This window comes from Trachypithecus francoisi, unplaced genomic scaffold (assembly GCF_009764315.1).
Source record: "Trachypithecus francoisi isolate TF-2019V2 unplaced genomic scaffold, Tfra_2.0 Contig00190, whole genome shotgun sequence".
In the NCBI taxonomy this organism is placed as follows: domain Eukaryota; kingdom Metazoa; phylum Chordata; class Mammalia; order Primates; family Cercopithecidae; genus Trachypithecus; species Trachypithecus francoisi.
The window spans coordinates 2,335-62,717 of NW_022680503.1; the positions used below are offsets into that span (position 1 = coordinate 2,335).

The 60,383-nt window shown below is 38.9% G+C and overlaps 1 long non-coding RNA gene across 1 annotated transcript; it reads right to left on the reverse strand.

Moving 5' to 3' along the window:
- Positions 1-13,107: 13,107 nt before the first annotated feature.
- Positions 13,108-45,853, reverse strand: LOC117075822. Its single transcript, XR_004434156.1, has 4 exons — positions 45,818-45,853; positions 40,164-40,173; positions 24,950-24,953; positions 13,108-13,208 (listed from the first exon to the last, which is right to left on the reverse strand). It is a non-coding gene; the product is annotated as an uncharacterized LOC117075822 (long non-coding RNA).
- Positions 45,854-60,383: the final 14,530 nt, after the last annotated feature.

Consider the following 60,383-nt stretch of genomic DNA (forward strand, 5'->3'; position numbering starts at 1 on the left):
GGAGTGCTGGACAATTGGTGCTGGTCAGCTGTTGCAGCCCGACCAGCGAGAGCTGAAGCAGGGCGAGGCATCGCCTCACCTGGGAAGCTCAAGGAGGAAGGGAATCCCTTTTCCTAGCCAGAGGAACTGAGACACACAACACCTGGAAAATCAGGTAACTCCCACCCCAATACTGCGCTTTAAGCAAACGGGCACACCAGGAGATTATATCCCACACCTGGCCAGGAGGGTCCCACGCCCATGGAGCCTTCCTCATTGCTAGCACAGCAGTCTGCCATCTGAGGCTGGGGGAGGGGCGCCCGCCATTGCTGAGGCTTCAGTACGTAAACAAAGCCCTGGGAAGATCGAACTGGGTGGAGCTCACAGCAGCTCAAGGAGGCCTGCCAGTCTCTGTAGACTCCACCTCTGGGGACAGGGCACAGCTAAACAACAACAACAACAACAACAAAAAGCAGCAGAAACCTCTGCAGACGCAAATGACTCTGTCTGACAGCTTTGAAGAGAGCAGTGGATCTCCCAACACAGAGGTTGAGATCTGAGAACGGACAGACTGCCTGCTCAAGTGGGTCCCTGACCCCTGAGTAGCCTAACTGGGAGACATCCTCCACTAGGGGAAGACCAACATCCCACACCTCACACGGTGGAGTACAACCCTGAGAGGAAGCTTCCAAAGCAAGAATCAGACAGGTACACTCGCTGTTCAGCAGTATTCTATCTTCTGCAGCCTCTGTTGCCGACACCCAGGCAAACAGGATCTGGAGTGGCCCTCAAGCAATCTCCAACAGACCTACAGCTGAGGGTCCTGACTGTTAGAAGGAAAACTAACAAACAGAAATGACACCCACACCAAAACCCCATCAGTACATCACCATCATCAAAGACCAAAAGCAGATAAAACCACAAAAATGGGGAAAAAGCAGGGCAGAAAAGCTGGAAATTCAAAGAATAAGAGCGCATCTCCCCCTCCAAAGGAATGGAGCTCATCGCCAGCAATGGATCAAAGCTGGATGGAGAATGACTTTGACGAGATGAGACAAGAAGGCTTCACCATCAAACTTCTCAGAGCTAAAGGAGGAATTATGTACCCAGCACAAAGAAACTAAAAATCTTGAAAAAGGAGTGGAAGAATCGATAACCAAAATAATTAATGCAGAGAAGGCCATAAACGAACTGACAGAGATGAAAACCATGACACGAGAAATATGTGACAAATGCACAAGCTTCAGTAACCAACTCGATCAACTGGAAGAAAGAGCATCAGTGATTGAGGATCAAATGAATGAAATGAAGAGAGAAGAGAAACCAAAAGAAAAAAGAAGAAAAAGAAATGAACAAAGCCTGCAAGAAGTATGGGATTATGTAAAAAGACCAAATCTACGTCTGATTGGGGTGCCTGAGTGTGAGGGAGAAAATGGAACCAAGTTGGAAAACACTCTTTAGGATATCATCCAGGAGAACTTCCCCAACCTAGTAGGGCAGGCCAACATTCAAGTTCAGGAAACACAGAGAACGCCACAAAGATACTCCTCCAGAAGAGCAACTCCAAGGCACATCATTGTCAGATTCACCAAAGTTGAAATGAAGGAAAAAATCTTAAGGGCAGCCAGAGAGAAAGGTCAGATTACCCACAAAGGGAAGCCCATCAGACTAACAGCAGATCTCTCAGCAGAAACTCTACAAGCCAGAAGAGAGTGGGGGCCAATATTCAACATTTTTAAAGAAAAGAATTTTAAACCCAGAATTTCATATCCAGTCAAACTAAATTTCATAAGTGAAGGAGAAATAAAATCCTTTACAGATAAGCACATGCTTAGAGATTTTGTCACCACCAGGCCTGCCTTACAAGAGACCCTGAAGGAAGCCCTGAACATGGAAAGGAACAACCGGTACCAGCCATTGCAAAAACATGCCAAAATGTAAAGACTATCGAGGCTAGGAAGAAACTGCATCAACTAACGAGCAAAATAACCAGTTAATATCATAATGGCAGGATCAACTTCACACATAACAATATTAACCTTAAATATTAATGGACTAAATGGTCCAATTACAAGACACAGACTGGCAAATTGGATAAAGAGTCAAGACCCATCAGTCTGCTGTATTCAGGAGACCCATCTCACATGCAGAGACATACATAGGCTCAAATAAAGGGATGGAGGAAGATCTACCAAGCAAATGGAGAACAAAAAAAAGCAGGGGTTGCAATCCTAGTCTCTGATAAAACAGACTTTAAACCATCAAAGATCAAAAGAGACAAAGAAGGACATTACATAATGGTAAAGGGATCAACTCAACAGGAAGAGCTAACTATCTTAAATATATATGCACCCAATACAGGAGCACCCAGATTCATAAAGCAAGTCCTTAAAGACTTACAAAGAGACTTAGACTCCCATACAATAATAATGGGAAACTTCAACACCCCACTGTCAACATTAGACAGATCAAAGAGACAGAAAGTTAACAAGGATATCCAGGAATTGAACTCATCTCTGCAGCAAGCAAACCTAATAGATATCTATAGAACTCTCCACCCCAAATCAACAGTATATACATTCTTCTCAGTACCACATCACATTTATTCCAAAATTGACCACATAATTGGAAGTAAAGCACTCTTCAGCAAATGTAAAAGAACAGAAATTATAACAAACTGTCTCTCAGACTGCAGTGCAATCAAACTAGAACTCAGGACTAAGAAACTCAATCAAAACCGCTCATCTACGTGGAAACTGAATAACCTGTCCCTGAATGACTACTGGGTACATAAAGAAATGAAGGCAGAAATAAAGATGTTCTTTGAAACCAATGAGAACAAAGATACAACATACCAGAATCCCTGGGACACATTTAAAGCAGTGTGTAGAAGGAAATTTTAGCACTAAATGCCCACAAGAGAAAGCAGGAAAGATCTAAAATTGACACTCTAATATCACAATTAAAAGAACTAGAGAAGCAAGAGCAACCACATTCAAAAGCTAGCAGAAGGCAAGAAATAACTAAGATCAGAGCAGAACTGAAGGAGATAGAGACACAAAAAAACCCTCCAAAAAATCAATGAATCCAGGAGTTGGTTTTTTGGAAAGATCAACAAAATTGATCAACTGCTAGCAAGACTAATAAAGAAGAAAAGAGAGAAGAATCAAATAGATACAATAAAAAATGATGAAGGGGATATCACCACCAACCCCACAGAAATACAAACTACCATCAGAGAATACTATAAACACCTCTACGCAAATCAACTAGTAAATCTAGAAGAAATGGATAATTTCCTGGACACTTACACTCTTCCAAGGCTAAATCAGGAAGAAGCTGAATCCCTGAATAGACCATAAGCAGGCTCTGAAATTGAGGCAATAATTAATAGCCTACCAACCAAAAAAAGTCCAGGAGCAGATGGATTCACAGCTGAATTCTACCAGAGGTACAAGGAGGAGCTGGTACCATTCCTTCTGAAACTATTCCAATCAATAGAAAAAGAGGAAATCCTCCTAACTCATTTTATGAGGCCAACATCATCTGACACCAATGCCTGGCAGAGACACAACAAAAAAGAGAATTTTAGACCAATATCCCTGATGAACATTTATGCAAAAATCCTCAATAAAATACTGGCAAACCGAATCCAGCAGCACATCAAAAAGCTTATCCACCATGATCAAGTAGGATTCATCCCTGGGATGCAAGGCAGATTCAACATACACAAATCAATTAATCCAGCATATAAACAGAACCAAAGAGAAGAACCACATGATTATCTCAACAGATGCAGAAAAGGCCTTTGACAAACTTCAACAGCCCTTCATTCTAAAAACGCTCAAGAAATTTGGTATTGATGGAATGTATCTCAAAATAATAAGAGCTATTTATGACAGACCAACAGCCAATATCATACTGAATGGGCAAAATCTGGAAAAATTCCCTTTGAAAACTGGCACAAGACAGGGATGCCCTTTCTCACCACTCCTATTCAACATAGTGATGGAAGTTCTGGCTAGGGCAATCAAGCAAGAGAAAGAAATCAAGGGTATTCAGTTAGGAAACGAAGAAGTCAAATTGTCCCTGTTTGCAGATGACATAATTGTATATTTAGAAAACCCCATTGTCTCAGCCCAAAATCTCCTTAAGCTGATAAGCAACTTCAGCAAAGTCTCAGGATACAAAAGAATGTGCAAAAATCACAAGCATTCTTATACACCAGTAACAGACAAACAGAGAGCCAAATCAGGAATGAACTTCCATTCACAATTGCTTCAAAGAGAATAAAATACCTAGGAATCCAACTTACAAGGGATGTCAAGGACCTCTTCAAGGAGAACTACAAACCACTGCTCAGTGAAATCAAAGAGGACACAAACAAATGGAAGAACATACCATGCTCATGGATAGGAAGAATCAATATCATGAAAATGGCCATACTGCCCAAGCTTATTTATAGATTCAATACCATCCCCATCAAGCTACCAATGACTTTCTTCACAGAAAAAACTGCTTTAAAGTTCATATGGAACCAAAAAAGAGCCCGCATTGCCAAGACAATCCTAAGTCAAAAGAACAAAGCTGGAGGCATCATGCTACCTGACTTCAAACTATACTACAAGGCTATAGTAACCAAAACAGCATGGTACTGGTACCAAAACAGAGATCTAGACCAATGGAACAGAACAGAGTCCTCAGAAATAACACCACACATCTACAGCCATCTGATCTTTGACAAACCTGAGAGAAACAAGAAATGGGGAAAGGATTCCCTATTTAATCAACGGTGCTGGGAAAATTGGCTAGCCGTAAGTAGAAAGCTAAAACTGGATCCTTTCCTTACTCCTTATACGAAGATTAATTCAAGATGGATTAGAGACTTAAATGTTAGACCTAATACCATAAAAACCCTAGAAGAAAACCTAGGTAATACCATTCAGGACATAGGCATGGGCAAGGACTTCATGTCTAAAACACCAAAAGCAATGGCAGCAAAAGCCAGAATTGACAATGGGATCTAATTAAACTAAAGAGCTTCTGCACAGCAAAAGAAACTACCATCAGAGTGAACAGGCAACCTACAGAATGGGAGAAAATTTTTGCAATCTACTCATCTGACAAAGGGCTAATATCCAGAACCTACAAAGAACTCAAACAATTTACAAGAAAAAAACAAACAACCCCATCAAAAAGTGGGCAAAGGATATGAACAGACATTTCTCAAAAGAAGACATTCATACAGCCAACAGACACATGAGAAAATGCTCATCATCACTGGCCATCAGAGAAATGCAAATCAAAACCACAATGAGATACCATCTCACACCAGTTATAATGGCAATCTTTAAAAAGTCAGGAAACAACAGGTGCTAAAGAGGATGTGGAAAAATACGAACACTTTTATACTGTTGGTGGGATTGTAAACCAGTTCAATCATTATGGAAAACAGTATGGCGATTGCTCAAGGATCTAGAACTAGATGTACCATATGACCCAGCCATCCCATTACTGGGTATATACCCAAAGGATTACAAATCATGCTGCTATAAAGACACATGCACATGTATGTTTATTGCGGCACTCTTCACAATAGCAAAGACTTGGAATCAACCCAAGTGTCCATCAGTGACAGACTGGATTAAGAAAATGTGGCACATATACACCATGGAATACTATGCAGCCATAAAAAAGGATGTGTTTGAGTCTTTTGTAGGGACATGGATGCAGCTGGAAACCATCATTCTTAGCAAACTATCACAAGAACAGAAAACCAAACACTGCATGTTCTCACTCATAGGTGGGAACTGAACAATGAGATCACTTGGACTCGGGAAGGGGAACATCACACACCGGGGCCTATCACAGGGAGGGGGTAGGGGGGAGGGATTGCATTGGGAGTTATACCTGATGTAAATGACGAGTTGATGGGTGCTGATGAGTTGATGGGTGTAGCACACCAACATGGCACAAGTATACATATGTAACAAACCTGCACATTATGCACATGTACCCTAGAACTTAAAGTATAATAAAATAATAATAATAATAATAATAAATTAATTCCTGAGGTGTGGTGTTTGGGTTAACTCCACATAATAGGAAGACAGATAAATCCCCCACATACTCAGAAAGAATCATCACACCCACACCCTCCAACATTAAGTAAATAAATGAGTATCTACATGTAAAGAGATCATCCTAAAGTTTGTAATATCTGTATCAGATGTCTCAAAGCAGAGATTTTGTGCAAAATCTAATTTTAAGTATTGTGTGGTCAGCACAATGTTTACAAAAAATTAAGATCCAAAACCATGAGTTATCATTTAAAAAATTATGTTTTCATGGAAAAGACTGGGTTTGTAACCTTTTTTTAAACACCTGTTCTGAAACTTCTATTTCCACAGGTAGCAAATGGATGGTGTAGAGCACTGTCTAAGCCCTTTAGCTAGAGCATGTATCTTATAGAAATCACTCAATTATGCAGCACACGTGGCCCTTGTAAATATTTGTGTTTAAAACCCCTCCTGAAAGCCCTTGAGATGTGAGAATGCCAAGAGGAATCCTGTGCTATTCCAAGAAACCGCTTCCTTTTCCAAGAAATTGGCTGGGTACATATAGGCAAGACATGCACATTTTCAGATCTCCAGCTTCCTGGGCTGCAGCTACTTAATTCATGGTGTTGTGAAAAGAATTAAAAAATAGAACGTAGGAAAATATCAAGCACAGTGTTTGGCTCATAATAGATGCTTGGGAAAAGATAGCCATGATAATGACCATTAACTGAAGAACTATATTTAGTCATAGTTCTCTGATGTTTAAAAGGAAAAAGAAAAACAAACAAAACACATCTTACTTGTGGATAGTGGAACGATGCTGCTGTGCTGTTCCACATCTGTAAGGCTAATGTTAGAGATTGCTTTGAAATATTACCATCTGGTCAGTCAAGGCTCTGTTCGCAGGCCGGTCAAGGCTCTGTTCTCAGGCATGGTGGGTGGAAAGTATCACTGTCTAGGGGTACTTGACCATGGGAGAGGTAGCAGAAGGAAACTTTTCTTGTCTCTTCTTGTGCTCATTTAAACTATAAATGTCTCCAGAGAGATTTCTCATTATGAAAGCTGAGGTAGCTCAGTGGTTATTAAATACCATATCACATTTCATATCCTCTTTTTAGTTGGTAAAGTATATATTTTCTCACTCACATATAGTATGCAAGAATTTAACTTGCTAAAAAGAAAGTTTTGGTTCTCAGTAATTCCCTAAAAATGATAACATAGTAAATATAGTCCTTGCAATCACCGTCATTTATAAGTTGGAACTTCATAACAAAATTTATTCTGAGAAAGAATCAAAATTATAAAAGGTAGGATTCATAAAACAAACCTGTAAGTAAAATTTAAGAGTTGTTATTTGTAAACTTTATTGTGATGGCAGAACTTTAGAGTTCTGATTCATAATATAAATCATTGATAACTCAAGTGTAAAATAAGGTTGGGAAAATCAAATCCCTTTATTTCAGATTTGTTGCATGATTTGTAAACCTGTCCCTCTGTTTATTTATTTTTTCCTCTGCCATGTACATAAATTTTGAATGTTTCAGGATTTTCATGTATGTTTTATAATCAATCACATACTTTCAAAAACTGTAACTAACTGTGATCCCCAAAGAATGCGTGTAAATCCTAGTCTAGTTCTTCCATTTAACAGGAAAAGATTTATATGTGGTAAGTATATTCTCTAGTCTGGGTTGATTCAAGTATAACTTTATAAATAAGAAAAACAATAACATTTCTTTAACCTGCATTCAGTTTCTAATTCTGAATCCTATCTGGGAGTATGGCATTCTCATCCAAAAGGAGCCATCTCTTTAGAAAGCCTGAATCTCCTTGGTTAATATTATTTCTCTAAGAGGCTGCAATAAAAAATAATAATAATTGCCTTGATGTTTGGAACTATTTTATAGACTAGGTACAACCAAAAATGCACTACACAGGTGATTGTCTTGAGAACTAGGTTTGATTAGTTCTGTCACATATTAAATGTGCAGCTCTCTGCATGTCACTGCCTCCTGGTTATCTTCATCTGTAAATTAAGAAGGCTAGACTCTTGAGGACAATTACAGGATGAATCATGTGTGAATCAGTGTTTCCACCACCTATACCAGATTCTCACAATGACTCAGTCTTTCTAGAGTTGTTTCAGGTGACCAGTTTTATTGATTTTCCTCAGTAACAGAGATTATGCATTATACTTCCTTTGTAATCTATTTTTGGCATAGCCACACTTTCTACGTGAAGCAGTTAACCATTTATTGGCATGTATTCATCCAGTTAGCCAGCCAGCCACCCAGTTACTCATCCATTCTTCCATTTATCCATGCCCCAATTAATTCCCTTATTCAGTCATTCATTCAATCAAGATTAACTGAACAAACACCACTTACAAGGTTGTTAGTGACTCTTTCTTGGAAGAATCGTGCTAAGATATAAACTTACAGGGAATTGCTTTCTTGTTTTTATAGAACAAGGGCGACAGTGTGGTTGCTTAGTAGATGATTTGGAGCCAGATACCATCTGGGTTCAAAATCCAACTCAACTATCAAGGTCAGATGGTGCTGATACCTCTGATTTTACTTCCACCTAAATCCTCCTCATAAAGGGGTTACCTCTCCATCCGGACCTCTCCCTATGTAGCGCAAGTCACTAGTCTCCTACCTCCTGCATTATTATTTACAGTTTCTTCCTGGCTGCAACACACACCAACAATCTGTTTTTGCTTTTCAGCACAGAGCATTCATTATGTTGGCTCTCTCTCTATCTCTCTCTCTCTCTCATATGACCTTGTATTTTGAAATATTATATTAAACTTGCATTTATCAATGAATGGGAGGCAATGAAATTTAGAGACAATTTTTCATGTCATTTTGCTAGGTAGTTTATATTGATTATCTCACGTATCCTGACAAGAATCTTTCATAGTAGATATTACTGTCCCCATTTTATAAATGCAGAAAGGTTAGATCACGTTTTCATGGATACACTCTGAGATACTAACTTACTTCTATTTTCTGGCTCCAAAATCTAGCCTTGGTCTAAAATACTTCATTTCCTAGTCTTTATTGATCACAGCTAGAAAGAACTGCTGATCTGTAATCCTAGTATAGATATGACAACCAATATTTTCTAATATAAAACATTTCCAGAATGTTCTTATTTTAGAGACATACCTAACTTCTGCTAGACTTTTTGAAATAGTGATAGTAGCTTAGAGGTATTCAATTATTACCTTTTTCTTCCAATTATAACCCTAGAGATCTAGGAACTGAAAATTGTGAACCATCCTATATGCCTCCCCAGGATTAACTTTTACCAAGGCTTAAACCAGTTTTCAACTCAATGACTTTATTTGCCAAAGCAAACTACCAGCCACCACATACATATATGCTTTGTAAATGCAATTAATTCATTAAGTCCTCACAAATATCCTATTTGGTCAGTACTATTTCCCCTGTTTAAATGAATTTCCCAGGTCACACAGTTAGTAAATTTTACACCAAAACCCACTTTCAACTCTCTCCTTGTTCATTTATTTCTCCCACTTAGACTGTTTTCCTGATAACAACAAACCACTAAATTTTTTCTGAGAACTTGCTATAGGGAGCAATTTATAGGCATTATCTTATCTAATGCTCACTATAGTTCCTTCTGTCAAGTATCATTATCTCCATTTGTCAAACAAGAAGATTGAGGAAATGGAGAGAGGTTAAATAAATGTATTGCCCAGGGTAAAAATTATTGAACTGGGGTTGGATTCAGGTCCGAATCCACCAGCCATTATGGTAAATACCACCATACTGTCTTAACAAAGAAAAGCCCAAATCCAAATTTAAAAATGGAGTGTAACAGAAATAGTGTGGTTTTGGTGTTAGCATACATTTTTAGTGGAAGTAGTATATCTCCCATTGGGCAAAAATAGTTGTTGGGTTTTTTTTTTTTTTTGAGTCTATAAATAAATCTTAGACATCATAATTGTTTGTGCCTTCCAACAGGCCCCAAATACATAAACAAATACACAGGAGAACTGTAGTATGAAAATGTCATGGCAGGAGTGGAGAGGTAAATAGAAAAAACAATGCCTAAAACAACTACTGGAAGAAAAGTGATCATTTAAAAAAAGCCAAGGGCCTTGCACTCAAATCTCTAGGCAGAAGATTTTATTGGTTGACTATGGAAATGTGCTCCAGGTAGGTTATATATCTTAGTTTCTGAACAGAAAAATACATAGAAGAAGCAGTGAAATGCATGCCCCTGGGCTATTTTAACAATATGTTAGTTGTTTCAGTCAGATTTTCAGCAAGAAGAGAGTTCAAGGTTAAATGTGGTAAGATACCTAGACACAGATAGTGTGATTTCCTTTTAAGACAGAAAGGGTATTTGAGTGTCCAGATGAAAGTACTAACACATTCAATAAGCAGTTATAAAAGTTCTACTATGGGCCGGGCGCGGTGGCTCATGCCTGTAATCCCAGCACTTTGGGAGGCCGAGGCGGGCGGATCACTAGGTCAAGAACATCCTGGCTAACACGGTGAAACCCCATCTCTACTAAAAATAACAAAAATTAGCCGGGCGTGATGGCGGGCGCCTGTAGTCCTAGTTACTCAAGGGGCTGAGGCAGGAGAATGGTGTAAGTAAATCCGGGAGGCAGAGCTTGCAGTGAGCGAAGATGGAGCCACTGCACTCCAGCCTGGGAGACAGAGTAAGATTCCGTCTCAAAAAAAAAAAAAAAATAGACATCTGAATTCATAGCAAAATATGTTTATAAAACAAGTTTCATATGTCACTGAAAAAAAAGTCTCCAAGGATCTTTTGCCTGTAGAAATATTTCTCTTGTTCTTCATTGTTCCTTAGATTTGTTAGTTGTTTTATAGTACAATTGTTTCTCTGTATTAGTGTGCAACTGAGTTCAGGACCTCCCATGAACACTCGAATTCAAGATGTTCCATGTTCTTGATATAAAATGGCAGAGTATTTGCATATTACCTGTGTACATCTTCCCCTATACTGTAAATCAACTCTAGGTTGCCTAAAACACTTAACATGATATAATCATACATGTTCAGTACAGAGGAAACCTTTTTCTAAATATTTTTGATCCATGGTTCATTAACTCCACAGATTTGGAATCCATGGATACAAAGGGCCTACTCTATGTAGAAATTGTTTTCAAGATCATCTTACTTATAAGAAAAATTCTAGTAGAACATGAACATATGGAGATAGTATGCTTTAAACCTTATAAAATGATTTTACATTGCACTTAGCCTTTTATTCTGCTTTTCAGAGTTAATGGTTAAGTAATGTATTAGCTTTTTTTTCCTCTTGCACATGTGGAATAGGAGGCGAGTTTGATAAAGCAACTGTACGAGGCAATAGTTGAAGACACTATGTCATAAATGCCCAATGTATAACAGGTAGACTCCTTAATCAGAGTCCTAAATACTCTGCAGAAATCACAAAGTAGTTTAGGCTCTTGCCTTTATAACTCCAGATATCATCTACTACCATAGTTTTCACTGCTACCTATACCTCCTCACAATGCCAGAACATTCATACCGAAGGCTCCTCAAATTTAATGTGTCCAGGTGGACATGTTATCTTTTTCCTTATTTTCCTTCTGGTCCTCTTAGTTTCTATACAGTTCAGCCTTGCCGGAAGCTCTGAAAATCAACAAGCTCTCTATGTATTCTCTTTTCTTTCAACTGTCACTACTTTAGTGCAGAATTTTCTTGTTCTTTATTTGGACTAATATTTAGATATCTCAACTACTCCCCTCCCTATTCTCTCTTTTTTATAACAATTATTCTACCATTGATGTAAGAGTATTTTGCTAAAATTTAAATCTGTGCACAATGTACCCTGGTTTCTAATCACCCAATGACTTCCTATCATCTGCAATTTAATTTCCAAATAATTCCTAGTCATAGTTTCATGATAAACAAAAGCAAACTGTTGGGAACAGGCTCCCCAAAATCTGGCCATAAACTGGCCCCCAAACTGGCCATAAACAAAATCTCTGCAGTACTGTGACATGTTCATGATGGCCATAACACCCATGCTGGAACGTTGTGGTTTTACCTAAATGAGGGCAAGAAACACCCCACCTAGGGCAGAAAACTGCTTAAAGGCATTCTTAAACCACAAACAATAGCATGAGCAATCTGTGCCTTAAGGACATGCTCCTGCTGCAGATAACTAGCCAAACCCATCCCTTTATTTCGGCCCATCCCTTTGTTTCGGCCCATCCCTTTGTTTCCCATAAGGGATACTTTTTGTTAATCTAATATCTACAGAAACAATGCTAATGACTGGCTTGCTGTTAATAAATACGTGGGTAAATCTCTGTTTGGGGCTCTCAGTTCTGAAGGCTATGAGACCCCTGATTTCCCACTTCACACCTTTATATTTCTGTGTTTGTGTCTTTAATTCCTCTAGCACTGCTGGGTTAGGGTCTCCCCAACCAAGCTGGTCTCAGCTCAAACTGAAACTAAATTCCCACTGTACAGTTAGCTTGGAAATGCTGTGTATTTAGCTTTCTTTAAACAATTAGTATGTCAAAATATTTGCAAAATGGAACCATATGAAAACCTGCTTGACTCAGTTTGGCACAAGTGTCTTACAATTAATTCTATAAGCACATGTTCAGCCACTTCTCTTGTTACCCTACTCTTACATTTTTTACAACATACTATGTCTTACCACATATTTGTTGTTTGGTCTCTGTAAGAGCCTATGAAAAAATATGTTACCCTTGAAATATCTCAAAGTATACCCTTGAAAGCAGGTACTATCCTTTCTGTATCTCTACATCCCCATTACCTACAATGTCTGGCAAACAGTAGATTCTCAGTGAACATGTGATGACAGAATGGGTGGAGGGATGGGTGATGGTAAACTGACAGGCTGCAGTCATGCATTATTCTAGACAATGAGGCAGGAAAGCTCTACAGCAAGCTTATCCAACCTGTGGCATATGGCTGCACGTGGCCCAGGACAGTTTTGAATGCAGCCCAACAAAAATTCATAAACTTTCTTGAAACATTATAAGATTTTTTTTTGAGACTTTTTTAAGCTCATCAGCTCTCATTAGTGTTTGTGTATTTTATGTGTGGCCCAAGTTAATTCTTATTCTTCCAGTGTGGTCCAGAGAAGCCAAATGATTGGACACCCCTACTCTGTAAAGTATGTTTAACAAAACAGTTTGTGTAAGAGACAATGGCAAGTGTCCACGGCTTTTTGTTCTGTTTCCATTTCTTGCCTGAGGGGATATTTACCCTTCACATCTCAGGCTTCTCTGAAGGGACACACCAGCCATGAGGAGGTCATCAATGAGATACCCTTCTTTTGGAGAAAAAGGAAGATTTCAACTCAGCTTTGGCTTTAGCCATTTTCTCCGGAGAGCTTGCCTGTTCCTTCTTTGTTGTGTTTTTATTTTTTTAATGCAGGGAAGTGAATTCTCAGTTGAGAAGACTTCATATTTCACAATATTCTAAATGAGTATTAACCACAAGGAACTGTTTTTGTTGTTGTTGTAGTTTAGTTTTTAATGTTTCTTTTCCTTCTGCTTTTGTTTATTTGCTTTTTTTTTTTTTTTTTTTTGAGATGAAGCCTCGTTCTTCTCCCCCAGGCTAGAGTGCAATAGCGCGATCTTGGCTCACTACAACCCTGGCCTCCCAGATTCAAGTGATTCTCCTGCCTCAGCCTCCCAAGTAGCTGAGGTTACAGCCACCTGCCACCATGCCCAGCTAATTTTTGTATTTTTAGTAGAGACAGGGTTTCGCCATATTGGCCAGGCTGGTCTTGAACTCCTGCCCTCAGGTGATCTACCTGCCTCGGCCTCTCAAAGTGCTGGGATTACAGGCATAAGCCACCCCACCCAGCCCACAGCTTTTAACTTTTCATATAACTTTTTGGGTTTTTAAAATTTGTTTATAGCTTGTGGGCTCAAAAATGTCAAAGATGACTACTGGTCAGTGAAAATCTGCAGAACAGTTAATTGAATTAGGACTCCACAGTCTGTGCAAGGGTATTTAAAAGGGTATCCTACTTACATACTTCCAGGATTAGACAACTTTTTGTAACCCATATTTGAGAACTCAGTCTCATATTAATTAATACATTAGGGCCCATTCATTAAGACTGAGTCTTACACAAATCAATTGCCTTATTTGTCTGCTTTATAATATTCACTTTTTAAAATGTTGGGAAATAGAGTATACATTTGATGCTATAGAAAATAAAACTGTTTTACTGCTAATATATTCATGATAGCATTGTGTAAGGCTTCAATGAGACTGCATGGAGAATATTGAATATCATCTCTAAATAAGAAAACAAAGATTCTGTTCAGCAGGAAATAGGACATTAGGGAAGTTACAAACACATGTTAATTGAAAGAAACATAAGCCGACAAAGACTAAAATACCAGAAAAGCTGAATTGGGTAAGGCCTATTATATGTATTTGCTAAGCATTGATGTTAAAGGAGGAGGGGAAAGATATTTACACTGATTCAGTAAGTATAAAAAGTAAAATATGATGGGGTTATTAAGTGGAGACTTTCCACTAGGTGATTAATAGTGACCTAACCTGTCCATGAAGATTAGTGTTTAGAATATTCCTTGAGAACTTCAGTGAGAGATGTCGCTAAGATTTTTGGCTTTTTTGTTTTAAGTCATTTAATATTTGGCTCAATAGTTTTTGCATTCTTTTTTTAACATAAAAGGGGACTCTAATCTTGGAGGAAATAATCATTTCCCATGTGATTCAGTGATTCTTTTGTTTCTCTTGTATCCAAAATTACAAATTTAGAATTGAAAGGGACAGTAATAATAATAATGACATGTATACTGCAAAACTTATTTAGGTTTACAGAATGTTTACAGTTTGTAAAACAATTGCATTTGTGTTACCTGTCTCATACACACCAAAACACTACAGAGCAGGTGACATTACCACCATTTCAGTCAAGATGATCCCAGAGGTAGTGAATTTATGAAGACACAACTCAACAACTCAGTGTGGGAATTTTTTTTTTTTTTTTTTGAGACAGATTCTTGCTCTGTGCAGTGGCCAGATCTCAGCTCACCGCAAGCTCCACCTCCCAGGTTTATGCCATTCTCCTGCCTCAGCCTCCCGAGTAGCTGGGACTACAGGTGCCCGCCACCTCGCCTGGCTAGTTTTTTGTATTTTTTAATGGAGACGGGATTTCACCGTGGGGAATTATTTTTTTAAATAACAACTACTGCCACCATATTTTACTGCCTGCTATCTTACACAAATTGCCTAGGTACCTTATAGATATTTCTATTCCTTATAAAAATCTTCTGTGGTAAGGATTACAAGTGTGACTTATTGATAATAAAACTAAAAGTCAAAGTGATTAAGTGGCTTTCACAAGGTCACACAATTAGTTTTAGAACAGTCTTGCCACCAGGTGATGTCCTATCTTTTAATTGTGTTGTCTCCATTTTTTACTCTAAGAAACTGTCATCCAGATCCTACTTACATACTTCCAGGATTAGACAACTTTTTGTGTGCTTAACATGATTTATTATCAAATATACTGTGAAACCAGTTATTCAATGAGAATTAAAATAACGGCTCATTGTAAGATTGAATTAATATAGTCTCAATGACTTACTCTTCCACAGACAACCTTTAATTCTGTAAGGAGATTTCAAGTATTCCAATATTAAATATAGCAATTAAGAAAATAATTGTTTTTGTTTGCACTGTGGATTTGAACCAGGCTGTGATACGTCATGGTCCTCGCCCATTGGCTCTTTAGTTATAGACATGTGATTTCAGTGTCACTCACAATCTGAAAACTCTGGCAAGATCAACACTGCAGGTTGCTCTCATACTTGGTCTACTTCTATGCGATTTATCAAAAGCCCATCAGGCCCTCAAATTTGTAAGGAATTTTAATAGGTCATTTCATCAGACATTTTATTGATACTTAAGAACCCTCTAGAAATGCCTTACAAGTAAATGTAAGCATGACAAAAACCACAATTACTTTCACACCAACCTAATACCTAGAGTACAGAATGTAATGTACTCACAGGGATGGGAAACTCAATGTGGCCTATCCTATGTTGAACTGAGAAAAGAGGAAATTAGCACATTTAATAATTACCCAAAACATATGGTTTTAATTTTCTTACTTTATAGGAAAGAGAGTCCAAACAAATTGATGCAAGTAGCACATCCCCAGTAGGTTTTGTGCAAGTTTTTGAATCTAGATCTAACTGGCTCTTTCTTTCATATTACATTATCTAACAAGAGGAAAACGTAAGCAATTCATTTGCTGATTACTTCTGTAACACAGACTGAATGAGGTGAGGCTTTTGTTTTTTAAGTTCTTGTTGTGTGTGTGTGTGTGTTTTAATCTATATACTGGTGAGCTGGCATGAATCGTTGGCTGAATAATACCTGAATGTCTCCAGAGAACACAGAATGTTTGACTGATAAAATCAACATATAATGGATGGGTTTAGAAATATGAGGAGTCTCTTCAAAGAGAATGAATAGTTCCCAAGCCAGAACAAGACTTGACTCATTGGTATCAGCTGAGCTAAAGAAGAAAACTATGTTAAGAGAAAATAGGTTGTCCACAATGGCAGCTGAGGAAAATGCACAGAGAGGAAAACCAGTGTTGGCAATGCATGTCTGGACAGTGCCTAAGGAACGAAAAATTGAATTTGGGTTATGTGAGCATTGTCTTAGTGTCCCTCTGCAGTCCAATCCTCTCATATTACACGTACCCCTTCCGAGGAAGAGGCCTGCTACTAGAAGTGGTCACGTCTGAGAACATTGAATTGATCAAATTTTCTAGGAGATAGAGCCTTAATAGACTTAGTTTAGGAACAAGTCCTTATCAGGGTTCTTCTACTCTTTCTTGAAATAATTTATTTGCACAAACTTAGTAAGACAATCCTGGTTCAGGGGCTGCTAATTCTACATGAAGGAGCTCCAAAGTCCAGATATTTCTAGGCTTTAGGGGAAACTATCTCCTTCACTATGAATGGAATGTTCAGAGGGGGCCATAACTTGAAACTGAAATAATACAATCCAACATTTGGCAAGGGCTTAATTAAAATACTCAGCCTGCTATGACACTAGTGTTATATCAAACTGAATTTGGCCTGAGGATGTCTCCATACTCTAGTCCTGACATAACAAACTGCAACCTAACTTAGTGCATAAACTGAAAGCCTAAATTAGGGGCATACTTTTATAACAAACAGCTGAGGGTCAGCCAACCACAGCAGTTGAGTTTCAGTCAATTGCAGGCAGCCAACTGTTCAAACTATGTTCCAATAAGGCAAACACTGAAATATAATCAATCGAACTGTCTCTGTACCTCACTTTCATTTTCTGTACCTCATTTCCATTTCCTATCTGTAAATATTGTCTGACCACATTGCAGACCAGAGTTCTATGAACCTGTTTAGGTTCTGAGGGCTGCCTGGTTTGTGAACTGTTCCTTGATCCATTAAATTTTATGAAATTTAACTTGCTTAAGGTTTTCTTCTGTTAATACTAGGACTCAGATTGCCTCTAACCTACTTATATTAGTCATGGTAGGCTAGGTTATGGTGACAAATAGATCTAATTAAATGTGGTTAGCTCAGCACAATAGAAGTTTGTTTATTGCTCATATTAATGACTGGTCCTAGTTTGACAGGAATAAGTTGGTGGTGGTGTTTGTGTGAGTTTTGTTTTGCTGGGAGAAGCTCTTCTCCACACAGCCAGTCTTGAACCAAGACTATGACAGCTCTGGCATCTTCAGTTCATAGTTTCTGAGGTTGTCCTTGAGATCATCTCCTTTCCCAAGCTGAAAGGAGAAAAACTCATAGAGGAACATGTGAGAGGGTTTTATGCTCATGCCTGTAAGTTGTATCACTTCTAATCATATTTCATCAGCTTCAACTCAATTCTATTACCAATCTAACCATAAGGGACACTGGAAAATGTAGCTTGGCTGTGCTTCTGGGAAAAACAGGAGAAAGGATTTGCCAACATCATTCATTATCAATTTAGGCAAAAGAAACTCTACTTGTAGATCAGCTAATGTTACAGAAGGAATTAGGGGTCAAATAGGGTTTTGTAAGTTATACCTAAAGCATTCCATGTGTATATGTGTGTATTTCTTGTTACATCACTTTTTATCTTTTTCTTCCTGTCCTTTCTTCTCTGGTAAGATTTATAGGAAGAGACAGGTTTTGGAGTGAGATGATCTGGGGTTGCAGTCCAGCCAGCTCTTCTACATTTCAGCTACCTAACCTCATCAAGTTTCAGCTTCCTCATCAGTCAATTTAGGGCAAAAATATGTAGGCACTAGAAGGCTAGTCTGGCATGAGATATGATGTCAGAGAGATTCCGTGTTTTGGCCCCATCTGCTAATATTAGAACCATGTGGTCACTAGAAAAATAGGAAATGAAATAACTTTGATCTTGACTTAAAAAGTTCACTTAATATTATCATTATTTATTTTTTTACATTAACTTTATTAAGATATGCTTTATAGACAACAGCATTCAACAATTTTAAGTGTGCAATTTGATAAATTTTGACAAGTGTATATTGTAGTGTAGTGATAGTCATAATAGATAACATTAATATGTATTTCCAATACCCCAAACCTTCCCTCATGTTTCCCTTCAGTCAATATATTCCCATTCCACCCCTGGCCCTGATAACCACTGGTATCATTTCTGTCAATGCAGCTATTCCTTTTGTAGAATTTCATATAAATGAAATCATAAAGTTTTTTTGTGTGGCCTCTTTCATTTAGCATGATGCTTTGACTTTTATCTGTTCTTTGTGTATACCAATAATTTCTTTTCAATGATGAATATTATTCTATTGTATAGATATACCAAATTTATTTATAAATTCTATGCCTCAGGTCATAGACATTTGTATTGTGTTTGACTTGGCTAATGTGAATACATCTGCCATGAAAATTTGAGTACAGGTCTCTGTGTGACATATATTTTCATTTCTCTTGATTAAATACCTAGGACCTGGACTTCAATGTCCATCTTGTTTTGTTTTAATGCTTAATAACTTATATGTATTTGCTAACCTAGCTTATATCTCTATACTGGGGAGGAAAACATTTTGCATAAAAGAAAATAAATTTTGTTTACATGAATGGAATATGCCCCTATTTAATACCTTGACGGCTTTATATAGTAATCTCTCAAGCTTGGCCAGTGTGAATTTGACAGACAAATAGCAATATAAGAGCTATAGTTAAGTTTCTTCCATGTATTATGTTTCTTCCAAGTATGAAGCACTGAACTTGGTAAGGTCTTAACAATAGCAACAATAAGTATTTAAACCTCAACAACTCTGTCACTGAAAAATTTTACATCATTTTTAAAATGTAGAAACTTAGACGTAGAGATGAGTATACTTGCCCAAAGTAACTAATTAGAAAGGGGCACAGAATAAAGTGCAAACCCTGGTCTACCTGACTTTCAATCCCAAATGTTTTCTATTGATCTATGCTTTTGAAGCTTCAAAGCTTCAGAAAACTTTCTGGCAATGGAGTTCTCGTTCATGATTTTGTCTATAGGAAAAACCATCTGAGTGTCTTGCAGCTCCTCTCCTTTACTGGGCATCCTTCTGCCTATGGCAGATTATGCAGAACAAATATTGCCCATTAATTTCTGCATTACATGAAGTCAATTTGGACCTTGGTGAGTTATTTCCATCAGACTCTCAATACAAAATTTATGCAAATAGATATACTTAATATTTTAAATAATGAACATTATAACAATCCTAGATAATAGAGAAGTTTTCAAAAAATTAATCACCACCTAAAAAAGGCAAAATAATCTCTTACAGTTGACAAACTCTTTAGCAAAGCAAACAAAGCCCTATAAATCCTCCTAACATTTTTCCCCTTCCCTTTAAGTGTACCATGTTAGGCTGACTCTAAATCATCTAACCTTAACATCATTCATGATCTAGACAATGACAAAAAGAGGATAATAGGAGCTTTATGTACTTTTAAACTGCCTTATCTTTATAAATAATGTTGAAATTTCTCAGCTATTCTATCTATGCCTTGCATGTAAGACAAGAATGGTGTTTTGCTCATAGAAAGTTCTCCAATAAGTACTTATTCTAGAGTACAAGGTCAATTTGTCACGTCCCCTTCCATTAGTTTTGATTATGCCATCCTAGAATTATGAAGCTATTTTCTATTAATAAGGACTGTGTTTCAGCAATGGGTGAAGGAGAGAGTATTTGCATATGTAATCTCAAAAGGTATATCATGTGATTTAATAAAATAAAATAACTTCAACTATTTTCAATTTCATTATATCATTAAATGTATGCCATTTATTTAGCAGGGTGGGTGATCCTAGGAAAAGACATAGGTTCATTTGAGTGATACTAGAAGCAATAGATAGAGGATGTTAATTGCTCCACTGATGAACAAATATGTTTTTCCTTCTTCTTCTCTGTTCTTCTCTTTCTCGTAAAGCTTACTGGAAGAGACACAGTTTTGGAGTAGGATGATCTGGGATTGAAGGCAGCTCTTTTGCTTTACATCTAACTGATGTCTTCAAGTTTTAGGTTTCTACTCAGCAAAAATAAAGATAATAATATCTACTTGTATGACTGCTGTGAGAATTAAGTGGCTGTTTATGCTACTCTCTAAGGTAGAAAATATAGAAAGAGAATGAGTTTAGGTGGGGAATATAAACTTTATTCCTGTGATGAACTCAGGTGCCTATGGGACATTTGTAAAATATTTAAAAGGTGATGGGTAGGTAGGGTAAATTTGGACAGCCAGATCAGAAGTGTAGATATTTGTGAGGTGTCAGATGGAGCGACTGTTGTTTGCCCAAGGAGAGAATGTAGAGTCAGCAAGACTCTGGGCACATAGGGCAGAGACCCTGGGCACATCAGTGTGTCAGGAGTGGGCAGCAGTGCCTCAAAAGCAATGTAGAAGCTTCCAGAGAGGAAATGCATGGCCATGTTCTTCTGCATCTTTGTGGGCTGGAGTTGCAGCACTCTGCTATTTTTGTGAGGCTTTTGTTCAGTTGATTAAAAAAATAGTATCCTTGAAAAGAGCATTAGAGAACACCATGGGAAACTTATAATTGCCTAAACATTTAAGTTTTCTAAGTTGTTGACGACAGCTGGTCGAGCAGTCTTTTCTTCTACTCTCTGATTTAGAGGGAAATGCTGCCAACAATCTCTCACCAGCAGAGGGACCAACCTGGATGCTTTCCTTGTAGCAGAGGCTGCTTTGGGGGTGAAAGTGAAATGAGAGCACCCAGGCTGTCTGATGGTGAAATCTGCATCCTTGGCTTGAACTGGCCTCACTTTAGGCTCCATTTAACAAATATCCTACTTATTAAGCTTATTGAGCATCTGTCACATATTGGGTTGGGCAATTGGGACAAAATATGAGTAAGAACCAGTCTCTGCCAATGGAAATTTTACGATCTGGTGCAAAATTGAGCCATACCAATTTAAGAAGACAAATATAAAAAGAATGCCTAACACCACACCTGGGGCCAATTTTAAAATATTTTCTTTAACTGAAAGAGAGTTCTCCATTGTGTACCTTCTCTCTGTTTCAGGCAATATTAGATTTGTATCTGTATTATGGAAAAGTCTACCATTCTTTTATAGACTACCTCCATTGTTAAAAAGGGCAAACTAAGTCTAAGAGACTTCAATTTGCCCAGGATTACAAAGTCAACAAAAGGTAAAGATAAAATATTAGCTGGTTATATTTGGACTGCAAAGCCCAGTTCATTATATAACACTATTTAGAAATGCAGAAACCCAATTGTGAAATTTTAAATGAGAATACACTGTTTACCTGCTAAATTCAAGAGAGGAAGAGAGGACAGGGAGAAAAAAGGGATGATCGTGAGGAGGAAAGAAAAAAAAAAGAGGCAGGAAAAGGTAAGAAGAAAGAGAATGCAAAGAAGTAGAAAGAATGAGGAAAGAAAGTTAAAAGAACTAAGAGATACAGGTGATAATGCTTTCCTGATAAACATCCCTTCCAGCCAATAATATTTATAAATTTCTTCCTCAGCGTTCAGAAGGAGAAAGAAGATCATTACTCAGTAGGACCTCTTCAAAGGTGACTAAAAACTATAGAGTTAATAATGTTAAAAAGATGATTCCCAAAAATCAAGAAAAGGAGGAGAAATAAAATAAAGCTCAAAAGGAAAATAGAACCAAAGATAAAAATCAGACCATGCTATTACTAACTCAAAGCCTTGAAACAAGAGCAGAATAATATTTATAGACCTGTAGCCTGTGAAATGAAGGGATCTCTTTCTCTGGCATACATATATAAAATATAAATGTATGTGTATATGGACCTCATAATTTGCCTATCTTACTTTTATTTGAGGATCTACGAAATGTGATAGAGAAATGTAAAACTTGAAGTTAGAAATCTTTGAATATGGCTCTCACATTTTACCCAATTATTTGGGAAAATAATTTATATCAACCTCAGGGTCTTCAATTGTAAAATTGAAACAATTAATATACCAGCTATACATATGAAACTTGTTAAGATCAAGTATCTTGAATCAAATGAATTGAGGTAGTAGTGGCATAATGATTAAGATCATGGGCTGTTTGGTAAGTGCCAGGTTTGAATTAATGACCTGCTGTTTAACACTAATCAAGCTGTTTTACTTCTGTAAGCATCATTCCCTTATCTATAGAATGCAGATAATAACAGTACCTAAGTCATTAGGAGGTTATGGGAATTGTTTGAGATCATGCATATCATTGCCTCATACAGTACCTGGTAAGCAGTAAGTTCTCAAAAACTGATATTTGATGATTGCAAGAATGATAGCAATGAATGACAACGACAAAGATAATCACCATAGTTGTGGTGGGGAGGATCTAATATCCTCTGGGAAGCCTTCTCTTATGTCATTCTTACCTCTGCAGGAGATACAAATGTCCACCTCTATGTTACTGTACAATTTTGAACATACTTTCACTACAGATCTTTGTTAAATAATGATACTGACAGGACAGAGGGAGTGACAATGCTGTAAGATTTATTAGGTACAGTATAGGTAGATAGCATATTATCTATCAGCTTTTGTTAAAGTGCCTCAATCCTGAGCTGAGTCCTATCAATACAATCTTTAAAAAGGTACTCTGAGTGAAAACTGGCCAGTCATATGTGGAAAGCTGAAACTGAATCCCTCCCTTATACGTTATACAAAAATTAATTCAAGATGGAGTAAAGACTGAAATGTTAGACCTCAGACCATAAAAACCCTAGAAGATAACCTAGGCAATACCATTCAGGACATGGGTATGGGCAAGGGCTTCAAGAATAAAACACCAAAAGCAATGGCAACAAAAGCCAAAATTGACAAATGGGATCTAATTAGACTAAAGAGCTTCTGCACAGCAAAAGAAATTATATCAGAGTGAACAGGCAATCTACAGAATGGGAGAAAATTTTTGCAATCTATCCATCTGACAAAGGGCTAATATCCAGAATCTACAAAACACTTAAACAAATTTACAAGAAAAAAAAACCACCCCATCAAAAAGTGGGCAAAGGATATGAACAGACATTTCTCAAAAGAAGACATTTATGCAGCCAACAGACACATGAAAAAACGCTCATCATCAGTGGTCATCAGAGAAATGCAAATCAAAACCACGATGAGATACCATCTCACACCAGTTAGAATGGCGATGATTAAAAAGTCAAGAAACAACAGATGCTGTGGAGGATGTGGAGAAATAGGAACACTTTTACACTGTTGGTGGGAGTGTAAACTAGTTCAACCATTGTGGAAGACAGTATGGTGATTCCTCAAGGATCTAGAGCTAGAAATACCATTTGATCCAGCAATACCAAAGGATTATAAATCATGCTACTATAAAGACACATGCACACGTGTGTTTATTGCAGCACTATTCACAATAGCAAAGACTTGCAACAAACCCAAATGTCCATCAATGATAGACTGGATTAAGAAAATGTGGCACATATACACCATGGAATAATATGCAGCCATAAAAAAAGGATGAGTTTCTGTCCTTTGCAGGGAAATAGATGCCCCTGGAAACAATCATTCTGAGCAAACTTTCACAAGGACAGAAAACCAAACACCGCATGTTCTCACTCATAAGTGGGAATTGAACAATTAGAACACTTGGACACAGGACAGGGAGCATCACACCCCAGGGCCTTTCATGGGATGGGGAGCAGGGGGAGGGATAGCATTAGAAGAAATACCTAATGTAAATGACAAGTTAATGGGCGCAGCAAACCAATATGGCACATGTATACCTATGTAACAAATCTGCACGCTGTGCACATGTACCCTAAAACTTAAAGTATAATAAAAAAAAAAACATAAAAAAGGAAAAAGAAAAAATGTACTCTGAATGGCTGCTTTCTTACACGGCCCTCTCCACCTTCAATCCAGCAATAGCAAGTCAAGTATTTTTCATTCTTTGAATCTCTCTGATTTTCTCTTCTGCTACCAGTTAACGACAATTCTGTGCTTTTAAAGAGTAATGTGATTAGATTTGGCTGATTTACTGAAGTAATCTGCCCAATTGATAAACTGCCTAATCATTGATTAATAGGCCTACTAATTGATTAGTATGATTTTGACTGTATGTCTACTATAGATCTTACAACATAATCCCGTTGTCACTAAATTTCCTGCCCTTCTTTCCTGAAAATATATGAGCATTATGAAGTTCTGTTCCATCATTGCCTTAGACATAGTAGACTCTCAAAGAATATCTGCCGGTTGGGCACAGTGGCTCACGCTTGTAATCCCAGCACTTTGGGAGGTCAAGGCAGGCAGATCACGAAGTCGGGAGCTTGAGACCATCCTGGCTAACACAGTGAAAACCTGTCTCTACTAAAAATACAGAAAACATTAGCCAAGTGTGGTGGTGGGAGCCTGTAGTCCCAGCTACTCAAGAGGCTGAGGCAGTAGAACAGCGTGAACCCAGGAGAGGTTCGTAAAGTCTATACATACATAATACTTTAAGTTTCCTTAAGGGATAGAATGTCTCCAAAATTGGAATGGGAAGGTAGAATCTAAACATCTAATGAAGATACGTCTAAAATTAGAGTAAAGCTTTTAAGATGATGATGATGACAGGAGTGATAAGGATAGCCATCATTTATTAAATACCTACTATGTGCTAGACTCTATAGTAGATGTTTTATATACATTATCTGCAAAGCTTTGAAAATACCTACAAAGATATTGTTTCCATTTCACTCCTCCAGAAACTAAAGTTCAAGTGTTTGAATTACTTTCTTGGAGTGAAACAACTAATAACTGGCAGAACAGGAATTAGAATGTAGATATTTTCTGACTCTACAGCCAGATGTAATAGACTACCATCGTACTCCATTGGAAGAAACGTCACGAAAGTATTCTGCCAAGAAACTACTAAAAGGAAACTTGAAAATCAAGTTAAAAATGGTGTTGCATCTTAAGCATTATTTGAAGGAGCTGTCATTGTTCTGACTGGCTGATGGAATTCTGGTCACTTTACAGTTTTAGCCCTGTGTAGATATGGATATGGTTAACTACATTATTCATTTTATAAGAAATAAACTTGGTTTTTGTGACTCAAATATTCATGAACTTAATTATCACTGGATATACTGACCATGTTTCTGCATCCTCAGGGTTGAATCTAGTCTCTGAAAAGCGTTGTCCTCTAAGGCCTGGACTACAGTGCACCCACTCATCAATCAGTACAGGTTAGACCACTTAGCCAACCTTCTGCTGTGACATTGCTGGTTTTTGTTGTTGTTAATAACATTTACCATCTTAAAACCAAATGGCTGTCAAATGAACATTTTAAACATTTCATGGCATTTGCTATGTAGGTAATATACTCAAAATAATCTAACCATAGAAAGTATTCATATCCTCTTTTATTTTTCCCATTTTTTCTTTTACTTTCTTTTCCTCCCTACTTCCATAAAGGTAAAAGAAATGTTTCCTAGCTCACAAATATCATATGCATAAAGATTAAGTAGTTTCTGTAAACCATTTCTACATGCAAGTATTTCATGGACTCATATGGAAAAAACACAGCCACTTCTCCAGAAGGTGACTCCACTCCCAAATGCCAATGCCATCTACCTCCTGACAAGCTCTACCAAGCAGCTGCTACCAGAGAAAGACCAGCCTCTGGATATCTAAACTGGCTGCCAGTTTGTTTTTCACTGAAATTAAGTGCCACTATATTATGAGGATGAATCTGTCAAGACCCATATGCAAACACTTGATCAATTATCAAGTGGCAGGCGGCACCTGGTTGGCTATAGGGGCCAAGAGACTCAAGGCATCACACACAGCACAGCTTAATGTGATTGCTTTGAAGGAGCTCAAAAAGAAGTAGATCAAAAGCAGCAGAATGAGTCAACCAGCCAGGGCCTTAGTCTGGTAGAGTTTTATATTATCCTCTGTGCTCTCATCTTGTCTATTAGTTTAATGAAAGCAAATAAAGTTAACTATTTAATAAAACAATATTCTTTTTAATGCAATTCATTGCTAATCAAATTAAATGATGAATGTGAAAGCAGTTTGAAAGCATAATGCAGAATTCACACTGATTTGTAAGCCTTGGATTAGGCTTCTCTCTGGAATTGGGACAGGTGCCCCTTGACAAACTTCATCTATAGGCTCTTCTTTGATGATACTCCTGGAATCTCGGCAAGACAGTTTCAAAAGAGTTAATATTTAGTTACCATGGATTTATATCCAAAATCTCATACACCTCTGTAGTGAAGAAAAGTCAGAGTTCTGGCAGAAACTTAATCTGTCCCAGGCAAAGTCAATTACTAGCTCTATAATCTTTGACAAGGCACTTTTTCTCTGAACCCTGGATTCCTCATCTATGTAATAGGTACAAATGTCTATCTCACATAGTTGCAGAAGAAATCACAGTCAAGCCTAGGATTTCAGAATTGCTCAGTCTATGTTAGTTCTGATCCCATCTTCCCAAACTCTACACTATTACACCAATGTTCTAGGCCATTTGATAACCAGGAAAATGGGAAAGGCAGCACTAGTCAAGGTCACAGCTGTAAAAATGCAGAGACCCCCAGTTTCAACTTTTTAGAAATAGTGTCTACAAAATGTATGTGTTCAATTCTTAGCTCATTTATCCCTTTCATAAAGATAATGTCTATCATGTAAATGATCAAGATAAATATAATTTATCACTATAAATCCTACTAAAACACAGTTGCTTTATCATTCATGTATCTTATTTAGGAGCTTTCTCTTTCTTTCTTTCTTTTTTTTTTTTTTTTTTTTGAGATGGAGTCCCTGTCTGTCGCCCAGGCTGGAGTGTAGTGGCCGGATCTCAGCTCACTGCAAGCTCCACCTCCCGGGTTTACGCCATTCTCCTGCCTCAGCCTCCCGAGCAGCTGGGACCACAGGCGCCCGCCACCTTGCCTGGCTAGTTTTTTGTATTTTTTAGTAGAGACGGGGTTTCACCGTGTTAACCAGGATGGTCTTGATCTCCTGACCTCGCGATCCACCTCTTTCTGAATACAGTCACGTGTTGCACAATGATGGGTTATAGTCTGAGCAAGGTGTCATTAGGCAATTTCATCATTGTTGCAAACCTCATAGAGTGTACCTACACAAACTTGATAGTGTAGCCTACTACACACATAGGTTATATGGTCTGGCCTATTGCTCCTAGGTTACAAACATGTACAGCATGCTACTGTATTGAATACTGTAGGCAACTGTAACACAATGGTAAGGATTGATGAATCTAAACATAGAAAAGGTACAGTAAAAATACAGTGTTATAATATTATGGTACTACCATCATATATGTGGCTTACAGTTGACCAAAACGTTGTTATACAGTATATGACTATACAGTTTAAGAAAGATATAGAAAGACAATCAGTGAGCTTTTTTCCCTCATCTTTTTGGAGAAGGATGAGTTTGACTGCGATGTTTCTATTTATCTATGAAAATTTATGGATAAGATCTTCAACCCATATAGAAATATCAATATTTTCATATTAAGTCAGAAACAACAGTCTAAACGACATATATTTTCATTGATCTTTAATAAAAAGACAAGGTAATGGTAAATTCTTTTCAAGAATACTTACATATTTCCCTAGAATGTGAGCTCCTTGAAAGCACAATCTATAGCATAAAGTCACTTCGTGGCATAAATTGCACATTAATCACGGTGACAAGGAGCTAATTAACAAGTTAATGTTTAAATTAGATTACAAATTTACTAGCTCTTTTTAAAAAAAAAATAAGCTTTTTCCTTTTTCAAAAATAAGTCTGCGTTTTGGTATAAGAATAATACAATAGGCCAGGAGCGGGGGCTCACGTCTGTAATCCTAGCACTTTGGGAGGCCAAGGCAGGCGGATCACGAGGTCAGGAGACCGAGACCATCCTGGCTAACACAGTGAAACCCCATCTCTACTAAAAATACAAAGTATTAGCCAGGCGTGGTGGTGAGCGCCTGTAGTCACAGCTACTCGGGAAGCTGAGACAGGAGAATGGCATGAACCTGGGAGGCAGAGCTTGCAGTGAGCCACAGTGTTGCCACTGCACTCCAGCCTGGGTGACAGAGCCAGACTCATCTCAAAAAATTAAAAAAAAAAAAAAAATTAAAACTAAAAAAACAATAAAAAAAGGATAATACAACAAGGACTAGATGGAGATGACACTGAAGTTCAAATCCATTTAAATAGATACAGAGATAACATAGATGATAGATATATAAAACAAAAGGGAAGACTTTTGCTTATAGTAGAAACCTGAGTGCTGACTAATGTATATAGATAAAGTACTAGTGTTCCAAAATCACCATTTTACACCCATCATTGGAAAAAAAAAACAAAAAAAAAAAACACAACTGTATCAGGCACGAATCATCAAAGGATCAAAGGATGCTAAGTCTAGGTGAAAATTCTCATGATAAACAGGGTACTTTTATAATCCGAAGTAATGTTCTCACCAGCTATTTATTAGTTCCAAAGGAAGAAAACAGCAATCATACAATGGGAGAAACTGGAAAATACCTTGAATACGTAATCAAATTTAACATGACTAATGAAAGTTAGACATTATATGCCTCTAGATGTGATACCCTGTGAAGGACAAAACATCACATAACTTGCATCTAATCATGAGAAAACATTAGATAAATAACAAATAGGTAGCATTCTATTTAATAGAGGGGAGCGCCCTGCCATCTGTTAAAGAAAAGGGGAGGAACTGTGTTCTTAAAAATGTAAATTTAAAAAAATAAAAGAAAAATCAGTGGAATACTGCAGGTGAAAGAAAGGTAAGGAGGCATAGTAGCTAAATGTAATGCCCAACTCAATACTGAAAATGGTATTCATGGGATAAAAACACTATCAAAGCTATTCTTGGACCATTTGAAAAAAGTTGAATGCAGAAAGTAAATTAAATAAAAATATTGTTATCATGATTACTTTTATAGAAGTTAATGACTGTATTGTCATTATTTAAGAGAATCTTCTTTTTCTTAGAAAACTATATTGATATCATTAGGTTTAAAGTTCCATAATTTGTATGATTTATCAATAAATGTCCAGAAAGTATACAGAAGTTACAAATCAAATGTATTAACATGTTGACAATAGCTTAGCCTGGGTAAAGGGTATTTTTTTTTTTTTTTTTTTTTTTTTTTTTTTTGAGACGGAGTCTCACTCTGTCGCCGGGGCTGGAGTGCAGTGGCCGGATCTCAGCTCACTGCAAGCTCCGCCTCCCGGGTTCACGCCATTCTCCTGCCTCAGCCTCCCGAGTAGCTAGTTTTTTTTTGTATTTTTTAGTAGAGACGGGGTTTCACAGTGTTCGCCAGGATGGTCTCGATCTCCTGACCTCGTGATCCGCCTGTCTCGGCCTCCCAAAGTGCTGGGATTACAGGCTTGAGCCACCGCGCCCGGCCGGTAAAGGGTATTGAGTGCTTTTTGTGCTACTTTTTTTTACACCCTTTCTGTAAGTTTAAAATATTTGCAAACCAAAAGCAAACCATTTATTTAAAAAATCACTGGGCTATATATAAAAAACAAGTGACTTATGGATCACAGAATTTTATGGATGAACCTACTCTGTGGGGGATAAGTTAGGGGAAGGATAAAAAATGCCAGTGTCCTAATTATTTTAAGACTTCATAAGTAGGTCGTATTTTTATCTTCCACAAATCTTGTCTCATATTTTCAGAACATGATTCTTGTTAGTTCTCTATCTGAATATGATTATTGTTAGTTCTCTATCTGTTCTTAGAGTTATAGGTTTGTCACATCAGCCTCATAACTCCTGGTTTTTCTGTGACATCTGACCCCTAAAACACCTTTTGAAGCCAGGGTAATACAAGGCAGATGTTCTGCCAGCTCAAACCAGAACCCTCTAGTACCTCAGACCACCAGGGTCTGGTGATATTAAGGAGGGAATCCAGGCCAACCTCAGAAGCTGATAGGAAAGATCTTGGAGTCTCAGTTAGATTGCTCTACCCTAAAAATTATAGACATCTTATGCAAAACTGTATAATAAAATTTATGTCTGCAACTTAAATAACAATACAGTCTTTGGTTCTTTCTGGTGTATAGTAGGAGCAGATTGTCCAATAGGACAAGCGGAGGAGGATTTCTTTTTGGTTCTCTTTTTGCTCCTATTTTGAGAATACCAAAAACAGTTATTCTAAATCACTCAAGCATGAAACAAATGATTGCACTAAAATTATCAAATACCTTCAATTAAAAGAGTAACAAAACCTGTGGGATCCTCCTGGGGTACTAGTCTATTATAATAATCCCTCTATAGTTTACTGTTTAGCATTCAGACCCTCAGTCAGGTGATACAGATGAAACTGCTCAAGAAATTCGTCTCAAAATAATGTCAACCTTTTCTATATAATATAGAATGTCCAAGCTGGAAGCCACATAAAAGATGACCAGCTCCTAAATCTGCAGAGGTGGAGACTAGAATTTAGAGATTCATGGTGCAGCTAGAACAGATGGTTAATCTCCTTGTTCTAATTTGATAGCTCTGTCCGTGCCACTCAAACTGAATTTTCATACCTATGACAATTCTAACGCCATGAGGAAACACAGATACAAAAGAAGGAGACAGTACCCATTAACTTGTCTTCGGGTAATTGGGCTGAATATTATGAGAGATAAAGGCAGGTAAACCACGAGTTGCTTTTTCTCCTACATTATTATGCTGCCCAGGAAGGAGTTGGTGTTCAATATGTGCTTATTGAATGAAGCATTAAGTGAACACAGAGTTGTGATCCCACTAAACACCTACTATGCACCAATTGTGTATTGCACACTGCATTAAGAGCTCCACAATCCATAAAACACAGCCCCTGATATAGTTTGGATATTTGTCCCCGCCCAAATCTCATGTTGAAATGTAATTTCCAGTATTGGAGGTGGGGCCTGGTGGGAGGTGACCAGATCATGATGGTAGATTTCTCATGAATAGTTTAACACCATGCCCTTGGTGCCGTCCTTGTGAAAGTGAGGAAGTTCTTCTGAGATCTGGTTGTGTAAGTGTGTGGCACCTTCCCGCGTTACCTCTCCTCTCTCTCTCTCTTGCTCTTGCTTTCACTATATGATGTGCCTGCTCCCCTGTTGCCTTCTGCCATGATTGTAAGCTTCCTGAGGCTTCCCTTGAAGCTGAGCAGATGCCAGCACCATGTTTCCTATAAAGCCTGCAGAACTGTAAGCCAATTAAACCCCCTTTCTTTATAAATTATCGAGTCTCTGGTAGTTCTTTACAGAAATGCAAGAATGGCCTAATATAGTCCCACTAAAGGAGTTCACAGTTTACTTGAGAAAATACACAATACACAAGTAAACAGATACAATATTACATGATAAGTGCAATGGTGAAAAGGTGACCTGGAGATGCTACAAAACTTTGAAACTGAGAAACTGAAAAGAAACAGGCCTATATGTGTTGTAGTATAGCCAAAATAAGCAATGCGTTGCAAAATGTATTATCAGTTAAGACTGGAAGCTTTGGATAACATACTTATTTCTGACTATCATGTGGCTGTTTTTTTTTTTTTTTTTTTTTTTTTTTTTTTTTTCAGTTGAAACTACAGGGCTATAGCATACTCCTATACATGGGGATAAGGTCACCTCTGAAGAGAATGGCTATTCCTATTAATACTATCAGTCATTCCAGCAAATCTATCCTGCAGCAGAAAATGAACACTCAGAAGAAAGATGTTACAGGCTAAATTATGTCCCCTTATGTATGTGACTGTCTACGAAGACAGGGCCTTTAAGAGGTAATTAAGGCAAAATTACATCAGTGGGATGGGCCCTAATCCAATATAACTGGTGTCCCTTAAGATGAGGCCATTAGGACACAGAAGATAGAATGAGGGGTGAACAGATGAGGACACAGTGAGGAAGTCATCTGGAAACCAAGATGAGAGGCCTCAAAAGAAACCGGTCCATTGATATCAGACTTCTAGCCTAGAGAATTGAGAGAAAATACATTTCTGTTGTTTTGACCATCTAGTCTGTGGTATTGTATTATGATATCCCTAAGAAGCTGATAGAGAAGGTTTCAGATTAGAATGAAGAAAAGTCACCTTCTCCTGCTGGAGCCAGGAGTTACTTTGACTTTCACTCTGAGCTCTTGAGATCTCTAAAGCATTTTCAGAAGAAGCTGGTAAACTAGGCCCAGCCACTGGAAGCAGGTCAGGGGTGAGGCAGAAAGTCCAAGTGGGGAAGGCAGGCCAAACTGTGTCCTGGCTCGGGTATGAGTTGTAACTTACTTCCTACACTGTACTTTTCTGTTATGGTCAGACTTTGAAAAAAAAAAATTATTAATATTATAACCTGACCTTTGGTTCTTTGGGGGTGGTTTACCTACTTTCACAGGAACAAGTAAAGAAGAAAAACTTCTGTGTACACTGGAGTTTCATTTTCATGAAGGAGCGTCATCAGGGAGCAGAGAGAAAGGGGAGCAAACCTGAGCGACTGATACTGAGCACACGTAAGGCCCAAGGTGAACCTCCCAGACAGGAATACCTTAGAGGGAGAAGGGCCCAATTTCAAGCAGGCTAGAAGATCTCCTTGAAAATAAATTAAATGTAATATTATTTTCTATGGCAGTTTAATAAATTCTGAAGGCATGAGGACATGAGAGACATATTTTGAGAGTCTATTCAGAATTTGATTTGGGAAGATGAATATGGGTTGGATATTCAAACTGCTGGTGAAGGTGTCTGTGAGACATTTAGATGTTAAAATCTAAAATCGCTGATCTGGAGAAACAGTGTGGCTCACTCTGTCAGTCAGAGTGTTTTACATATAGAGGGCACCAGCCAAAATAGAACTAGAAAGAAACCGATACACACACACGTTAATGTGTATATTTTAAATATATAAAGGAATATATACCATATGTAAATATATGGTAGACATATAAGTAAATAAGAATTAAAATAGAGATGTTTACACGTAAACTATGTGATGCTGTCTTATAGTCTGAGATGGTGTTTCTTCATGTAGGTGAGAGGCAACTTATGTATATATAACTAGAGATACTACACGTAATTACCTGTATGAACATGTATTTCTCCATATATATATAAAGATAAATATTTATTTTAAAAAATCCCCAAATCTCACATAATCACACATAACCCCACAATGTAAATGCATTCCGTGTTCCCTGGAGGATCTCACATAAACACACACACATACAGATGTACTGCCAAGTTCCCTGGAAGACACTGCGCTTTTCTGCCACCTTGTGGCAGCACAGGGATCAAACAAGACCACAGGAGTCTTGCTGCCAGTTTTATAAGACATTTTATAGTTGGCAAATAACTGGCCATTGGCCTTTAACCAGAGCAAGCCCAGCGGCCATTGCCCTCTAGCAGAAAAGCTGCCCACACCTCCAGAACCTCTCAATGAGGCTAGGCGTCCATATTTTGAGTATGTAAGGTGGATGCATCCAATGGTGTCCCACATCAGGTGGGTGAAGAAGAGGCTTTCCTGCGAGAAGAGAAAATGCTGGGTCTGAGCCTTCAGAATGTGCTGAGGGCAGTGCAGTTGTAGTGGGTTATGTTGGTACAGGGCCAGAGGGGCAGCAGGAGGACCGCGCCGGGTGCCCCTGAGAGTTTCTGGATGCAGACTGAGAAAGCCTGTTAGGGCAGAGTCTAGTGGGTCTAGAGCACCCCTCGTGGCAGCCTGAGGAACACCTGGATGAAAGGCAGAAAGGCAGCAGGAGAGCCATGTGCCTGAGGCCTCACACCAGTGTGAGCAGCAGGGAAATGGGTCTGGCTTAACAAAACCCCTGGGCTTCAGTGTAGGTGGTTGACAAGGAAGAACCGTTCAGTGGTAGAGTATTCGACACTGCCTTCCCAGCTGGATGAATAATGCTTGTCCCAAAATTAGGGCCCAGCTTGTGATTGAGGCGGTTCATTGTGGTGGATTCAAGTGAACTTGCTCAAGTGGGGATGCTGCCGACAACCCTCAGGCCTTGGGCTGGAAACACTGTTAGCTTTTTGTCTGGCTTATGCTTATCAAACAAGGTTGGATAACACATGGCTGCAAAGCCAAAACAAATGGGTGATCTCTTCTGTTATTAGATGCTCAGGAAGACGGTGGCCAGATGGAACTCGAATGGAAGAACATCTAATTTGATCAGGTATCGTAGGCTTTTGACGCTCCCATTCATGCCAACACAGCTGGTCAGCACTCTCTGTTGATCTCCACAAGTGTATGTGCAAGCTGGTCCAAACACCAAGGGAAGTAATGTCTCTGATCTGATGTCCAACGTGAAGCTGCATCTTTTCACATGACCACAGGATCAACACTCAGTAGAGTCTCAGTGTTTTAAAATCACTGATCTGCAGAAACAGCGCAGCCCAGCATGCTAGTCTGAAGTGTTTCACACATACAGGGCACCACCTAAAATATAACTAGAAAGAAATACATTCACACACATAAATGTGTTTACATTTAAAGGTATAAGGAAGCATGTAGCATGTAAACACGTGTATCAACATAGAAATATAGATGTGTAGACATAGGTCTTTGCTGCACTCTCTGCCAGCCTACGTTGGTGTTTTTTCTTGCAGGTAATTAGAAAACATAAAATATACAGATTCTTATGAAGGAATAAATTTGAATATTTGGTCTAATTATATATATTTATACATAAATACATATATTTAAAATAAATTTATAAATATAAATATATAAAAAATAAACATTACCCAAAACTCAATGAAAAACACACACGTACTACAAACAGATGCATTTGCAGGTATATTAGGGGCCATTGGGCCCCAGGGCCCTTCTTACCACCTACTAGAAGCCTAGGGAACCCTAAAGCCACCAGGAGTCCTTTCCTGACAGGTCCATGTCACTGGTCATGGATGGGAAACACCTGGTCATTGCCCTTTAACAAGAGCCAGTCCCAAGGCCATCACCGTCCATTGGGAAAAATGGCCAGTTTCGCAGAACTTGTGCATCAGGTTAGCTGGGCTTCTTTGGAGCACTGCAAGTAGGGGCAATACAATTAGTTTGGTGAGTAGAGAAAAGGCTTTTCATGGACAGAAAGAAGGGTCTGAGCCCTCAGGATGCACTGGGAGCAGAGAAAGGCAGGTTCAGTAAGATGGCACAGGATGGAGGGACAGGCAGGCCAGAGTGAAACTGCACTGAGTGCCCTTGAGAGCATTTGGGGACCAAGAGCAGCAGCATGACTTCCCCCAAACACTGAAGGAAGCAATGGCCTTGACGCCCAAAGTCAAAAGCACAGCTGCATCTTCCCACTGGGCCAGAGAATCATCAACACTGAGTAGGGTCTCAGCTTTGGAAATCACTGATCTGGAGGAACAGGGAGGCTCAGCCTGTTGGTCTGGAGTGTTTCACACTTTCAGGGTCTCAGCTAAGAAACAGCGAGAAATAGATATATCCACATACAGAAACATGTGTTTGTTAAAGATATAAGGGCATATTTAACATATGTGAATATATGTATCAGCATATAAATAAATTAAGATATATATATATATATATATATATGGGAAACTGGGTAGGGCTTTCTGCCTGTCCATGGTGCTGTTTCTCCACTCAGGCAAGAAGAAAATCTATCTGTCTATCTATCTATCTATCCACATACACATAAATATATACATAGTCATATAAATAAGTGAATGCAAAAATTCTGTATAATCTGTATATATAGAAAAATATGTATGAACAAATATATGAATATAGGTATATATGTATAAGTCTCTACATACAAAATAAAGAAAACCCAAACAAGTTACCCCAAATCCACACAGACGCACGTGCATTTATACGAGAAGCCATTGGGCCCCCTTACCACAGACTGGCAGTGGAGTGGAACAAAAGGCCCAAAGGCTCCTTTCCTGCCAGTTCCGTGTGAGCCTCCACAAATGACAAACCCCTGAACATGGCCCTTTGATCAGATCCCTCCCAAAGGCCATCATCTTCTAGTGGGAAAGCTGCCCACTTATCCAGAAGCTGTCAGTCAGGACAGGGGCTCCTCTTTTGATCGTTGAGGTGGGGACATAGAGAGGCATCCCGGTTTGGGTGGGTGTAGAAGAGGCTTTCCAGGAGGATGAAAACAAGCTAGGTCTGAACACACAGGAAGCACTGGGCACAGCATGAGTCTGGGTGGTGTAAGGGGGCTGCGGGTCCGAGGGTCAGCAAGGCCAGAACCGGATGGCTCTGAGTGCTCCTGAGAGCATTTGGGGACCGGGAAAGTAGCCCCCCATTTATTCTGAAGACTGCACAGACCTGTGTGAACCCATTATGGCAGGCTCCAGGTGCATCTTGAGAAGTCAGGGCAGACTCAGAGAACACTTGAATTAAAGACGCTTGGGAAGGAGGTTGAGATGGGCAGATCACTTGAGGTCAGGAATTCGAGACCAGCCTGGCCAGCATGGGAAACCCCATCTCTACTAACAATACAAAAAAAAAAAAATAGCAGATGTGGTGGTGGGCACCTGTGATCCCAGCTACTAGGGAGGCTGAGGCAGGAGAATCGCTTGAACCCGGAAGGCTGAGGTTGCAGTGAACCAAGATCGTGCCACTGCACTCTGGTCTGGGTGACAGAACGAGACTCCATCTAAAATTAAAATAATAATAATAATAATAATAAGACACCTGAGAACCCACAGGCTTGAGGTTTCTTCCAAAACTTTGAGAATCATGGAAATGGGTCTGGCTTGACAAAACTTTCTTGTCCACAGTGTAGGTGGTAGATGAGGAAAACCAGGTCAGAGGCAGATGCTGGACATGGCCATCCCCAGGGGATGGATGATGCCTTTCAAAGAACTCGGCCCCAGCTTGTGGGTGAGGCAGGTGTGTCCCAGGAGGCTGAACTGCACTTGCAAAAGTGGAAAGTCCACCGGGATCCCTAAGGTTCCGGGCCTGGCATCTGGCCTTGGGACAGCAGCAGTGCTAGCTTTCTGCACAGAGTTTGGGTCGCCAAGTCTAGGCTGAAAACTGTATTGTCTTATGACCAAAAGAAAACCCTGTCTCTTCTGCCCTTTGAAGCTCAGGGAGGTAGTAACCAGACTGAACAGATGTGCCTTTCCACTCTCCCAGGGATAAACTATCAGTGGGGCTCAGTGTGTGGAAACTGCTGCTCTGAAGAAATGGAGCAATGAGGTCTGCCGGTCTGGAGTGCTTCACACACACAGAGCACCAGTTGAGGCATAACTCGAACAAGCACATACACAAACCCATGTCTATACTTTTAATATATGAAGAAATATATAACATATATAAATATATGCATCAACATAAATAAATAAAAATTAAAACATAGATATTTATACATGAAACTTCTTTTATGTTTGTTTGTTTTTTAATTTTTTTATTATACTTTAAGTTCTAGGGTACATGTGCATAACGTGCAGGTTTGTTACATATGTATACTTGTGCCATGTTGGTGTGCTGCACCCATCAACTCGTCAGCACCCATCAATTCATCATTTATATCAGGTATAACTCCCAATGCAATCCCCCCCCCCCCCATGATAGGCCCCAGTGTGTGATGTTCCCCTTCCCGAGTCCAAGTGATGTTCAGTTCCCACCTATGAGTGAGAACATGCGGTGTTTGGTTTTCTGTTCTTGTGATAGTTTGCTAAGAATGATGGTTTCCAGCTGCATCCATGTCCCTACAAAGGACGCAAACTCATCCTTTTTGATGGCTGCATAATATTCCATGGTGTATATATGCCACATTTTCTTAATCCAGTCTGTCACAGATGGACATTTGGGTTGATTCCAAGTCTTTGCTATTGTGAATAGTGCCGCAATAAACATGCGTGTGCATGTGTCTTTATAGTAGCATGATTTATAATCCTTTGGGTATATACCCAGTAGTGGGATGGCTGGGTCATATGGTACATCTAGTTCTAGATCCTTGAGGAATAGCCATACTGTTTTCCATAATGGTTGAACTAGTTTACAATTCCACCAACAGTGTAAAAGTGTTCCTATTTCTCCACATCCTCTCCAGCACCTGTTGTTTCCTGACTTTTTAATGATTGCCATTCTAACTGGTGTGAGATGGTATCTCATTGTGGTTTTGATTTGCATCTCTCTGATGGCCAGTGATGATGAGCATTTTTTCATTATACATGAAACTTCTAAGAGCTCTTTGCCTTTATGGTGGTGTGCCTCCAGGCAAGAACAAGAAAGCCTACATACGTAAATTAATACATAGAAATATGTATTACTTAGTAAACATATGTAATCACATAGATTTATTTATAAATATGCATGTATGTATGTACATATCTTCAAATATATATGTATGTATATTCATATATAAATCATAAACCCTCAAGCATGTGAGTATACACACACACACACACAAGTATAAACTAAACCCAAAAATCTCACACAAAGACACACACACACCCCCTACACAGATGCAGGTACTTTTACACTCCTGGCCATTGGGCAATGCTGCCACCTACTGACATGGAGCCAAAAAGCCACATTGCACGACCCCTTTGCAGATGGTAAACACTCAGCCATCCCTTTGAACCAGGGCCAGTCCAAAGGCCATCATCCTCTGACTTAAAAGCTGTCCACATCGCCAGAACCTGTCAGTCAGCATAGGTGCTCTTAGATGGTTGCATTCAAGGTTGTCTTTCATGGCTGACTGAACTACAAAGGAGCAGATGAGGCTTTCTCAGCACAGCTGCATCTTCCCAGTCCACCAGAGGAACCTCACTCAGTGAGGGCTCAGGGATTTGGAATCTCTGCTATTAGGAAACAGTGTGGGACACTCTGTAAGTCTGGAACGTTTCACACATAGAAGACATAAGCAAAGATATAACTAGAAATAAATATACACACAAATATGAATATTTAAAAAGGGGCATGAAATATGTGACATGTGAATATGTGCATCAACATAGAAATAATTTAAAACTGATATACAGATATTTATACATACAATATCATAGTGCTTTTTACCAGACTGTGGTGCTGCTTCTCTATGCAAAAGAGTAAAAATCATCTACACACACACACACACGGAAATTTTGTACCCAAAATACACTTCTTTGACGTATTTTGAGATGACTCTTCAGAGGGCCTGCAATCAGAAGGAGCCCTGCAAAGTTGTCTTTTGCAGGTGAGATTTGCAACTTTGTAGAAAAGCTGCATTGATAGAGTCATAATTGAAGCTCTGAGGCCCTCCCTTGTCTGGATGTAAGAAACTCAGAGTCTGACACCTTTAGAGGTCTGAGAAAAAAAAATTACCAACTCTTTCTCTGAGGGCTACTACCTGTGACGATTCTTGTAAATAACAAGACCACGTTTCCTAGCCAGGCCTTTCTGTCTCCTCTGTTAACTGGTTTTGCCAGCATCCCCTGTTTTGCCACTATCCATGCCCCTATTCTTTGTGTTACCTTAAGATGTCATAAAACATCAACCTTTTGCTTCCGTCTGAGTTCCTATATTCTGTATATTTCATGTGCACATATTCCAAATGTATATACATTTGCATGGTTTTTCTCTGATTAATCTGCCTTTGGTCAAATGTCACTTTAGAGAAACTCAAGAGGGCAAAGGAGAAGTTTGCCCTTGGCCTGTACAATATATCTATACCTCAATAAATACAGATATATATACAGACACATGTATACAATATATAGGGATAAATAGGTAGACATATATAAATTTAAATATATAAAATAAACACAACCAGAAAATAAACACACACAAACACAAAAACAGATGCAAACACATTTACACTAGGGGCCACTGGGCCATCTTGCCACCTGCTAACGTAAAGGGAGCCACAAAGGTCACAGGAATATGTTTTGTTTTGTTTTGTGGGTTATTTTTTTTTTTTTTTGAGACGTGGTCTTACTCTGCCATGCAGGCTGAGATGCAGTGGCATGATCTTGGCTCACTGCAACCTTTGCCTCACAGGTTCAAGCAATTCTCCTGCCTCACCTTCCCCAGCAGCTGGGATTACAGGCATGGGCCACCACACCCGGATAATTTTTGTATTTTTAGTAGAAACAGGGTTTCTCCATGTTGGCCAGGCTGGTCTCGAACTCCTAACCTCAGGTAATCTGCTCTCCTTGGCCTCTCAAAGTGCTGGGATTATAGGTGTGAGCCACCGTGCCCAGCCCAACCACAGGAGTTTTACCCTGTCACTTCCATGTGACCCCACACTGATGGCAAACATCAGCTCACCACTGTAACCAGACCCAGCCCAGGTGCCATCACCCTCCAGTGCAAAAGATGTCCACATCCCAAGAACCTGGCAGTCAGGATTGGTGCTCTCCTTTTGAACACCTTAAGAGCATATGTGGTGTCCCGTTTAAGTGGGTGGAGAAAAGCCTTTGTGCAGAAAGAAAGAAAGGCCGGGTCGGAGCCTTCAGCATGTGCTGGGGGCAGTGTGAGTGCATGAGAAGCATGATGGTAAAAGGCTGGAGGGACAGTGAGGCCAGGGAAGGTCTCTGCTGAGGACCATTGACAGTTTTCCGGAATCAGGAAACTGGGTCAGACTCTGAAGTCTACTCAATTCTGAGGAAGTTTGTTCCAGCCAGTTTCATCTGGACTGAGAAAACTCTGCAGCTGCTCTTGAGGTACTTGAGGTGTCAGGTGCATGAGGTTTGTTTCGTAAAAATAAAACACATGGAAAATAGAGTTCTGGCTTTCTAGACTCCAAAATAGGTGGCAGGCAAAGAAAACCATGCCAGAAAAAAGGCTGTTGGACACTGTTTACTCAGTGAATGGATAATGTCTGTCACCAAACTAAAACTTAGCTTGTGCAGTGATGTGATGCTATCATGTCAGATATGAACTGTATATGCACAAGCCAGGAAGCTACAGAGAGCCCCAAGGCCCTGGGCTAGGGATCTAGCCTTGGCCAGAAACACTGCTAGCTTCCCAGCTGGCCTCTGCATCCCAAGGCCAGGCTGAAGTGCATGGACCTACAGAAAGCCCCATCTTTTCTATTTTTAAAATCTCATGGAGGTACCAACCAGATAAGACTTGAATGGAAAAATCACCTGATATTACCTGGTTCCATAGGCTTTTAGCATCTCCATTCATCCCGGAACAGCCAGTCAGCTCTCTCTGCTGTGTCCTAGAGCACCAGGAAATGAATAAATAGTCCTAGAATGAGACACAAAGGATAAAGCCAAGTATCAGAGGTGAGTGGCAAGGCAGGCAGTGGCTCCTTCTGCCTCATCTCGTCTGCATGAGCATTGTGGGGAGGAGGTCTGGGTGACAGGAACCATTTGAAGTCTCCTCTCTCCTCACTGGAGAGTAGTAAGACCTGAGGTCTGCAAGGAACCTACCGTCCTTGCCCTTGTTGGGGGTTACTCAGCAGCCAACTGCCTATGCTCTGGGTCTTTAGTTCGGATTTTGATGATTCCTGGGGGTGCTATAGAGTCATCACGTGCCTTGACAGTAAGTGTGTGGGAGCTAGGTTTACTCTGGCAGAAAGAGAAGTACAGGGACTCCCGAGGAGCAAAGCCTCTTCAGGAAAGAAGAGTTGAGCTCAGGCATCTCCTTCAGAAGTGCTGGCTCACTGCTGCTTCTACACCTCACCGTACTGGGAAATCTTCTCTGAGGCCGCCCCGGGTCCTGTCTGCCTGGACTCTCACCCTGCAGACAACTCTCTGCATTCAGCAGAGTCTGGCCCAGGCCTCTCCTGGGGACCAGAGACCACTCTGCTCTTCTCCAGACACTTCAGAATTCTGGGGAGGAGAGGAAGGTAGAATAAACACTTTCTTCCTGCTTCTCTAGGTTGCTGGGTCATCTCTCTCCTCCTTTTAGCTGCAGACTCACAGTCTACCCCCTTCTTCTTCTTTACAAGCCCCTTGGGTCCTCCAAGGACCAAAGTAAAAAAATGTTTTAAAAATGTGTAGGTTCATTCTACTTCCACCCTGCCATGTAGCTTCCCCGAAGTGACACGCACAGGTTCTTCCATTGGCTTGTGGGGGAGGAAGTTTCATCTGCTTGTGGAAAATAAAAGACAAACAAGGGATACAATTCAATATTTTAAAAAATAATATTTAAGAAAATCAATCATAAAGATATTGATTATAAAAACTCACTATTTTGGTATAAATTTGTCAACCTGAAATAATCAAAGGAAGAGAATCTCATTTCCAAGCGTGTACTCAAGTGAAACCTGGGAAAACTCCTTCATCCTGGTAAGTGCAGGAGTGAGAGAAATAGAATGCATAGGTCATTTATTTATAGACAGCCATCCACTTCTTAGAATATGCTCACTGTATTCACACAACACTATTTTTAGAGGCCTACTAATAGTGCTTTGTTTGTGTGTATGTATGCATATATGTGTACAAATATCCTTTTCCTATAAAATATATAGTTAATATAGCTATGTTACATCATGATGAAATTGCGTATAATCACTATAATATATAGAGAAAAATATATACATCTATAAATGTAAATGTATAAAATAAACACAACCAGAAAATAAGCACACACAAACAAAAAAACAGTTGCAAATACACTTATACTAGGGACCATTGGGCCCTCTTGCCACCTGCAAATACATTTATATGACATTGTGTGTAAAAGCTATGGTATATATAGAGAAATATATACATATGTATATATAAATATAAATGTATACAATAAACACAACCATATCTTATGCATAAAATCTCCAAGTAAAGGTTATCTAAATTTAGTATATATTTCAGTACAATAAACGTTGCAAATAAGATCTTTGAAAATGTCCTCTATGGCTTCTTGTGAGGGGAATATGCCTAGGATGTGATGACGGGACATAAAGTATATGCATAATTATTTTCACTAAGTATGAAGAAAATTACCAACTGTGTCTGCATCCTTGAGATAAAGCATGAACATGTCCACATATATTTCCACTAAATTTGGCATAAGCCAAATTTCTAAAATTAATAAATTGATATAAAATGTCCTCTTTTTGTGATGGAGTTTCACTCTTCTTGCCCAGGCTGGAGTGCAATGGTGCAATCTCTGCTCACTGCAACCTCTGCCTCCTGAGTTCAAGTCATTCTCCTACGTCAACCTCCCAAGTAGCTGGGATTACAGGTGCCTATCATCAGGCCCAGCTAACTTTTTGCATTTTTAGTAGAGATGGGGTTTCACCATGTTGGCCAGGCTGGTCTTGAACTCCTGACCTCAGGTGATCCACCTGCCTCGGCCTCCCAAACTGCTGGGATTACAGGCGTGAGTCATCGCGCCTGGCCTAAAGTGCTGTTTTTTTTTTTTTTTTTTTTGAGACGGAGTCTCACTTTGCCACCCAGGCTGGAGTGCAGTGGCCGAATCTCAGCTCACTGCAAGCTCCGCCTCCTGGGTTCCCGCCATTCTCCTGCCTCAGCCTCCCGAGTAGCTGGGACTACAGGCGCCCGCCACCTCGCCCGGCTAGTTTTTTGTATTTTTTAGTAGAGACAGGGTTTCACCATGTTAGCCAGGATGGTCTCGATCTCCTGACCTCGTGATCTGCCCGTCTCGGCCTCCCAAAGTGCTGGGATTACAGGCTTGAGCCACCACGCCCGGCCCTAAAATGCTCTTTTGTGCCATTTATCTGATCACTAATTTTTCCGAGTTTCCCTTCACATATTTTTAATCTATTAAAGTTTTTCCTACTTTGAATTACATTCATATGCTTCTCAGTGTTTTGTTGGATTTCACAAGTCTTTTCTTCTTAATGTAAAATATTTTCTTAAAAAGGAATCATTAGAATGAGTGTTCTGTGTGTCTAAAAATCCTAGTTTCTTCTCGATATTTATTCTCTCATTTTTTGTTAGTTACTAGAGCCCCACATAGTCAGTTGATAACATCATCATCCGTGTAAATACTACAATTCTTAGCCTCCCTTGCAGGACAGTGTGGCGATGGAACTAAAGCTGGGAAAGTGAGAGAGGCAGAATTGTTTGTCTGTGACTTATAGGGACTTTCCTTATTGGAGGAGTTCTTTTGTTATTTTTTTTTTCTCTCTCTCTCTCCTTTTTCATGATTGCAGCTTGGGATGCAGTTGTGTTTCCCGGAGCTCCAGCAGTCGTATGTGACTATGAGTAAGGGAGCTGTGCCCTGGGCAAAGCTGGGGAGTGCGGAGTTCTGATGGCTTATGAAGCACAGCCGCCACACCAAATCTGGATGGCCAAGCCTCTGTCTGATTTTACATGAGCAAAAAGTATGCTAATTTGTCTAAGGGACTGTTATTTGGGGGATTTTCTGTCACATTCAATTGAACCTTATTCTATGTAATGGAGGCTGTACATAGATCTACTCCATAAACACAGATTATAGAGAAGAATCATGAATGACACAGGCAATGTGGCTTTGCCATCATGAATTGGTCAAGATTATTCCATTTTCACTTCTGGGTACCTTGAATGTAGTGTTTGACATGTGTTTCTTTTTCTCTTATCACAAGTTTAGCTCATTTAATGACTATTGGGCTAACCATGGCACATTCTTCTTCTGCATGCACCGTACCCTACATCCAGGTTCATGTCACTGTGTGATATCAGTGTCATTGTGACAGCTATAAGAGGATACAGGAGCAACAGTGCAACAAAGTTACCTCTTGGCTGATGTGAGTATTCCCTTAGGTTTAAGTGAACAGGAAAATGGTCACACTGGCAACAGGGAGCTCAAAAACAGTCTGTCAAATGAGGTTGCAGAAACTATGTGCAAATTTAATTTAAAATGCTGAGCTCTGTCCTCCGTTGCACGTGCCTCTGCACAACAGGTTTCTATTCGGGAAGGGCAGTGTGGTTCTTCTCACATATTTCCCCTTTGTTTTCTCCCAGGCTTCGTGTGAAAGCAGAAGACCCATGAGAGAGCATCTGGAGACTGTCCCTAAACTGCTTTTCTCCACAGGAATGTCACCTGGGCACTGCAGCCAGGTGTCCCAAGTGTCACTGAGGAGGGCTGCGTTCCCATCTTCAGTGAGGCAGAGCTGAGAGAAAGCGGGCAGGGTTCACAGTTGCCTCACCTACTTGCTTAAGCAATACATTAACAGTTCAAACTAAAAGAAATCTGAGATCTTATTGAAGCATTTAGAACAAAATATAAAGCGCGGATCACTTTTAAATATTTGAGAATGCACACAAACCACATGAAGCTACTTTTGTTAAAAGTATATGTTCTTTGCAGTAGCGGTTAGTAGAATTATTTTGTGAGATGGCTTTTTTTTAATCTTTTTGAGACAGGATCTTACTGTGTCACCCAGGCAGAAGTGCAGTGGTACAATCCTAGCTCATTGCAGCCTCGAACTCCTGGGCTCAAGCAGTCCTCCCAAGTAGCTGAGACTACAAGGACATGCCACCACATCTGACTATTTACCTATTTAATTTTTGTAGAGACAGAGTCTTACACGTTGCCCTTGTCTTCTGGAACTCCTAGTCTAAAACAACCCTCCTGCCTCAGGCTCTCAAAGTGCTGGATTACAGGACTGAGCCATGGTGCTTTGGTAGCATTTTTTTTTTTTAAAGCAATCACCATTTGGATTCTTAGTTTTCTTAACTTTTAGGTTTCTAACAGTTCAATACACATTCAAGTGCTCCTTGGAATATTTTTTTCTGGTTTAACTACTGGTTTAGGCAATGTCTATGGCTTATTTTAATGCTAATCTATATCCATCTGGTTAGAGTACGTATGAGTAAAGCCAAGGTCATTCAATGACTTCACTCCAATACCTTTTCCGTAATCTCTAGTTCTAAAGTTGCCTAATGATTTGGGGGAAAAAAGTGCTTTTGAGACAAATACTTCAGAGTCCCTTCTCTGCTAATGCAGAGCCAATCTTAATTAATAGTGAAAATGACATCGTTTTGCTTTATTCAATGAGATTAACTGAGAAAACATTTATTGAGCAGCAATTCTGGACAAGACATTAAGAAACATACAAAACGGGCCAGGCGCGGCGGCTCACACCTGTAATCCCAGCACTTTGGGATGCCGAGGTGGGTGGATCACGAGATCAGCAGACCGAGACGATCCTGGCCAACATGATGAAATCCCGTCTCTAGTAAAATACAGATTAGCCGGGTGTGGTAGTGGGCGCCTGTAGTCTCAGCTACTCTGAAGGCTGAGGCAGGGGAATTTCTTGAACCCAGGAGGCAAAGATTGCAGTGAGCCGAGATCGCGCCCCTGCACTCCAGTCTGGCGACAGAAGGAGACTCTGTCTCAAAAACAAACAAATAAAAAAGAAACATACAAAATGATAATAAATTGTATTGACATTAGGAAGCTTAAGGGAAATATGACATATTAATGAATTACTACAAATTAAGGCATAATATAATAAAAGAAGAGAATAAAGTATTTTATTAAACATGTTCTACCACCCACAATTCCAAATGTGCAGCTTCACTCAGGGGAAGTAAGTTTCTAGGCCAGCAGTTAAGGATGCATTTAGTTTATTTTCAGCCTCTCAAAATGCAGTTCTGTAATCAGAATACAGAAACAACCAACAACAACACTAGCCCAAACTTCATTACATTTCAGGTAAATACTAAAAGTCATACAATGCTTATAACATAAAACTTTGTTGTGGAGAGTATATTCAATAAACCTTGCGTGTAAAGCAGTAAGAGCTCTTTGCCTACAAAACATAAAAAGTAATTACAATTAATACTCTTCAATACATCTAAGATGCATTGCAATCGTTCACTGACTTGCTCAGTTGATCCTCTCTCAGTCAACTCACGACTCTTCCTTACCACTAAGCGGCAGTAAAGGCTAAATAATGATGCAAATCTACTAAAGCATTCCCGATCCAAGTGAAGTTTTTCCCATTATTTACACTTAGTAAATAAATACATAAATAAATCTGAGATGGGATTTTAAACTTCCACATTTAAAAAAAAGGAGAGTGGAGGGAAGAGTGGGGAGGGGAGAAATAAAGACACGTGAATAAAACGTTTGCTTTACCATTTGTCTTTCAAAATGACATGGAATGCCAATTTCAAGATCATTTAATCTTTAAAACAAAACAAAAACAAACAAACAAAAAAACTGCAATCTGAATACCATCCTTACAAACCTGCCAATCGCTGGTTCACTGTGGTAGGTCTCCCATGTTGCTTATATTGTCACTGAATTACACTTGACTCTTGCATGGGTTTACCTTCTACCCTGTGGGTCTTCACTAACTGGGACCTCATCTGCCTGCATGCCATGCTCACCACTTTCCCTGCCATCTATTAGCTCCTTCTTTAGTATTTGATCTTCAGGTCCCCACTTCCCCTTATAGCTCTTTATAGCACTCTGGTTTCTCTGTTCCTTTAGTCGACCATATCCCAGATCAACTTTCAGAGATGAAAATGGGGGACTTCAGGAGGGAGAAATCAAAGGAAAACTGTTATTATAACCCTTCCTATTTTCCTATAAATTTCTCCCTTTCTGTCTTAGTCTTTCTTTCTAATACACACTCATGCACACAGAGAGAGAAATTTACAGAGTAAGAGAGGTTAGGAAGATACATTTCTTGGCAGGGTCAGGAAAAGGTTGAAGAGTTGCTGATATTAAGACAAATTTGAATTAAACATGTTTAGACTTCATAGGTAGCTCCTTTCAAAAAGTTTAAGTTAAAGAATTTTGTTTAGGGCAGATTACAGAATATACATGAATTATTTGATACTGTTTTTGTTATTATTAAAATACTAATCATATCTATAATATTTTTAAAGTAAAGAATATATAGTTTATATTTCTTTCTAATCTAGAATAGATTCTTACTTTAGCTTAGTTTAGCTTAGATATTTGTTAATATTTCACAATCATTGAGATAAAATTAACTTATATTTTATGTAAACTATAGCTCCTTACTGAATACCGTAGAATTGTTATTATAAATCTTAAAAAAGAGGTTATGTGTTTCATATAGCATTCCAAAAATAAAACCAACAGTATGCTTTGCTTTCTGTTATTATGACTCTGGAAGTTATAAAGCTTTTAGTATTGCAAATATTGTTACAAATAAACAGTTTGACTGAAAATGTGTGCAGTTTCACCTAAAAATAGAAAATAAAAGCTTTGTCTTAAAAAACTGTCAAGAAAAATTTTAATAAAAGTGATATTTTCTGCAATTCAGATTTAATTAATTTATATAATACAATTGATTTAAATGGGATTTTAATTTTAGAACCATTTTAGATTTACAGAAAATTTGTGAAAATAGTATGGTGTTCCTGTAAAACCCAAACCCAGTTTTCTCTATTATTAATATCTTACTATGGTATATTTGATATAATGAAGGAATCAATATTGATGAATTATTGAAATCTAAAGATCATACTTGTTCAAAATTCCTCAGTTTATTTATTGTCCATTTTCTGTTCCAGGATACAATTTAGAGCACATTATTACATTTAGGCATTGGGAGAGAGACTCGAAGTCAAATTGTGCTTCTGGTCCATTTAAAACTTCATGTTTGAAGATGTGTAACAAATTATACTTTTCAGTTCTAAAAGTCACATTTGTAACTCACAAAATGTTTAGAGTGCACATGAGTATGTGAAACACAATTTCATGATTAAAATACTAAATTTTGGAATACATACATTTTAATTACTGGAAAATGTTTTCAACTGTGGGTGTGTTTAGTTTATTTCAGTGTTTTTATGAAAGCGTTTTGGAAGTCTCTACCCATGAATTGGTGTCTCTTAACTTCTACCTGAATTTCTAAGAGTGTCAATTATATACATTTTACTGTTTTTCTATTTAACGCATAAAGTTATGTTTGAGTGTGATAGATATCTTTTAACAATATAATAGGCATAACTGTGTTCTTTTTACCTATTAAATGGATATATTTTTATTTACATGTGTTCCAATATCACTGATTCAATTTTTGCAATGTGAACTCTGCTTTCTACTCCAATAAACACATCATTTAATTACAGTCTTGTTTGTTTCATTTCCTTAGTGTTTTCTTTCCTGTGTGTACTTCTGTACCATCCATTCTCTTTCCTAACAGTTTTAAGTAGTATTGATTGACAGTCTACTCTGTCACTGACAGGTGGACAGTTATTATTCACCTGATTGCTGTTTCAATTTTCACTTCAGACCTTAAAATGAAGAGTGGAATGATTGTCACAGTCCCTAACCAAATTCTAGTGATTGTCATTTGTTTTATGAAGTTTTGAAAGACAGATAAAAATATGTAAGATGTTCTTTCTTAGTTATATGAATGTATGTAAGAAAATTTAGTCATAAATTATTTGATGCGTACACTAACATAAATTTTTGAAAAACAGGAAAAAAGCATAATCAATTCCCAAGGAGCACAACTCTCTTAAGTTCTTTCTTACCCATTCCTTTTGACCTTAGTGTTCAAAAGCCAGTATTTCAGGCCACCTTGCTATTCTACTTCTATCCCTGATGGTTTTGCAATAATGAGAAAGTGTGGTTTCCACATAAATGAGGACAATGTTTCACTAATGGACTATGAAGGAATGCACAGAAAGAAATAGACCAACAGGAGACCATCCTGGCTAACACTGTGAAACCCCATCTCCACTAAAAATACAAAAAATTAGCCAGGCGCGGTGGCGGGTGCCTGTAGTCCCTGCTACTCGGAGGCTGAGGCAGGAGAATGGCGTGAACCTGGGAGGAGGAGCTTGCAGTGAGCCGAGATCATGCCACCGCATTCCAGCCTGAGCGACAGAGCGAGACTCCGTCTCAAAAAAAAAAAAAAAAAAAAAAAGAAATAGACTAATAGACATGGGTAGGCGGGAGGCACCCAGACAGCTTCTTCTGAATAATGAAGGCGCAGGTCTGAGGTAGGGAGTACGGTGTTGGGTAGACAGAAACCTCTTATCCCTCTTCTAACTAGCCCCAGTATTTTGTCATTGACTCCATCTCCACCTTGGTAATGGGAAATTCTCATAGTTTCTGACAGAAACTATGAAAGCCCTAGATGTTATTTCCCTTTCTTAGTATGTGGTCGTGAATATTTTAATGAGAAACCTTGGGAAGCAGTAATTAGAGACCACCAACAGGCCATCACCTTACTCAATAAATAGCTTCTTTGTATATAGCCTTTAAGAGAAACACTTGTATTGTTGAACATTAATTTATTTAGCAAATGAGGAGGTATGCATGATTTGATTATGTGAGGAAAACCACATCATCAAAACAATTGCACTTTTATAATTAAATTATGGAAATTATATACTAAATTATTGTGCATTTCTAAATCAAAACATGCTCAGGAATATTCTGTGCTAAAGAGCATTATCACCACTACTCGCCTTAGCACAACCAGCATAATCATAGATTTTCTTATTGGTGTATATTTTGTACCAGGACGGTGGTAAACATGTTACATTCATATATTCATTTACTTATGTTCAAACTTTATTACATAGGTATCATTATTATCCTCACTTGACAGATGAGGCAAATGAGTTAAAAAGTTACTAACTAAATTGATAAGGGTTACATAACTAGTTAGATCCAATAGGTGATTTGTGCTCTTAAATACCAACATAGAGCAGAAACTTACAAATTACCTTCAAGGAGTGAACATTTCTACGTTAGACATTCTCAAACCACCAGAGAGAACTGTTAAGATGTTTATTTGGGGAGATTTCTAAATAACATCCATGCTATTAACAGGCTACCTATGCCTATTCTACTCCACGAGTATTCTAGAACCTGTGAGAATTTTTAAAGTACCCCCAGGTGATTGCTCTTAATCCTTACTCTTCCCTAGTTAAAAGTCCTAAAAAATAAGGATAACTGAGAAATAGAATAGTGCTTCTCATACTTAAATGTATATGGCAATCAGCTAAGAATTTTGGTAAAATGCAGATTCTGACTCAGCAAGTTTGGGGTAGAGCCTGAGATTCTGCATACCTAGCAAACTTCCAAGCAATGTTGATACTGCTTGTCCATGGACCACTCCTTGAGTAGCAAGGGTCTAGATTATTTGGAACTTGCTGCTAACCGGCCCAGTTACCTAAATATCATCAACGTGATGGACCAAAATGATATTTCGCAAAAATATTCAGATTATTATTTTGAATATTATATTCATCTGAGTTATCTAGTCATGTAATTGTTCTTATAGCATTTTAATAGATACATTTTAAAAATCTGAACCATATTATCTTGATCTTCTTGTATGCCTTTTCTCACTTATTTTCTATGATAATTTTGTGAGATCTATTTGTCTGTCTTAGATCTAAATAGAGAATGGTCTTAAAGGGTTGAATATAAATGACAATTGGTATTTTTTTTTTTTTTTTTTTTTTTTTGAGACGGAGTCTCGCTCTGTCGCCCAGGCTGGAGTGCAGTGGCCGGATCTCAGCTCACTGCAAGCTCCGCCTCCCGGGTTTACGCCATTCTCTCGCCTCAGCCTCCCGAGTAGCTGGGACTACAGGCGCCCGCCATCTCGCCCGGCTAATTTTTTGTATATTTTAGTAGAGACGGGGTTTCACCGTGTTAGCCAGGATGGTCTCGATCTCCTGACCTCGTGATCCGCCCGTCTCGGCCTCCCAAAGTGCTGGGATTACAGGCTTGAGCCACCGCGCCCGGCGACAATTGGTATTTCATTCGTCGAAATGTAACAATTATTGGACGTTGGGAATACAAATTGTCTATATGTGAATGTATATACATTGGGAGGGCTGTTTTGATTGCTATTGTCCTCCTAAAAGCTGGGCAATGGCTTTGGATTGTCTATATTCTCTGGACAATAAATGGATTGTCTACATTCTCTGGAAATTCACATTGCATGAAAAGAGAACTAGTCTTCTAAATATGAAGAACAGCCTTAAAGCTCAGTTTTCAAGTATGCACAACACTGCTGTGGTTTAAATGTGTCCTCCAAAAAGCATGTGTTGGAAACTTAACTCCCACTGCAACAGTGTTAAGAGGTAGAACATTTAAGAAGTGATTAGGCCATGAGGAAGCCACCCTCATGAATGGATTAAGGCTGTTATTGCAGAAGTGGGTTCCTTATCATGCGAGTAGGTTATGAAAGCATGAGTTTGGCTTCCTCTTGTTCTCTCTCATACTCTTTGCTTTCTGACTTTTCACCATGAGGTGACACAGCAAGAAGGTCCCATCAGATGCAAACTTCTCAATCTTGGAACTGTCGGCCACCAGAAATGTAGGAAATAAATTTCTCTTTACTATTAATTATGCAGTCTATGGTATTCTGTTATAGCCACACAAAATGGACAAGACAGATATTGTGAAGAATATTGATGAACAATATTTATTCTATGAATAAGAAAAATGATATACATTTAATTTTCCAGATAATCAGGTGATTAAGACTTACTTCAGCTTCTTCTAGCATCTGCAGAACTGGTAAAGCCCAGGGTTCTACCAGCACTGCTGTGTCCCGCAGGGCTCTTTGCTGGAAGCAACAAGGCTCTAGTCATATTCTTTTCTTGTCTAGATTTTGACTTTCCTCCAATAGTCTGCCTCAGTTTCTGCCCATGTTCTTTATTTTAGAGATGGCTCTTGCTGTGTTGTTCAGGCTGGTCTGAAACTCCTGAGCTCCACTAATCCTCCCACCTCAGCTTCCCAAGTAGCTGAGATGACAGGCACAAGTCACTGCACCCAGCTGTTGCCTATATTTTTAAACCTGGCTCCTTAACCTTCCAGCCAAATCTGGGAACTCCCTGACATTCACTCAGTAAATTAGGTGTCTGTTTAAAACAACTGGATTTTCTTTATGTTGTTTGCCAGTCAGAGCCCTGATTAATAGACAGCTTTGATCTGCTTCAGCTCAGTCATTTGGGCTTCTGTTTCTTATAACCAAAGAGCTTTGATTTAGGCTCTTTTCAAATAAAAATACCGCAATAAATGAAAAGCCAGACACTTCTATCACATTATTTTTCAAGTTGAAAAGAGATTAGACAGTAGTAATTCTTCATCATTTTGGGGTCACTAAAAGTAAAAATCATTGTTGGAGATTACTGTACCCACAATCCAGAAAGATGTGCATTTATATATACACACACAAATAAATTTGCATATAATATCCAGGAATTCTGAGACAGAACAATGGAGTCAGGTAAAATGTTACAAAATATATTTAATTTTTTTCAAAGAAAGGAATACAGAATTTCTTTTAGAATTTGTATTTTCTGGCTAGACATGGTGGCTCACTCCTGTAATTCCAGCAGTTTGGGAGAAATGGATCACGGGTGGATCACGAGGTCAGGAGATCGAAACCATCCTGCATAACATGGTGAAACCCAGTCTCTACTAAACACACACACACACACACACACACACATACACACACACAAATTAGCTGGGCGTGGTGGCGGATGCCTGGAGTCCCAGCTACTCGGGAGGCTGAGGCAGGAGAGTGGCGTGAATCCCGGAGGCGGAGTTTGCAGTGAGCCAAGATCGTGCCACTGCACTCCAGCCTGAGCAACAGAGCGAGATTGTGTCTCAATAAATAAATAAATAAATAAATAAATAAATAAATAAACCTCTGCTTCATATGCAAACTGACAAGCAATCCACCTAATGTTACAAGGGTTAACCTTTTCTTTTCACGCTGAATTCTATTTCACTTTTTCACGTTTACTCTTTTATTTCCCAGAAAAGCAAAAAATTAATCTTAAAAAAGAAAAATGAAAAGCTAATTGAAAAACTATCTCAGTTTTAAAAATAAATTGATTTTAATGTTTCCCCATCAGCAACAACTGATTCCAATTTAATGAACAATATCTTGTTTAATTTTAATAAAATGCTTATTAGAGGCTCTCAGTTTACAGATGGACTTATCCAATTTCAGCTGAAGCTGCCCGTTCCTTTTTAGATGCTCCCCAAGGCAGATTGGCTGCAGTTAGTATGCAGCTCAGTGACCCCCCAATGTCTCTGCTCCACACTGTGGTTTGGTGTCACAAGTGCGTTTAGCCGAAACATGGGGAAACGTGCAAAGGAGGAGGAGCACACAGAGAAAAAGAGAGGGAGATGCCAGAAAGACAAAGACTGGAAAGAAATAAAAGCAATAAAAATGCATAAAAATCAGATATTTTGCACACTAGATCTTGACTTCTGCTTATCTTTCCTATTTATCAAGATCAGTTAATTAAATAACCTAAGGTTATTCATTTGAGAACTTTAGTAAGATAGTGTGTGACAGATGTGAATGGCATGACCATCCCTCAATAACATGTGGCAGGCAGGTGGGCAGTGCCGGATGGCAAGTGAGAAGGAAGCTGTGCTGACTTTTACTTGCTATTTTCACCCTTTTCTTCTTCCTTTCCATCAAATATTTGTTGATTGACTCCTGTGTTCTTAACATGGGGGATACAGCAGTGAGTAAAGCAGCTAGAAATCTCCAATCTCATGGAACGTATGTTTCTGGTAGTGAAGAAACAGAATCAACATACAGTTAAAATATATACTTTGTCAGATGGGGAAAAGTTCTATGGAAAAAATAAGTATTGCAGGGAAGAAAGCCAGTAAGTATCAGCAAGAAGAAGAGGTTGCATCTTAAATTGCCTAACTGGACTGGGCCTCACCAATAAGGTAATATTTAAATGCAGACCTAAAGGGGGTAGTGGAGTAAGCCACGTGGACATCTAGGGACAGAATTCCAACCATAGGGTGAGCAAGTCAAGGGCCCTGAGGTGGGAGCCCACTGTTCGGCATGGGCTAGATGGAGAGCATTGGTAGATGAGCTAAGAGGGCCAACAGGACCAGATTCACAAACTCCAGTGCTATAGCCAGTTCCATTTAGCCTCTAAGGTGTGTTGTTCATTGGATGAATATTTATTAATATTTAGAGGGAAAAGTGGTCAGAACGCCTTGCAGGGCAATGCAAATGCACCTGCTCTTATAGACGTACTAGGGTGCACTAAGTGCAGGGAAAGGCCAAATGAGGAAGTGAAACACACGTTGCTAGGGATCTGGTAGTACTTGGTTCCGGTTTCAGCTTTGTTGTTCATTAACTGTTTAATCAATGATGAAATCGCTGACATCCAAACCTCTGTTCTTCACCTGTGTGAGATCTCGGTCCTGTGGTTTTAGTGTTAGAGCTGTGTTCAAGGTTACATAAAGCTGGAATGAAAATGGCAGAGAATAGAACCCAAACAGATCAACATAGCAGCATCCCAGGGACACAAACAGCTAAACCAGGCAGTGGTGACAACTAAAGTATTGAAATGAAAGAGCAGGTTCAAAGACGACAAATCAGGACAGATTTCCATCACTGCAGACCAATGATGGAAGGCTCCGGATTGGTTTAATGTAGTACACGAACCCATGTTTTGTTATCTGTGTCTCCTGAGCCATTGGAAAAAAACTACAAGAAATTTTTGTTTCCTGACACATGAACAATGCATTGGGAGGACTTGTAAGAAAAATGAAGCCACTTTGGAAAAACTGATTTACTGCACTTTACTTTCCTTAAATATGAATTAAAATAGAGAGCCCATGCCAGCTATAAATTTACTAAGTCATACCATATTCTTCAAGAAAATTGATAGTTTTATAGTCCTCCAAATGCATCCTTGCCCAGAGGAAATAGTTTATTCCTTAGAAGCTTCACCATAGTCAAATGTACAGATTGAAAACCATTTGGTATGTATATACCAAGTGCTGTTTAAAATGAAGTCAATTTAGCAACAAGTGATATTTAAATACCAATTTTTAGAAATAGAATGATAAACACAATAGTTTATTAATTTTAAACTTTCCGTTTAAGTGGTATATTGTACTTCTTTTTGTTTGTTTGTTTGTTTGTTTGTTTGTTTTTTGAGAGAGAGTGTCACTCTGTCTCCCAGGCTGGAGTGCAGTGGTGTGATCATAGGTCACTGCAGCTTCAACTTCTAGGCCTCAAGTTGTCCTCCCATCTCAGCCGCCCAAGTAGCTGGAACTACAGGCACATGCCACCTGTAGAGACAAGGTCGCACTATATTGCCCTGGTTGGTCTATTGTACTTCTTCAAGGAAAAAAAATGTGAAAACAATTTCCTAGTCTAAAACCTAACCTTAAAAAATGTAAAATACAAGACACATAAAAGAGACATGTAGTGTATACGTGCAGTTTACAAAAATAATTTTTTTTTTTTTTGAGACAGAGTTTCACTCTTGTTATGCACGCTGGAGTGCAGTGATGCCATCTCAGCTCACTGCCACCTCTGCCTTCTAGTTCAAGTGACTCTTCTGCCTCAGCCTCCCGAATAGCTGGGATTACAAGCACCTGACACCACGCCTGGCTAATTTTTTGTATTTTTATAGAGACGGCATTTCACCACGTTGGCCAGGCTGGTCTCAAACTCCTGACCTCAGGTGATCCACCCGCCTCGGCCTCCCAAAGTGCTGAGATTACAGGCATGAGCCACCACACCAGGCCAATAAAATATTACTGAAGCTGTACCAACCATGTGATGCAGTTGATTTGAGAAAATGTTTGGGGCCCCAGTGCTCCCCTTCCAAATTGCGTTGCTCTGCCTCCTCATCCCCACTAGAGGTAACTACCATCTAGAACTCAGTCTGAATAATAAACACACATGCGATGAGATTTAAAGTCATTTATCCATATATAATCATATGAGATAGATGCACGTACCACCCTTCTTTAGATAAGGACACTGTGGCATAGAGATATTGGACAACTGACCAAGGTCAAGTAAGTCACGCAGTTAATTAGTGGTAGAACTGGAAGCAGAGCGGTTTAATTCCTGAGTCTGCACTTAAAATCTCTATGCTTTCTAGGTGCTATAATCATTCACCATTAGTTAGTCACTTTCTCTTCTATATGGTTTTAACACATAGAAATGTATTCCAAGGCTGGGTGCAGTGGCTCACGCCTGTGATCTCAGCACTTTGGGAGGTTGAGGCGGGCGGATCACCTGAGGTCAGCAGTTCTATACTAGACTGGCCAACGTGATGAACCTCTGTCTCTATTAAAAATACAAAAATTAGCTGGGTATGGTGGCCCATGCCTCTAATCCCAGCTACTCAGGAGGCTGAGGCAGGAGAATCGCCTGAACCTAGGAGGTGGAGGTTGCAGTGACCCGAGATCCTGCCATCATATGTGGCTCACGCCTGTAATCCCAGCACTTTGGTAGGCCATGGCAGGTGGATCACCTGAGGTCAGGAGTTCAAGACCAGCCTGGCCAACATGGTGAAACACTGTCTATACTAAAAATACAAAAATTAGCCATGTGTAATGGCATGCGCCTGTAGTCCCAGCTATAGGGAACCTGAGGTAGGAGAATCACTTGAACCCAGGAGGTAGAGAGGTTGCAGTGACACGAGATCTTGCCATTGCACTCCAGCCTGGGCAACAAGAGCCAGACACCATCCCAAGCAAAAACGAACAAACAAAACAGTAACAGAAAGAAAAAAAGAAAATGTATTCCAAAACAAAATAATGTTTAATCTGGTCTATTTTTTATATTATGCAGATAGAGTCATGTTTAATGATTTTCTCTGTGACTTATTTTTATTCCTCGGTTTTTTTTCTGAGATTCATCAACTAGTTACTTGAAGCTCTAGCTCTTTAATTTTATTGCCAACTCTGATTCCATTGTATGAATAGTCTGGTTTTTCCTATGTCCATTCTTTTGTCAATGTAGATGTGAGCCGATTATAGTAATATTCTATTATGGACAATGCTGCCATACACATTCTTTGGTTTGAACATCACATAAGCTTATTTCAGGTATAACAGCAATGTTAAAATTGACAAGTTCAATTCTTTTTATTATTATTATTACTTTTCTTTTGAGATGGAGTCTCGCTCTGTTGCCCAGGTTGGAGTGCATTGGCGTGATCTTGGCTCACTGCAAGCTCCGCCTCCCGGGTTCATGCTATTCTCCTGCCTCAGCATCCCGAACAGCTGGGACTACAGGTGCCCACGACCACACCCGAATAATTTTTTGTATTTTCAGTAGAGACAGGGTTTCACTGTGTTAGCCAGGATGGTATCAATCTCCTGACCTCGTGATCCACCTGCCTCCGCCTCTCAAAGTGCTGGGATTACGGACGTGAGCCACCGCGCCCAGCCGACAAGTTCAATCCTTAGCTGTACCAACTAAACAAACGTTTAGTATTTTTTAAAGTTATTCCCTTCAAAAAAACAGAGGGAGCTTTTCTTTTCCACTACCACACACCATGGTTCAATCATTCTCCTATTGGAGTACTTTTCAATTGATGAAAAGTCATTTGAAGACATTTCAGAACTTCATTCCCCGAATAAAAAGTAATCTGAACAAACTACATATTGTGTAGATATATTGCATACATATCTCTACAGATTATTTTTTAAGAACCTAACTGCAATTTCCATACAGTGTTATTTTAACCTATTTGCCATGCAGGAAAACTATCTTTCTTGAAAAATATGATGAATATATCTTGTGATTTTCCAGTTAAAAAAATTGTTTTACCTCAAAGATTGTAATCATCATGTATCAAAATAACCAACTCACCATGGGACATTACTTCAGTCTTTACTGACTCACAGGCATATGAGCTTGTGTCCTGCTTCTATGAACTCTCTCCCTCTTCCATACATAAATGGACCTATTTAATACAAGTTTGATGTAGGACAATTAACCATTTTTAAACACTTGTAATTTAGATTAAGTCATTAACTAATGTAATAAAAGAAATTCTATTATGGTAAGAAGCCTACACACTAGATTTAACAATTTAATTTTTTTTCCTCCTTAAATAACATGTACTTAATTGTCATGAGGCAGTGAATTGGTTTTCGTAGAAGCTGGGCACATGTGGGAATACACTCATAGGATTGATTAGACATTCCAGGTGAAATGGTTATAGAAACTGAGGCATATTATCTCAGAAAATGCATTTATATGTCTAAATTTATTTTGATATCTAGAAAGTTTACAAAAAGACTGCACACTTCAAACTAATTCTGCCTTCTTCTCTCAGCAAGAGCAAGCTGAAGCTTATCCATGAAGGTGAAAGTGCTCAATGCTGAGCTTTTCTTCTAAACTTAGGTTTGGAGTGCTGAAGAAACTGACACCCAGAAAGCCAGCAAGGTCTTTCTACATTTTTATCATTTTCAGATTAGGACTCTTTAAATTCATTTGTCAACTATCTTCTTTTTCTGAATTATTCCTGGCACTCAAGATTGTTGAAGTCTACTGCACCTTGTACTTTCACATGGCCAAATGAAAACAAGGTTATAAAGTGTGCATAAACATTTTATAAAGTAATTTTGTCATTTAACATATTCAGAGGTGAGATTTTTCTACATAAATTTTATGTAAGAGGATAAATATTATGAACAAACATTTCCTTCTAAAGTCAAATGACAGAAAACTGAAGCCTTGTGCATTGTTTTAAAGTCTGAGAACATTTCTAAATATTAGAGATGGGACTAAGAGAGGAAAACATAAATATTTTAGATGTCTCCCATCTTAAAAAAATAAGTTACCAATCTGTCAAAGCTAATCCCTACGTGCCAGAAAAATGACCTGGCATAAACAGTCCTGTCAGTGGAGGAGGTCACAGTGACACTGGCATTATTAACACTTTATATTTCTAGTTTTCCAGGAGTAGAAGGGATATGTTTAACAAGTCCCTTTTCCCAAAATCCTTCAACTCAATATTGAAGGCAGAGAATAAGCAAACCTGGGATGCTCTCCAAAAGGTAAGCTATAGCACAGCCATGTTATTCTCAAAAATACTCTCTAGATTTTCTTTTCTATAAAATCAAATGCTCTGTGGCCACACCTTCAACAGCTTGCATTAATTGACATTAAACGCATTTGTTGTGCCACAAGTCAGTCTAAGCTTCCTTTTAGGTATTTTTA